The 72,089-nt window shown below is 36.7% G+C and overlaps 2 protein-coding genes and 2 pseudogenes across 2 annotated transcripts; all 4 read left to right on the top strand.

The window, feature by feature from the left end:
- The first annotated feature begins 21,926 nt into the window (after nt 1-21,926).
- LOC114093663 (olfactory receptor 4C15-like) lies at nt 21,927-22,868 on the top strand. Its single transcript, XM_071617095.1, has one exon. The coding sequence runs from the start codon at nt 21,930-21,932 to the stop codon at nt 22,866-22,868; it is 939 nt and encodes a 312-aa protein (XP_071473196.1). The 5' UTR covers nt 21,927-21,929.
- Nucleotides 22,869-40,059: 17,191 nt separating this feature from the next.
- Nucleotides 40,060-40,983, top strand: LOC114082197 (olfactory receptor 4C15-like). Its single transcript, XM_027923554.1, has one exon. The coding sequence runs from the start codon at nt 40,060-40,062 to the stop codon at nt 40,981-40,983; it is 924 nt and encodes a 307-aa protein (XP_027779355.1).
- Nucleotides 40,984-49,659: 8,676 nt separating this feature from the next.
- Nucleotides 49,660-50,617, top strand: LOC139706977 (olfactory receptor 4C15-like; annotated as a pseudogene).
- An 11,871-nt stretch (nt 50,618-62,488) lies between these two features.
- Nucleotides 62,489-63,398, top strand: LOC114082004 (olfactory receptor 4C16-like; annotated as a pseudogene).
- The last annotated feature ends 8,691 nt before the right edge of the window (nt 63,399-72,089 follow it).

Here is a 72,089-nt window from a genome sequence, read left to right as displayed (position 1 = left end):
TTTTTTTCTTTAGAGAAATAAAATAAGCATCTCAATAAAGCCCTCTGAGAATCTACTTAAAGTATTCTAGGATTGGCAACTACCACATTGGAATTTAGATATGTTGGCTTGAATATTTGGTCTTCATGATCTATTGATTTTCACAATAACATCACATGGGTTTCTCACCCCAATTGAGAGGTTTTTTTTTCTGCCACTAAGTTGTGTGAACATTTTTTAAAAGAATTTATGATTACCAAACACTGTGCAAAACATTTCTGTATTTAGTAATATAAACTATTCTCTTATAGCTGAGGGAAAATATTTAGTTTTTATGTACTCCACAGAGAAGAACTTGAGAGTAAGCTCTTTTGAGTCTTCTATAAGAAACACATTGGCATTGAGGCATCAGGTTTGGAATGCCATGCATGCCAGTCTTTATTTTGGGACCACCATGAGTCTGCTTGTATTTTGTACTGAATTACTAACTGCAGGAAACAGAAAGATGGATATCTTTGTGGTTCTCTGGCATCTGAAGGAGGTAGGCTCTTTGCTATGGGTAACCTCAAAGTCCAATTTTGTATAATTTAGGTTTTAAAGGAAGGAAAAATTTGATTAAATAAGTCAGGGTGATTTTTGCTCTCAGATATCTTGATGAAGACTCTAACATATTTCTATGCTTCTGAATTTTATCCTTCACTAATGAACATAAATAAAAATTTCCTAACCTTGTTTTCATGGTCTACAGCTAAGAAGACAACTTATTTCCAAATTTTCCTTTTATGACCATGGAGTCTGCTTAATTAGAGTTTTCATGTTGCTCTATCTGTTCAAGAAAGCATTATGATTTTTCTTTCTGCCCATGCCAATCTTTTAAAATTAATTTTATTTTTTATATTTACTAAAGGTATTTGGAGCTGTCATTCATATCTTCTAATCATTGTGAAAAAACTAGGATGATCTATGGTACCGTTATAAATTATGTCACTCATGAGAAGAATTTCATGGTTTAAAACAGTATTGTAGATGTATTATTGGTAAGTGAATAACTGAAGTTACCATTTTGAGAAATAAAAATTATGTCTACGAAAACACTGTTTCACCGTTTCAGTACTAATAGTCATAATGATGGTAATTACTCCAGTTGCACACAGTGCACAGCCACATCTTCTATACACTTTGCACATATTGAATTGTCTAGCTTTCCTAGAATCGCTTAAAGGTAGGTTTTAGAATCATTGATGTTCCACAGGTGAAGGTCAAGGGGCTGGATGAATGTCAGATCTTTGGTGGGCAGTTGAGTGTGGTTTGACCGGAGGAAGTGTGGCTTCAGAGTACATTCTGATCATTGAGATAACACACTTCTCAATATGATTTTTTTTAAATATGTCTGAGTGTCTATTTGGAAACCTGATTATGTGAATTAAAGTTTTCAAGATTTTAAATTATCTGACTAATCTTTCTTCCTGCTTTAGTTGCAGTGTGTGGCTGCAGGGCTGTGGACACATTCACCAAATATCACATTATGGCATGCAGTGATTAAAATACCATGTTGCAGAAAAAAAGGCTAAAGGTTTCAAGAAACAATATGACCAGATGTGTAGTTTTATTCTTGTACTAAAAAATTCTAAATGCTCAATTTTCCATGAACAAGAAAGGAGTTATTGTTCACATCTCTTTTTCCATCCTCTGGTCATTGTATTTTTGTCTGTGATCATTACCAAAAAAGAACATGAAAGAGAGTCCCTGGAGGACAGTAATCTTGGGCAGCCCAATAAATGATAGGATGATTGAGTGTGATGAAAATGGAGTTTAAAATGGTAATAAAGGAGCTTCAGAGTCATTATTTCAACATAAACAGATTCTGCAGAGAAAAAGAAGAGATGATTCCTGGACATGATGGAGACATGCCCACTCAGCAGGAAGAGTCTTCACATTCTCTGATCCATTCCTCCTGTTTGCTCACTTCATCTACAAATCACTACATCTGACACTGTTTCAAGAATTTAAAAAATACACTCTTTAGTCAAATTGTTTGTTATTCTTTACATCCTGCTGATTATATAAAGACCATTCCTATAAGAACATTTGGCTGACCCTGCACATCACAAGAGAGGCCCTGATTTTACCAACAATCATTTTCTAATGAATTGGTAGCACCCATTTCTCCCCCTCATAATGACTAAGCATCTTTTCACAAAAAGTGATCAGGCAGTCCTCAAATATGTTTGGATGTGTGCCTGTGTTTGAAAAATGGCCTTGGTAATTAAAGAAAAAAAAATTGTCAGAAGAAATGGAGGACTGAGTCTATTCAATGTAATAACTTAGTTTACTGCTTACTTATAGCTATAAAGTAAGTCATAAAGAATTCTTAAGAAGAGATTTTCCCCAAATCAAATAATTCTGAAGAAATCTTTTATCATTTTCAAATTTTATGCTAAAGGTGGAATTTAAAAATGATAAATAAATGTAAAGAAGACCAGTATGATAGAAGAAGAGTATGAGGGGGAAGGAAGAAGGGAGGGAAAAGGGCAGTACTGTGATTGAAGTTGAGCAAACTAGATTATATGCATTTATGATTATGTCAGAATGAACTCCACTAGTATATCTAAATACAGTGTACTAACAAAAGCATAAAAAGAAAAAAGAATGTCAGAATGATCTAACTCATAAAATATATTGCCAATGAGCATAAAATGCATGGGGAAGAATGAAATATTGGCTAAATCATGGAAGAGCAAATTGCTACCCCACACCTCCTGCATTCACATTTCTTTCTCTGTGCCTCCCTCTGTCTCTGTTTCTTTTCTGAGTCAAAATAAACAAATAATCACCCTATTTTTTACAATTGTGCAAATAGTATACATTTCATGACCTGCACTACTCTATCTTTGTGATATAATTTCCCTTTTATCCAACTCTATTTTTCTAACAGAAAGAAATAAAGGATTAAGCAAAGCAAGGAAAAGACTACAGTGGAAGTGGCATGTGGAAGTCCAGATGTGTAGGTAGCATCTCATCACTGAAGGGCATTTTTGAAATATCACCCTGACCAGGAGTGTGATCCATGTCAGGAAATTCTTCCGTATCAGTACTCACATGTTGAATTTCAATTAACAGAAAATAACACTTGCTTCTTAATTGTATGAATGATTAACAATGGTGCTTCTGAGCCTTAACTCTTTTTTCATAAATCACTTTGATTCTAATTTTTTTTCCTTTGGGGAATGAACAGAAATAAAAAATAGGACACAATGATTAAAACTGTATAAAGTAGCAAATTGTTCATTGTGGGTCCTCCTAAAGGGTCTGAGGAGCTAGCTGCTTCTGAGTTTTCCCTTGAGCATTAGTCTCCATGCTGTATTCCCTTACACCACACAGATATGCCTTATCATCATCCAGATTAAAAGAGAAAAAAAATCCTTATACTCCAGAAATCATGTTTTTAGTTTTAACATTATGGATTCTCCTTATTTATTTTAAGAAAAAATTTAAATTAATGTATACCCTCAATGTACTTTTATGTAAAATGCTTTTCTCTAATAAGCACTCCTTGCTACATTAGTCCATAAACAGTATGCATTTTCTTCATGGACTGATGAAAGGATTTCCTATCACAGAACTCAACTCTTATACTTAGTAATATAAGAGTTCTTTCCCGGAATACTGCAAAGAGGTACTATGTCCCATCCTGTTATGCATTCTACTATATTCCTGAGTAAGATAAGACATGAAATCATCTTTTATTAGCCCAAGAGGATTAAAAAAAATAAGGAAAAAAACCCTGTTATGCAGGGGCAAAAAAATTTTGTAAATGCTTGAGCAAGTGAAAAGCCACATAAAATTGTGTTAATCGGGCTAATGGGAAAATTTCATTCCCTTGGGAGACTGAGAAGGTAATCTGAAGGCTCATGGCCTCTCAGGGAGTCTCTTTAAATTCCAGTCAGAAGCCAAGACAGAAAATTTACTTCATTTTCTTTTGTTTTAAGATATTGCTTTGTTTCAAGGCAGCACTTTAGCAGCACTGGGAACATTCTCCCCTTCGACTGCCAAAGGTGTTCTTCTTCTATTAAATGTAGAAGGAAGAGTTGGGAAAAAAGAGCATCACTCTTTGGCCATTACCAGAATGTTTGAGGGACTGATGCATGGTGAGATTTCTAATTCACACTTCTGAATTTTCAGAAAGGTTTTTCAATGGTGATGTAGTGCTTCAAAGTGCAGGTGTTGTGGTCATGTTCTCATGGTTAATGTCATGCACTGTCCTTTTGCTGAATAACTGTGTGTACTTGAGTTAGCTGTATAACATCTGTGGCTCCCAAACCCCTCATGTTTAGTGGGGATTCTTCCAAGATGAAGGGATGCAGCAGGGGATGAAACAATGCAGGTGGAGCTGATAGGACAACACTGCACGGCTGAAAGGACCCAATAGACAGCAGTTGTTACAAAATTCAAATCTTTCTCCTATTTTTCTCCTCTTCCTTCCTCTGCTTTTGGAGCTCCTATGAAATTAAATTCATACTCAGCTTTTTATCTTTGAGTAAAAACTGAATAATTTAGGATTTCAAGTGAATATTTTTCTACTACTTCTCCAATAAACTCTTATTTGTTCCTTCTAAATACATTCTCATTTATCCTCTAGTGATACTTCCATCCTAATTATAAGGTGAATATTATCAATCTGTATCAAAGTACAGATGTGGGAGAATGATACATTTAAGTACTACTGTACCAACCATAGATACTGATAGAGAAAATATGAAACTCACTATTGTCATAACCACAGACTAACAAATGGCACAGGGAAGGACATTAAAAATGAGAAAAAGGGACTCATTTGGAAGCTTCTGATTTAACTATGTAATTTGCTAAGTGTGCTTGATGTCATAGATTGCATTGGGCTCTTGCTGCAGATTTGTTCAGTAAAATCCAAGTGGCTGATTTTCAGAACTGATTTTCAGGACTAGTTGTCATAGCTTGGTCTCACCCTTGCAATTAGCTAAATCACTCAGACAACAGAAAAGGAGGTTCAGGTATCTGTTGAGAAGGAAACCAGAGAGAATGGATATTTTCTCACCCACATTAAGTATAAATGTTGAGACATCTAGGGAAATCAGCACAACTACAGTGAGGAGAAAGGAAAGAATCAGCTGTCCGAAAAGAATGTATATCTTAGGTAGCCAGAAAAGGGAATATGCTTAATTAGACAAGACATGCTTGATTAGGCAGGACAAGTGGTAAATATTTAATTGGAGAAGAAGAATCCTAGATCAAATATATGCTAAATTTAAGAAATTTAACATAAATGTTAATTACAAGTAGGATCTTAATTTATTTTTTAATTTGTAAAAATAACTATTTAATAAAATATATGAAAATTTGACCTACATTATAATATACCTAAAATTGATATTGAAGAATATATGGAGGTTAGAGAGGGTTGGGTCCATGGTGTGATCATTTATAGAAAGTTTTCAGTAGTTTAAAATTTTATTTTAAGACTCTAGGTTATTTTAGCTTGTTAGTTCCACCTTTGCAAATAAATTAACCATACAGTTCATACTTTATTTCTGAACTTTAAGGAAAATTGATGTTTAGGATTTTAATCTTCATATTTAATTCTAAATATTACTATAATAGTAACAAAACACATATTTCAAATAGTCTGCCATTGTTATATGTTCCCTTCTAAATTATAAATTATATTTAAAATATTTATAAATTGTCACTGATTTTTTTCTTTTGCATTTCTCATGTTATAAAATACTTCATATTTTATCTCCTCATGTTATGACTTTTTTATTGACAGTATCTTGTGATGACAATTTGTAACAGCCATATTTATATGAACATCTTAATTGCTGAATATTTTAGATATTTCTCTATTTCCAAAATTAACACTGTATAATTTTCCAATGTAAAATTTCCCCTTCTCTTTTTGTTATTAGAATAAATTTATCTGCTTGGGGCTACTAGTATAACCAATGCAGGCATACTTATGATTCTGGAATCATTTACTAATATATTTTTCAGAAGTATTACATTAATGAATCAATTTTGTTTCCATTTTGGAGCAGGAGTCATTTTTTGTGGGGGGGGTGTACCAGAAATGTAACTCAGGGCACTCTGCCACTGAGCCACATCCCTAGCCTTATTTTGCATTTTGTTTAGAAACAGGATCTCACTGAGTTGCTTATACCTCACTTTTGCTGAGGCTGGTTTGAACTTGCAAATCTCCTGCTTCACCCTCCCTGAGGCACAGTAAGTGAGCCACACCCAGTGAGGGGTCATTTTTTTTTTTTTTTTTAAGATGCACACAATGCCTTTATTTTGTTTATTTATTTTTGTGTGGTGCTGAGGATAGAACCCAGTGCCTCACACATGCTAGGCAAGTGCTGTACTGCTCAGCCACAACTCCAGCCCTCAGGAGTCATTTTTTAAAGGATGAGTTTAAAAAGACATATTATTCTTTTGACTTGTTCAGTTTTATCTCATTTTGTTTATGCAAACACTTCTTAAAATATTGCTGACATATAAATGTTCACATCTTCCTTTGGTTTACTCTTTTTTAGATCAGAAAGTTTAGGCATGGTAGGTCATTCCTATTAACCATGAAACTGGGATTACTACATTTTTGATTTAAAAAAATGAACAATTTTTTTCCTTTTGCTTAATTATTTATTTGGAATAATTTTCGATTAACAGAAATAAGATGGTGTAGAGGGTTCCACTATGTTACTCACTTTATTTCCTTGAATACTGTTTTCTTATGTTACCATGTGAAATAATTCAAGACTTTGCAGAGAATGGTGATGTATATCTATAATCTCTGCCACTCAGGTTGTCATTTGTGCTCTGTGTCCCTGGCTGTGGCAGGACATTCTGCACTTCTGACTGCATTGATATTTCTAGTGGATGGCCTCATTGGACTCTCACAAGAACGGGGCAGATAGCTCTTCCTATTAAATTCATTGACAGAGCATAAACTTAAGGCTTTTAGATTTTTTGAGAGCTATAAATAACCTAGTCTGAGTCTCATAAAGTTTGGAAGCCAAGTCTGTGCAAGAGTGGAACAGACGTTCTTCCTCATCCTTTGCCTTTCCTGCTTTGGCTCTTGGCCAAACTGATCCCTGCTCAATTATATATTGATCTTCTAGGGCTGTTGTCTGATCCAGTGACCTTGTAGCATTTGTTGTATACTCTCGTTTTCTTGGTGATACCATGTGAGCGGTGGACACAGAGCTCACTGTCCAGACCTCAGTGAGGAATAAAATGAAAGCACAGTGACAGTGGCTGCTGTCAAGTCAGCAGAGGACATGTGCTAAGGCACAGAGTTGTGCATGTCAGCTTTATTAATATTTCTAGTTGTTTCTGTTGGCTCTAAAGGGAAGTCATAAAAATTGGCCCATTTTTCATTCTTGAATATACCCAATTATTGTTTTGTTCCCTTATTTTAACAACAAAAATCCTTATGTATGCATATATGTACATATAAATATTCACAGACACAAATGCTATTTGCATTTCTGTCATATGCACAGGTGAGGACACAGTCACTTTTTGAAGCTGTGTCAAATGGAGGCAAATGATTACAAGAGTTGGAAGTATTTATCGGGAGAACTCATGGAAAAGCTTTCTGTGGGTGAGGCCACCTGTTTTGCAAGTAAGGGAAACCATCTCTTACAAAACCATGATTCAACTTTTTGCTGAGCACTTTCTTGCTGGAGCAGAGGTGATTGTCCTCATGTCCATAACTTATGACTGCTATGTGGATTTTCAAGCGTTTGCACTACTCTTCCTTTATAAACTGAACGCTCTGTGGCATTCTGGTGAGGATGGCCTGGACAGGGGGCTTCTTGCATTCCATCATACAGATTCTCTTTACATTCCAGCTGCCCTTTAGTGACCTCAATGACATTGATCATTTCTTCTGTGACTTGTACCCATTACTGGAGCTGGACTGCACGGACACATCTTTGGACATTTTGTGGTTGCTAACAGTGGGTTTATCTGCATTATAATATTCACCATGTTGCTTGTCTCCTGTGGTATAATCTTGCTGTCTCTGAGAACCCTTGATTCTGAAGGGCAGAGGGAAGCCCTATCCACCTGTGAAGCTCATTTTGCTGTTGTGATTTTGTTCTTTGTCCCATGAATATTTACATATGCAAGACCTCCTTCTAATTTTACATTTGACAAAATGATGGCAATATTTTACACCATACTATACTCCTTGCTCAATCCTTTGACTTATACTTTTAGAAAAATGGAAATGAAAAATGCTATGAGGAAAGTGGAAGAGATTAGTGGTGGTTTCTGATGAAAAGCATAATTATTAAACTTCAAAAATAATAATGTAATGAGTAACAAATTCAAAATGGGCTTAAACAAAAAACTTGATGGGATCCTCATTATCTCAAAAGTGGAAACAATTCTATAAAAATATCAGTACTGTGGGGTCAGAGACAATGTTGTTCACTATCTTTTCAGGTATCTACTCAAGTTGGCAAGTCAACATCCTATTGTGTAATTTGAATTTTATGCTTACTTAAAATTTAATATTTTTTAAATGGAAATAAAAAATACGTGTCAGATTGCAGGCTGCTGACTCCATGTTTGATAAAACTTGTGCATGGATTTTAAAAAAGTATCTTAGAGACAGATACTTAAAGTATTTCAAGTGCAAAGAAATTTTGATTTAGGATATTGATCTCAGTGATGCTGGAGAAAAACCAACCAGAACTCAGGAGAGGCATCCAGAAGAACATTAGTGGAACCTTCATTGTGGATTTCCTGTATGCTGTGACCATGTTCTTTAAGGTGGGTCCATTACCATCTCTACTGGTTTAATCATTCTTGAATTTCATAACAGATAAACCCTGATGGCCCAGCGCTGCCTACCTTTGATGATGTTCTCTTTGTTCAGCACAACTTTATGTCAAATAAACTTCAGAGGGCAAAATGAGGCAGATGTCATGGGGTCTCAACAATGAGTATTTCTTATTCAAGTTCAATCAAAGGGAATTGATGAAGGGCACAGCCAACAAAACCAGGACCGACTGCAAATATAGAGAGCTGACTCCTCTCCATTCTAAAGAGGAAATCCAGAGGCAACAGAGAGTAAAAAGAACTTTAAAACAAGATAATATTTTAATATATTTGGTATTTCAAGTTTAAGGAATGAAATTACTTAGGAATTATATTGTGTTACATCACAAGTCAGATAAAATCATAATTTTGCTCAAAATCTCATAGTGTTCTCCAATCTCAAATTACTCGTATTCTTACCATGAATCTTTTGCCCATCCTTGTACTATGGGGTTTTCTTTATTTTATACCCTGATTATTATTCTTTGTCTTCCTTTCACTGAAAATAACTTTTTTTTTTCCTTTTGGCTCTGAATTCTCCCACTGTTATTTAATATTCCTATGTCTTCCCTGCTATCATTTTCAAATATACATATGACGTGCCGGTCAGGCTGACTCATCCTGAAGTTTGCATCCAGGGTAGGCAGTAGGTGTTCTGAACAAGTCAGGGGTTTTCTTCATTGTCTGTCTGTGGGTTCTTGGGTTTAGGTTGGCTCCACCTGGAAGGTGACAGTGTGACACTTTGCATGCCAGTGTGGGGCAGAGTGTTAGAAATTTCCATGTTGTACAAAAGCTTGGATTCTGGTTCTGGAAGTTTTGTCTCTGCTAGTCTCTATCTCCTAGTTTAGGCTGAAGCACACAAATAGAAATGATACCATCTTGTGTCACAAAACATGGTAAAATAGAATAAATGAAAGATGTTGAAACAAAAATGAAAGAAGGATATTCTTAAAGGTAGGATATTCATATAAAGACTATACAAAGAAGCCATTGTTTTAGTGTGGTCCAACCCAAAGGGACCTGAGGAGCTAGGTACCATTTTCCCCTGAAGCTTCAGTATTAAAAGCTATGTTCATTTTCATCCAATAGAACTATCCTACATTCTTTTCAAATAAAATGAAAAGAGATAATTATTTTATCCTTCAGAAATTGTGCTTTTAGTTTGAAAGTTACAGAATCTGAAAATCAATTTCTGAGAGGAAAAAAAGCAATTAGATTAACATAAAAATTTCCATATGTTAACAGAAATATTTCTCTTTAACAAGCACATGTTGCTGCCCAGTCCCAGTACAACACGCATTGTCCTCGTGGATTAATGCTGTCTTGTCCTAGATCTTAGTTATTGCATTTAATAAGGACACTGGCATCTTGCCCCACTTTTACAATCAGACCCTACATTTCATCCCCACATGCACAGTGTTCCATTTGTGAGCATCAAGGAAAGTGAACTCATTTCCACAAAGAAACCCAAGAGCAGTTTAAAATGGGCAGGGGAGTCTTTTAATTGGTGGTGGACATAAAATTTTAAACACACGTGAGCAAATGGAAAACCAATTTCCAATCCCCGGGGAAAACTGAGAAGCAATTCTCCAGATTCATGAGCTCTCAGGGATATCTCTTTAAATTCCAGTTAGAAATCAAGGAGGTTACGTTCTTATTCATTTTTCTTTTTCCTGAGACCATGTTCAAGACCACAATTGTGAGCCACTGAGAACATTACCAGCGTGACTGCCAGAGAGCATGTTCCCCCACACCTTACATATACAAGGAAGAACGGGCAACAACTTTCACATTCTGGCCACCACTGCATGAAATTTTCTCTACAGAGATTACGGGGTGGTCATCATTAGAATTTTCAGGGAATCTGTATGTGGTAAGATTTATAATTTACATTTTTGCATTTTCAGAGAGATTTCAAATTGTGAGGCAGTGTTTAAAATTCTGTGTGTGTTGTGATCAGTGTACCAAGTTTAACGCAGTCCTTGGCCTATAAATACTGTGCATTTTTGGACCAATTACTTAGCTATTGTGGCTGTAAGATTCTCATCTTTAGTGGACGTTATATTACCACACTCAATGATAGTCAAGGGGAATAAATAATACATGTGGATCTTATAAGACAACACTTGATAATAACAACAGCTATTTAAATGTTTCCAATATTTCTTTCAGTCAGGATATGGTGGTAGGGAGAATGATAAAATTAGACCCATTTAGATTTTCATCTTCAAGTTAAAGACAAATAATTAGAAAGGCAACAACTTCATATTTTTGTTCTAGTTCTCCTACAGCATATTCTTTGGTTTTTAATAAATTTTCATTTATCATTTGTCTTCTAATGTTCTCTCCATCTGGAGTTTTAAGTTCAAAAACAGGAATTTTCTGAGGCTCTATAAAGTACATTGAAGTTGAAACATGACAAATTCAAGTATTGTTCTGTCATTCACAATCATTGACGTAGCATGTAGCCTTTAGTATTTCCACAGCTACAAATTCACAAGTGGCACAGGGGAAAACATTAAAAAAAGAAATTAGGACTCAAGTCATGGAGTACAGTCTTCTAATAATACCCATTTAATTTTCTCTAAGTGCTTTGAGTTCATAAATCCATAGCCCTAAAAACAATGATGACAAAAAGAAAAATTGACTTAAATCATGGTAAGAATGCCTTAGAATTGAGCTTATAGAAATGTTTTTAAGATACAGTTTTTGACCTTTGAAAAAGCAGGAAATTTTTCATCTTTATTTGCATATGTCTGGAAAATGGAATGTACTATTTGTCAGCACAAGCTGCTCAACCATAGAAAGTTTTGTAGAAGCAAAGACAGATAAGCATTAATGTGTTAAATTCAACATATGCTCCAAGTCAAATCCATAGTATGTAAGTTCTCATTCACCTGCAGCAATTTAGATCAAATTGTTCAACCATATGAAAAAAAAAATTGACTCCTACATATTTTCAGGATCCTAATATGTTTGTGATAAAGCAAAGATCTTATTTTGTTCTTTTAATTTTTTTCATATTTAGTGTGAATTGAATGAATACAAAGACAGTAAACATTTTTTAAAAAACATAAAAATGAAAAACTGCTTTAATTTACTCCTCAGAATTGTCCAGGAAAATCTAAGTTCCTGAATTTCTCAACTATTTTAGTCCTACTTGACATAACTTAGTCTCTTCTTTAAAATGAGCTCAATTACTAAGGTAAGAAGGTTCATGTACCTGTAATAAAGATGAAAGGTGAAAACAAAAAAGGGTTTTTTTTTTCTTAAATTCCATAAATATTAAGTGTATAAAGAATGAAATATTTAGGGCTACCATGATGACAGAGAAAATGCACTAAAGTCTGAAAAGAATATATTTCTGAGCTGATCACAAAAAATGAATACGCTTAGCTTGATATACAAGAAATACATATTTTATGGATGAATTATTATCCTGAATCAAAAATATGGAGGCCAAGTAACTTATTAAAAAGGGTAATTACAAATAGGATTTTAATTCATTCTCTTAATTTGTAGTAGCAATATTTACGTGGTATAATAAAATGGATGGAAATGTGACTGATATGCATATATTTTTTATACAACTGCATTTGAAATTTGCTACTTGAATATAGTTGCAAAACACTTCTTACAATGACAACTTTACTAATCCCTTTTATAGATTTGAATGTTTTATGTACTTTTAAGTTGAAGCAGAAAATCTATTATTTTCAGAACAATTAGTGATAGAGTTATTTTTGTTGCTAAAATGAATAGAAAGCAAACAGTGGGCAATGTGGGTAATGAAGGAAATACTGGGCAATGTGGGTAGTGGGACTCAGTGAGGCAAATTTCCCAAGGTCACCTCCAGATGATGGCCTGGTGTCCACACTGTTCATGCTGTGGGGGGGCCCTGAGAAATCCCAGGTTCAGCTTCAGCATTTTCAGTAGTATAGCAATCAAGAAAGGAAAGACCACACACAGGATGTTCCAGGACAGATACAGACAGAATAAGCTGCTGCTTGTAGGAGGATCTGTTTAAAATTGATATCAGAATTAGTGTATTCAGGACAGGGAGGGTTCTGTCCATGGTTTAGCTTTTTATGGAAAGTTAACAATAGTTAAAAATTTTTGATGAGAATTCTGTGTTATACTAACCAATTATTTCCTCCTCTACAAACCAATCTCCCTTAACTTCACTCTATTTTGCTGAACTCTAGATGGTGGTCAATCTGGTATTTTGTGTTTAAACTTATGATCAACTTTAAATATTGCTAAAACCATAACCAGATATATATTGCAATTAAAATTTTTTAAAACTATTTTATCATTTTTATGTTTCCTTCCAGGTACATTATATTTAATTTATCAAAGCAAATAAGCTAGGCTATTGGAAATTTTATTGTTTTTCTCATTTAACATACTGTAAAAGTGCTTCACCTATTTTATTTATTTATTTATTTGCATTACAATTCTTAATACACCTTTAATGGTTTTATGGTTTTTTTAGGGGGAGTACCAGTGATTTATAGGGGCACTGGACCACTCAGCCATATCCCCAGACCTATTTTGTATTTTATTTAGGGACAAGGTTTCACTGAGTTGCTTAGCACCTTGCTTTTGCTGAGGCTGGCTTTGAATTAGCAATTCTCCTGACTCAGTTTCCCAAGGGGCTGCGATTCCAGAAGTGTGCCAGGAAGCTCAACTTTTTAAACAGTTTTGTTACCATCATGTGGTATTAATTTTAAATATCTGATTTTCATAAACATCTTTCTGTCGCTGACTATTTTAGCTAGGTCTCCCTTTTCTCCATCACACATGGCACTGAACAGAGACCCACAAGATTTTATCTCTCAAAAATTGGCAAATTTCTATTTTTTTTAATTGTAGTTGAACACATTACCTTTATTTTGTTTATTTATTTTTATGTGGTGCTGAGGATTGAGCCCAGCGCCACGCAAGAAGAAAAACATTATTCATAAAGTGGGGGTGGGGAAAGGAAGATGGCTGCAATTGTGCCAACATCCCTCCCTTTTTGTTTTAATACAGGGGTTTAGGGTGGCTTATGGATGGAGGTCTCTTATTATGGCTACTTCCTGATGGCATGGGGGTGGCAGCAGAGGCAGAGGCAGGTCCTAGAGGGAGTTTTTTTTTTTTTTTTTGTCAATTGAATATATTCTCACAGAGGCATCTGATTGACCACTTGGTTGTTGAAGGTCTTGGTTCTTTCCATGATGATTTCCTGTAAAATCTTGAAAACACATGGTAACAAAACTACCAGGCAGAGAATGGCAGTGAGAGGTCCCAGAAGGGGTAAGACCCAAGTCAGGATAGGGTCCCATAGGCTGGTGAGAAAGAAAGAGAGGGAATTAGCCAGAGAACTTTAGTTTAAGCTTAGCTTTTAGATTCTATAGGGTTTGTATGTTTTGTTTTATCTTTCCTGATTGGTTGATATGGTAACAACATTTTTCTAGGAGAAGACAGGTACCTCTCTTTTCTGCTGTAATTAGATCTATTGCCCTCCTGTTCTGTAGGGTGACTTCTCTCAGGGAAAGGATCTGAGTCTATAGGAGGTGGATAGCCTCATTGAAGTGTAGATGGATCTGACTAGTTCCTCACCAAGTTGGTCAAGTTGGGAGGCCAAGATAAGGCTATGTCCGAGGGCTCCCCCTACTGTCCCCAGGGTTACCAGTGAGGATATTAGACTAATGCCTAAGAGGACTGGAAGAATGACTGCCTGGTTAGATTAAGTTGGGGGAACGTGAGGACAGCCATCTCAACCAATGTATAGAGCAAGATGGGGAGATAGGATGATCAAGACACAGGACCTGGGGTAGAAGCATTGACACATGTCATGAGAGAACTATTTTGGCATAAGATGTGAGTTCCTAGGGGGTTTATATAAGAGTCTGGCCCCATGATGATATGGTGTAGACAGCAAGTGGGGTTGGTGTGGGTGTTAGACTGAGTGTTCCAGAAAGACCCATTTAGTCCTGCTGTATGAAGGGGTAGTTGTTGAGAGAATTTATGTAAGGTGGAAGTACAGGAATTGGGAGGTGGGAACACATTGGACATTGGATAGGAGAATGGCTGATTTAGGAGGATCACCCATTGGGGTACAAACGAAGCAGTCTTGTTGATAAAGGGACTAATGTACTATGTGATGTAAAAGGTAGAGAGAATAACCTGTGATTTGGAGCCAGGAAGTTTGAGGGTGTCTATTGTTTTAAGTTTTGGAAAATTTTGTGAGAGCTGTTTGTTATTTATAATGACTGCATCTCATAAGGTGTGTGGGGCTTTGCCGCAGTCTGGCTGGGCACAAATGCCGCAGTCTGGCTGGGCACACAATCACGAGCCACCACACAGCTTGTAGATTCAAACAGCAACTCTTTATTCCCGAACTCACACCAGCCGTCTACAATCACGTTCTGGGGAAATCCACGTTCTCTGCCCAAATCCGCGTTCTCTGCCCAAATCCAAATCCACTGGGCTTCTATCTCCAAAATATACTGTCTGAATCCCGTGAGAACTCCAGGGGAACTCAGGCAGCAGGATACGCCCTATTCCCAGCAGGAATAATCTTAAACCTTAAACCTGGAACCTAAACTGGGAACGCCCTAAACACTATTATCTTAAAACCGGGAACACCCTAATCTGCCTTGGTCCTTGAGCAAGGTCACCTACATTCAATGTTACTGCAACATGTCAGCAACATGGGGTACGCTGGCAAGGAAATTGTCATACCTACTTGGCTAATGGCTCCCAGCATCTCCCCCCTTCTGATTAATTAAACAACAAGCAATGTGGCTTAAGGACCGTGCCTGGTAGGTTGTCCAATTCAACATATGGTTCTTACCCGTCATCGGAAAACTGACCTTTACGCGTCAGCCTCCTGTCTTAGGTTGATACCACTGCAATTGGATCATACCCGTCACTGACTACCGGTCCAGCATAAGCCATTGGCCCCCAAATTTTAGACCATCACTAGCAGAAGGGAGGAGGATACAGAAATGCCACGACACCAAGCCAATTGACGGCTCCTTGGGAAAAATTTGCATCACTGGTGACACCATCAGCAAAAATATGTCAGCACTACCACAATTAACATGGGGTGCGCTGGCAAGGAAATAAAAATTGCATCACTAGTGACACCATCAGCAAAGATATGCCAGCATTACCACAATTCGCTGCACCAAACGATAGTTACATAGTCCAGGCAAGTTCTGCAAGCAGTTCAAAGCGGAGGAATCTATCAATATGTCCATTTCCTCCCAAAGTAAGTTTCCTCCCAAAGTAAGTTGACTCTTTGATTGAGCATTACTTGTTGAGTTCTTCACCGGCACTGGGATGGAGATAGGAATTCTGGCAATGATGCTAAAGAGACATTATCCTGAAAAGAATTATTAAATATAATGAAAAGGAAAGGTGAAAGTAAACAAACAGATCTGTTAACCTACTTTAAAAACAATCCTTAACAGCCTTTTACCTAATTTAAACTAGTAAACAAACAGATCTGTTAACCTCCTTTAAAAACAATCTTTAACAGCTGTTTACCTAATTTAAATTAAACCATTTAAATCACGTGAATAAAAATAAATAATAATAATTCGGATCCATTTTTTCATGAGCACTCCTCATATAAGAAATATGGACATACGCACATACAGACATACAACACAAAACACAAGAGTGTATACAAACGTACAACACATAAGAAAATAGTAAAGGCCTTGTAGCTTTACCTGGGTGAAATCTCCATTGCAATGTTTAAAAACTCCACAGTCAAAAAATAAAACTGATCAGAAAAACATTAACCTAGGTTTGTATGAGCTCAAAAAATAAAAATAGAACCTTATGATGTGGAAAAATGCAATAATAAAATAGCTATTGAAAAAAGCATCCTGGTTAATCACTGTCACAGATGTAAGAATGGCCAAGCTGGAGTTCTGGATATCAGCTGTTATGGATTTGAGTCAAATCATCTTCTTTTCGATCTGTAGAAACTGTTTTAGTTAATCTCTCTGGAATCCAAATGGGCTGCTGTTCTCCCTGTGGAAAAACACAAACAGACCCCCGACTCCAGACAATCACTGGGTCAGGACCTTTCCATTGTCCTGTTAGAATATCTTTCCAAAGTACTTTAGGCTTATGTACATTTTTTGGATACATATGCCTTTCCGCAGCACTAAGTCCTGATGAATCCAAATTTAAAAAGTTTAGAGTAAAAAGCGTTATTTTAAGTTTATCTTTGGGGGATATATACCCCTTTCCAATTCCCTCTTTTTGCTTTAAGTTTGATGAGCTCTTTCAACTATGCCTTGTCCCTGTGGATTGTATGGGATTCCTGTTATATGAGTAATACCAAATGATGAGCAAAATTGTTTAAAAGAGGTAGAGGTATAGCCAGGACCATTATCGGTTTTTAACTGTTTAGGAACGCCCACAGTGGCAAAATTTTGTAAGCAATGAGCTATAACATCTTTAGTTTTTTCTCTGGCATGAAGGGAGCCCATCAAAAATCCAGAAGAAGTATCAACTGTAACGTGTAAATATTTTAATTTTCCAAATTCTGGCAAGTGTCTGACGTCCATCTGCCAAATATGGTTAGGTATCAGTCCTCTAGGATTGACTCCAAGATTAACTTGTGGTAAAAATGTCACACAATTTTGACATTGTTTTATTATATGTCTGGCTTGTTCCTTAGTTATTTTAAAACGCTTTTGTAAAGTATTAGCATTAACATGAAACCTTTTATGAAAATTTGTAGCTTCTTCAAATGTAGAGAAAATATGTATGTCATGTGTAGTTTTATCTGCTAAATCATTGCCTAAACTAAGAGCTCCAGGCAATCCTGTATATGCCCTAATATGTCCTATAAAGAATGGATCTTTTCTGTCCCAGATTAGACTTTGTATAGTGGAAAACAAAGAGAAAACAGTAGAAGAAGGGGAAATCCTACCAGCATCTTCAAGAGATACTATAGCATTAACTACATACTGACTATCAGAAAATAAATTAAATACAGAATCTTTAAACATCAAAAAAGCTTGTAAAACTGCATTAAGCTCTACCTTTTGAGCTGATTGTTTGGGTACTAAAAATGTAAAAGTTTGATCTGGGGTAACTACTGCTGCTGTACCATTATTAGACCCATCAGTGAATATATTTGGAGCATTCATGATAGGTGTTTTTCTTGTCATTTTAGGAAAAACTACAGGATGCTTAGACCAAAAAGACAACAAAGGATTAGATGGTAAATGATTATCAAATGAAACATTAGATTTACACATGATTATTGCCCAAGTATTTAACTCATTAGCTAACTCATCAATTTGATCCATAGTATATGGAGTAATAATTTTATTGGGAGAAATTCCAAACACTCCCTTCGCTGCTTTTATTCCTTTGAGTATTAATTGTCCTACAGCCTCAGGATACCTAGTAAGAATAGTGTTAGGAGAATAAGATAAATGTATCCACAATAATGGACCTTCTTGCCAAAATACTCCTGTAGGAATATTTTTTGTTGGTAGTACAATAAATAATAAAGGCAAACTTATATCAATTCTATCCAAATGTATGTTTTCCATATATGTTTCAATAATTTTTAATGCCTTTATTGCTTTAGGAGTTAACATGCGGGGTGAATTTGGATCTGATGGACCTTTTAGAATATCAAATAAAGGTCCCAACTCTCCTGTTGGTATAGGTTCAGATTATCTGGAAAGATCCATGAGGGTCTGGGCTTGCCACATAAAAGTTTATAGAACCAGTTACTCCTTTTCCCATTTTGTGTCCCAAGGATAATCAATCCTGAAGGTATGTAAAGGCAGGATCCTATAATAGGGGTTTGGAGAAGGAGGGGGTTTGGACAATCTGTTGGAAGAGCCATATCCATGTTCCATAGAATGATAATTGCAGGACCATTTAGAATATCCCTTCCAATTGAGGTCATTGCATGTGTCAGAGTTATCAGAAGTTAAGCAGAGACAGAAATTATGAGAGAAAAAACTTTCTTGGGTATATTTGGTACAGTCAAAACAGTTGGTAACACAGATTTGAGCAAGGTTGAATGTGAGGAGAGGGTCCTTTGACAACCTTTAATGGGACAGAATGCAGAGTTGACTAAAGTGGAGGACTTTTGTCCACTGCATATATCTTAAATTGCCAAGCATAGTGAGTGCCAGGAGGATTTTTGGGAGCTGTGGGAGGGAAATAGAGAAAGAAGAGGGGTAGTGTGATCATAGTATGTTGAAGGGGAGAGAGTAAAGGAGAAAGGGGGGAGGTAAATTTCAGTTGGGGTGAAGTCCATGAAGGATCCCTGAAATGAGCTGGAAGAGGAAAGTGGGAGTAATAGGCCTTGGAAGTCCTGGGCCAGAGGCCAGCTCTGTCCATAGGATGAACAGAAATTGATAGTAATAAGAAAGGGAGAGGAAGTCACTTATCTGAGGTGGTGTGGTCTTTGGGTTGTTCTAGTACTGGGTGAAGTTTGGAGACTTGTGTCTGTTTGAGCCACAAAGTGAGGGGCCTGTGGAGGTTGTAGTGAAGTGAGGATGAGAGCAGGTTTTGAGAGCTAAATTGTGTATCCATTTGGGGAACCCCTTAAGCTTGGCAGAAGTTAGGGTGGTTGAGAGTAACTTCATATGGTTCCATCCATTTAGGGGACAGGCCATTGAGTAGGGTAACTGTGCTGGGATGGAAGGATTAGAGGAATACCATGTCCCCCACTGGAATAGGGGAGGAAGGGTTGTCTGTAGGGACCAAGTGATTAAGATCTGCATATTTCCAAAGCAATGCTTGAAGGTGATTCAAAAGATGGGGCAAAAGGTGGGGTGGAATAGCTGTGGGCTGTGGGCATAAAGTAGGGGGTGTCATTGGGCACCCATACATAAGCTCAAATGGAGAGATATGGAAGGGTTTTTTTTTTTTAGGGAGGGCTCATAACCTTAGGGGGGCCAGAGAGATAAGTGTTACTCAGTCAAGATGTAGTTTGTGAGAGAGTTTAGTGAAATGTTTTTGTTGGTTTCGTTGGTGCGTTCTACCTTGCCTGATAATTGAGGGTGGAAATACCAGTTTAAGTGCTTGTGTTAATTGTTGGGTAATTTGAGAGATAAATTTGGGCCCATTATCAGACTGGAAGGAAGAAGGGAGGCCAAAGTGAGGAATGAGTTCTTTAAGGAGGATTTTGGAAATGGTTTGCTAGTGGTGGGACAGACCTCAACACATTCAGAGAATGTGTCAACCAGGACTAGGAGATATTTGAAACATTTTTTGGTGGGCATGTGGTTGAAGTCAGTTTGCCAGTTGCTGGCAGGTAAATGTCCTCTTGCTAGTGAGTTGGAATGGAGGGAGGACAAATGTTAGAGAAAGGGTTAGTTTTTTGACATTTCTCGCAGGAAGAGGAGAGGTCTTGGAGGAATTTGATAATGTGAGGGTTAGAGAGTGTTTGACGATGTCCCTTAGAGAAGACAGGTTAAGGTAAAATAAGTCTCACCTCTCTACACTACCCTTTGTAAGGGGCTATGGCAGTGTGTTCTCATCACACATTACTTTCCTCTGTGCTATTGACTACATCAATGTTTTTACCTGTAGAGACTAATTGGATCCTCAAAAGATCCTATTGATAGACATTCTAACTAAACTCACATGGAAGTGTTACCTAAGGCTTACAGAATTATAAGAACATTTGGAGAAATTGTCTGGAAAACTCATGGAAATGCTTGAGGTAGAAAAGGCAATTGGCTATTCATGGAGTACATAATAACTATAATTAGTAAGAACATATTATTTTAAGGAATACTTTCAAGTTTCCAAATATGATAGTCAATATGAAATTTGGAGATGAATGTGTAAGATGTATATGAACATATTGGCTTAGACCAATATGTTCAAACCAACATTTGATTAGACCCAGTCACATAGTATAAATTATGGGAAAATGATTAATAGAGTCTGAAGACTCTGGACTAAGATGGTTACCTATTTGCCTATGCAAATGATTGGCCATTACCTTCTGATTCCTCATCATTTTCTGTTTCCTTCATTAAGATGCCCATTCACTAATGAACAAAGACTAAGAGGATTTAGTAATTCAAGTGGGTGGGAACTCTAGAAAAGTTAAGTCAGCCCTGAATTTTCTGATAGAAAAGTGAAATTCTTACTCTTTCCAGAGTGATCCAGCGGAAAGAACTTGGTTTTGGAGACAGATGTTCTGTGTAACAACCTAGGTCAAGCATCTGGTATTCACTTGTACTCAACCATGAATTTCCTATCAAGGAAGTAAGGATATAAATCTTAGAGTGTTACCAGGGTAGTGAGTCTTGTATAACTGCTCTCCTGTACCTATTTCTCTTAGTTGGTATTACAACATTTGAAGGTAGGTGTTATTATTTTTGTGAAATTTTCTCCTAATGTCTAAATGAGGTAATTAAAAAAAACCCCTAAAAACTAAACATTTAGTGCAGACTTGTGATGTGCTGTCTGTCACTTGGTACTTTTTCATAGATCCTTCATTGTGATAAAGAAGAAATTGAATCATGAAAAGACCAAATTCAGTTTATACCTTAAAGAAAGTTTTGGTGTATACTCATGCTTTAAAATCACCACTTAAATTGTATATTGTTTATTTTTTTAGGTCTCAGGGTCTCCAGATTACAGATGGCTTATTAGTCAACTCTGCCTCCTCCCATAACAATGGCAGAAATGAACAATAGAGCTACAGTCCTCATATCCCCACCATGAGGGTGAGGTGAAGAATGCTTCCCAATGATTCACTGAGGGAAGTCACTAGTAAATCATCAAAACTGTCTTTGGAGATTAAAATCTATTCTTCTCTACCTTCTTCTTTATAGAAGCTTTGCTAATTCAAAGGCTGTGAATACTGTATCTTCACCTCAATTTTGCCTGATCTCTAGCTCCTATCCTCAATAAATGTCTAAATTTGTGTTTGCAATGACAACAGAAACCTTAAAGACAAAATGTATTTAGGTGCACTGAAATAATTGGTGACTCCAAAACTATAAAGTGGTCTGAAGCAAATCTTTATCATAATTGCAAACTTCAGTGATAACTTTTGCATGTTTGCCCTTTTCTTGGAAATCATGCAAAACCAAAGCTTCATAACTGAATTTGTCCTCCTGGGGCTTTCAAAGAATCCTACTATTCAGAAAATAGTATTTGTTGTGTTTTTGTTGGTCTACATTGCAACTATTGTAGGCAACATGCTGATTGTAGTGACCATCCTCTGTAGCCCTGCACTGCTGGGCTCCCCCATGTACTTCTTCTTGGCATCATTATCCTTCCTGGAGGCCTGTTTTTCCTCTGCCATCACACCAAAAATGATTGCAGACTCCCTTTATGAGAGGAAAACCATCTCTTATAAAGGATGCATGATTCAACTTTTTGCTGAACATCTATTTGGTGGGGCGGAGATGATCATCCTCACTTCCATGGCTTATGATCGATATGTGGCCATTTGCAAGTCCTTGCACTACTCTTCCATCATTAACTGGAGGCTCTGTGGCATTCTGATGGTGGTGGCCTGGTCAGGGGGCTTCTTGCATTCCATTACAGTGGTTCTGTTCACTTTCCAACTGCCCTATTGTGGGCCTAATGTCATTGATCATTTCATGTGTGACTTGTACCCATTATTGGACCTGGCCTGCACTGACACTCACATCCTTGGCCTTTTAATGGTTGCCACGACTGGGTTTATGTGCATTATAATCTTCTGCTTGTTGCTGGTCTCCTATGGTATCATCTTGTTCTCCCTGAGAAAACACAGTGCTGAGGGGCGGAGGAAAGCTCTGTCCACCTGTGGATCTCACATTGCTGTTGTGGTTTTGTTTTTTGTCCCATGCATATTTATAAATACCCGGCCTCCTTCTGTCTTTTCCTTTGACAAACTGGTGGAAACGTTCTATACCATGTTCACCCCCTTGCTCAATCCCTTGATTTATACTTTCAGAAATAAGGAAGTGAAAAATGCTATAAGGAAAATGTGGAAGAGATTGGTGTTAGTTTCTGATGAAAAATATTAGACTCAAAAATAGTATAAAGAGCAAAGCAATCAAATGGTCGAAGACAAAGCTTTATAGGATGCTCAGTACCTATTAAAATGTAATACACTTCTATAGAACAAGAAATTATTTTGGCCATCAAAGATGATGTTTTTATTTTTATAGCAGGTGTCTACTTTGAATTGGCAACTCAGTATCTAGATATGCAAATTAGAAAATGTTGATCTTTATGCTTACCTCAAATCTAATAATAATAATAAAGAATGGAGAGAAAAATTTTTTGTCAAAATGTTAGACATTAACTTTATGCTTTCCAAAATCTTGGGTGAGCAAAACAAATACATCTTTGACATGAGGATTAGAATCTTACTCAAACTATTTCATTTGGGGAAAAACAAGATTTATTTAGGAGGGTGAACTCAGTGATTCTGAATCAAAAGTAACCTGAATTCAGGAAAAGCACACAGAAGAGCAATAATAGAACTGCTGTAGAAGTTCTGCATCAGATGACTCCATCAATGAAAGGGATCCATTAACATTTCTATATAATTGATGTAGCCTCAGGAATTTCTTGACAGGTAAACCCTGGGTGGCCCAGTGCTGCCCACTAAGAGTTCCTCCTGGGCAACAATCAGGCTAAAGAAGAGAGGAGGCATCTCCATACTGATTTCCAAATTGGCCGCACCAATTTGCAGTCCAACCAGCAGTGTACAACTGTACCCTTTTCCCCACATCCTTGCCAGCACTTGTTGTTGTTTGACTTCTAAAAAGTAACAAAATCATGGCATTTGCAGGGAAATGGATGACATTAGAGCAGATTATGCTAAGTGAAGTCAGCCAATCCCTAAAAACAAATGCAGAATGTCTTCTTTGATATAAGGGGGGCAACCCAAAACAGAGCAGGGAGGAAGAGCATGAGAAGAAGATTACCATCAAACAGGGACAAGAGTTGGGAGAGAATGTGAGAGAGAAGGGGAATTGCACTGAAGATGGAAGGAGACCCTCACTGTTATACAAAAATACATATAAGAGGATGTGAGGAGAAGGGGGAAAAAAAGAGAGAGAGAGAGAAATGAGTTAAGGTAGATGAGGTAGAGAGAGGTAAGGGGAGGTGAGGGGAAGGGAGGGGAGGGGGGATAGGAAGGGCAGCAGAATAAAACAGACACTAGTATGGCAGTATGTATAAAAGTGGCTGTATAACCAATGTGATCCTGCAGTCTGTACACGTGGGAATAATAAGAATTCATACCACATTTGAATCAAATGTATGATATATGATATGTCAAGATCAATGTAATGTTTTGAGCAACTAATAAATTTCTGATGTTTAAAAAAAAGAAAAAGAAAAAAATAAAATAAAATATAAAAATGGGAAAAAAAAAAAGAAAAAGAAGAGAGGAGGCAGATTCCAGGAGGGAGTCAGCCATGTGTATCTCCTATTCAAGCACAAGCAAAGGGAATTCTGAAGATGCTACATTACCAAGAAAACCAGAACTAACTGAAGATATGAAGAGCTGATTCCTCCCAGCCCCAAAGAAGGAATAAATCTAGGGGCATCAGAAAATGCAAGGAAGTCTCAAAAGATTACATCTCAATTTACTTCGTGATTTAAATTTTTGTGAGTTTTTGCCACCAATTGAAAATAATTCTATTTGAACAATCATCAATAAGATCATTTAAATTTAGATACATCTTATTTTTTGTTCCCATAGTTGAGGTTGTTTAATATATGAGGTTGCCATGTGGCTTCTGAAATAATTGCATTTACACAAAACATTTCAATTCTCCCCTAGACTAGCAACATGAATAAAATGCCCACCAAGTATTGTGGGCAATAATACTCATTTTTTTTTCTGTAATCATTCAGGCCAGGCTCAAAGTGGAAGAGTGCATATAATAGTTGACTTCCCAAGAACAGACGTGGCCAAATATATATAAGATTTAATTGCTCTTTGGGCGAATTAAAGCCCTTGAGGAATTAAAATTTGCTCTAAAACACCAACTGGACAAAGTATGAGCCCTGCAGCAGACCAGGTGTGTCACAGAGGGTTAGGCATGCCAGTGCACCTGTCCTTCACTTTCCTTTCTTGTCCATCAGCTGTCTGTTATCATAGCCGGAGAAGCTTCATGTCCTTTCTTTTCACACAGTTCTCTTCATTAAGTACTTCATGTATCTCTAGGATCCAGCTTGAAAAGTGAGGAATTGGTATCACTGGGCACTGGGTCAGTTAATTTATGGATCTCTGAATCCAATATTTGAAATAGTGTAAAATAAAAAGTTATTCAGGACAGATTGTAGTGACCACTACAGATTCATGTCTGATCCATCATGCACTTGCATACAAACATATTTTATCATTTTAACTTCCAACCTGTTATTGTATCTTTAGATAAGAAGATATAATATTCAGTCAAGAAATAAATGAATATCAGAAGATATCTACCCAACATTTTTTATTCTTACAAGTCTGCTTACCAGAATTTGATGAATCCTGGCTATAATAGTTCTTTTTACATTCCATTTTCAATATTGATTTTTCCTATCCATGGTGACATTTATCCCAATGTATTTTATCTTTGGCATTTTAACCATTATGTTAGTGTCATTTGGCTTATGTCATTAATTTAGTCAGAAATGCCATATCAATATAGAGTGTGGGAATTAGTGCAGTTGGATATCTGAGATAAGTCATTGGAGAGCTCTTTTATAACTTAATTGATTCAGGAATTTTATTTGCTACATCATATATCAGATAAAAATTTACCATTCTACTACAAATCTTGCAATTATTCTCCCTCCCAGCCCTAGGTTATTTCTGCCATGGATCTCTCTGATCTTTGGACTGTGAGTTTTTCCTTCTCTCTTCCCCTGCTATTCTTCCTTTCTTGCTGTTGCTCAAAATGACATAATTTCTTTTGATTCTGACTTATCCCACCACTCGCTATCCTTTCTGCTTTCCTTAGTATAATATTTTAAACACATATATCCAATGCTTTTGGGTGGAGGTCAAGATGGCAGAGTAGAACCTGGTAGCACTCTGAGCTCCTCCATGATGCAAATGTGAAACAGCTGGAGAAGAGCTACTCAGCCAGGTGGGTGACTGAGGGGATGGAATGAGGTTCAGTACTGGACAGTGAGATAGTCAGAGATTCTGGTTATTAGAACAACGTGAGAAAGGTCTCACTGGCACCAATCCTGTCCCAGCAGACCTGGAGCCAGGCAGGGGAGCCTGGTGACAAAAAGGGAAAGAGAAAGAGATATAGAGAAGAATATCAGTATAGAAACACTTGCAGAACAGAAAGTAAGTCTGAACTTAGCTGATCTGGGAGCTGCATAGCAAGCTGATGTGTTAGAAGTGCTCTGAGCTTCTGCTTACAAATGGAGAGCTCCCGTAGGGAGCCAACTTGTGGGGTCATGCCTGAGCTTGCTGCTTTGGGAAACATAAAGTCCTTGCATCTTCACTTTCCCTGCAGACTACAGGAAATATTGCTATAGTATCTCAGCCAGCATCCACCTGGGGACAAATTGTGGCCCTGGTCAAATGCCACTGAAGGAAGCTGTTATGATTTGGATACGGGATGGCCATACCCAAGCTCTTGTATTAATAAAGGAATGAGAAATGGGTGGATTGTGGGAGCTGAGACAAGCAATCATCCTACTTTGAATAACTGTGTGGTAACTGTAGGCAGGTGGGGTAGACCCAGAGGGTTTGGGTCACTGTGGATGTTCCCTGGAAGCCTGCATCTCCCCTGTGGTCCTTCTCTGCAGCTCTCTGCTTCCTTGCTGCCATGAGTTGTGCAGATTTTCTTTGCTAGGACCTTGCCACATCATGTGCTGCCTCATTTGGGCCCAGAGCAATGCCATTGGCCATCTATGGACAGAGACCTTTGAAACTCTCTGTCCCAAATGAACTTTTCCCCATCTAAGTTGTACTTGTCAGGTATTCTGGTCACTATGGTGCAAAAGCTGCCTAAAACATAAGCTGTCTGAGTAATGTATACACTGAGATGGCTGAGAGCAAAGGCCACCAAGGTCCACTTACCACTCGCCAGCTGTAACAGAACCTCAGCTACCCTTGGAGACAATGACCTTTATCATCTGGACCTATTGTCCTTCTCCCTGGGAACTGCAGATTATGTGGTGGGGGAAGGGGGTGGTTCTCACAGAACTGCTACCAATGCTAGGGAGGGAGCTACTGTGCTCACTGAGCCACTGGAATCACCCCAGTTGTGCCAGAGGTGGGCAGGCTGAGGCCTTTGTAAATGGGCTCTGGAGGCTGAGTGTCTCACAATTTTTGTAGCAAGATGGTTGTCTAGATGTGAAAAAAAATGAATATATAGTTTTCTAGCGCAGGGATGATCTGGTTGACTTGATCACTACCTCCACACCCACATGCTTTCAAAAATATGGTATTGTAGGTTGGATTTTTGCTACCCTGGATACCTGGTGGGTTCCAAAACCAAAAATCCTCAAAGAGATCTCACCATATTAAATACTTGGGCTGGGGATGTGGCTCAAGCGGTAGCGCGCTCGCCTGGCATGTGTGCGGCCCGGGTTCGATCCTCAGCACCACATGCAAACAAAGATGTTGTGTCCGCCGAGAACTAAAAAAAATAAATAAATATTAAAAAAAAAAAATTAAATACCTATGCAAGGTTTGTTGTCTGTTCTTTTGTTTTCATTGTATAATATTTATGTTGTTTTGTTTTGTTTTTCATCATTGTCTGTACACTCATTTAAGTGAGTTCACACATTTTTTTAAAAAATCAGTAATTGGATTTTTTCCCATCTCCTGTCTTTATCTCATTTTAATTCCTTTCACTTCTCCTTTTTATCTCTTATAATTTGTTCTTCTTTCTCCCTTTCTTCCTTCTTATGTTTCTTTCTTCTTTCTCCATATTGTAATATTAGCTTTATTCTCATTAATGCCAAAATTTTCCATCTACTCTATATTACTAACCCCTATTTCTTTTCTTTGTTTCATGGACTTATATACATCATTTTCAAGGAATTTTAGTAAATGTAGGTGTTTTGATTTAAATATGAAGTATGCTTCACATGATCATGTATGAGACAATGCAAGTTTTTTTCAGGAGTGAAATGATTGGGCTATGACAGCCCTAACCCAACCAGCAAATTAATCCTCAGATGTGCATTAACTAGGTGATTACTATAGGCTGGTAGTGTGTTGTTGAAATAAGTAGGTCACTGGGGACATGCGTTGGGGTCATTTTTTTGTCCCTGGTGTGTAGAAATCTTTCTGCTTGCTTGTTGTCATGTTCTGAGCTGAATTCCTCTACCACACACTTCCACCATGTGTTCTGCTTCACCTTAGGCCCAGAGCTATTGAGCAAACTGACTGTGGACTGAAAATTTTAAACCCTGAGCCAAAATAAATAACATTTTATTCCTCTACATTTTTGTTGTCATGTCCTTTGGTCACAGTGACAAGATGAATGAAATGCAGAAATGGGTTTGCTGCTGTGACTAACATGATGACGTGGTTCAGAAGACTTTGGACACTCTTCAAGGGGCCTGAAGACTTATGTCTCAGTTTTCCCTCCAGTTTCTGTCTCAATGCTCTATTTCCTTCTATTAAACATGCCTGTTGTAACTTCTATTCAAATAAATTTACAAGGAAAAATTTATCTCTAGAAGTGTCACTTTTAGTTTTAAAGTTATAGAACCTTAAAATCAATTTATGAGATGAAAAATTACACTCTATTAACATGCATTTTTAAAAATAAGAACTTTTTTCTGCCACAGTCTCATAATACAATGTGCTGTCCTATGGACTACTGTTGTCTTATTGCAGAACTCATCTCTTACACTTGGTAAGTGCACTGGATCTTGTTCTACTTCTCCAAGCAGACACTATCTTCTAGCTCCACATCAATGTTGTCCTATTTCTAACATATTGGAGGAATGAACACATCCTTAAGTAGAAACCTAGGAGAAGTTATAAGAAAAGGAACAAAATTATTCAATTGTTAGGTATATAATTGTTTCATAAACACTGGTATAAGTGAAAAACTACAAAAAAAATGTCTTGGCAAATTATGCTGATGGAAAATTTCCATGTCCTGGGGGAAACTGAGAAGCAATTCTATAGGTTCATAACCTGTCAGAGAATCCCCTTTAAATTGCAGTTGGAAATCAATAGGGAATTAATGATGCCTCATTTTCTTTTTTCCTTTGACTATGTCAATGGCAATATGTGTGATGTAGTGGAAACAATACCATCCTGATTCCCCAGGATGCTTTTCCTCTCTCTCCCTTAGGTATAGAAGAAACACTTGGAAATTACCTTCACACTTTGGCCACCATGGAATAGGCATTTCTCCATGGAGAATAGATAACAGCTGTCAGCTGTCACTAGCAATTTCAAGGAAGTGGTAGATGGTGAGTTTTATAATTCACAGTTTTGCATTAAGTATTTCAAATTGTATTGTTGTGATTAAAACTGTGGGTGTTGTGGTCAGGGCACCAAGTTTAATGCAGTGCCTAGGCCTGTCCAAAGCTATACACTTATGCAAATTACTCAAATTAGGAGTGTATTTAGATTTCTATATCAAGTTAAAATAGATAAAATAAATTAGAAATAGAACAAGTGCACATTTTTTATTTGGCTTCCAAATAGGATTTTATTTCTTCTTTCAGAACATGTGCTTATTTATCATTTAACCTCAATATTCTCCCCATGATGATGTTTTTGATTATAAAGCAAAATTCTTGAGGCATACCATTGTTGGAATATGGTAAATACATATGCTGGCAGACTCTCATACTTATTGGTAGAGAATATAACATTTACTATTTTTATACTTCACACTCACCAATACCACAAGGAATGACATTAAAGGTAAGAAAAAGTGACTCAAGTCTTCTGATTTAGCTATGTACTCTTGATTTTCCTTGAGTTCATTTGATTCCAGACAAAGCATCAGATTGCTGTCTCAAAATTGTTCAGGAGAACTGTGGAGACTGAAGTTTTGAACTGTTTTACTGCAGGTTGTCTGCTAGTTGTCAAGGTTTGGTCTGTCCCTTTAAAAAAAGAGACATCAGAAATGAGACAAGTTCATGCATCAATTAGGATAAGCGAAGATGGAAATAAAAGTTCTTTCTTTCTTTTGTTGTTGTTGTTGTTGTTTTTCAAATTTTACAAATTCAAATGGGCTAACTCCTCATATTTCAGTGTTTTATTGATCCTATCATGTGATGTGCTAACAGCCTCATTTACATTATACATCATTCAAGTACAGAACACTTAAATATTTCTCCATTTCCCTATTGTACATGATTCCATACCATATTCCATTGTAAAGCTCCCTTATCTTGCTTTACTTCTAGAGCATATTTTTAGTATTGAGGTCACCAGTTTAAAATGCAAACATAATTATGATCATAAAATTATTTACTGATAAGTTTCCCAAAAGAAAAAAGAAATAGATGAGTGAACAAGTTTCATTCACTGCACTTTTATCTAATGTAAAATATAGATAAAATTTAAAACAACATGATTTTTTAAAGATAAATTTTGTTATGAGTGATTCAACTTCTGTCTCACTTTGTGTATATAGAAATTGCTTAAAATAATGCTGACATCTATATTTTATATCATCCTTTTGATTTTACTTTGAAACACATGCTAATAATAACTGTTTGATTCTTATAGTTTAGGCAGCATGACAAGTATTAGCTGCTTTATAGCTGAAGAGTTAGAAGTATTGTGTTTTGTTTAATGTCACAGTATTGTAACCGAAAGCTTGGTCCCTGTCCCCAATGCCAATTAATGCCAAATTTAATAATGAGGACACAGTTTTGAGAAAAAGGAAAAAGGAGTTTTATTGCTTTGCTAGCAAAAGAGAAACACAGGGACTACTGTCCCAAAAGCTGTGACTCTCCAGATCAGGAAGAACTGGGGGAGTTGGGGGGCTAAAGAAAATTTTCAGGTGTTACATTCCAGTAGGATGTCCCAGGGTGCCCTGTTCCCTTGTTAGGATTCACATGTTAATTTGGAAGATATTCACTTCCCAGATCCTCAGCAGGCATCTCCTTCCTGTAGTAGGTGTGTCCAAGGGCAGTTAACTAGGGGAAGAAAAGATAGTACTGTCTCCCTACTCTTGTTAGGGATGGGATGGGGAGAAGAGAGAATTTTTTGTTTTTGTTTTTGTTTTAATAAAGCTTAGAGCAAGGAGGGCTACATTTAGAAGCTGAAAAGTTTGCTGGGATTATGGTTTTTGATGGAATACATGGAATGACTTTTAAAATTAATTTATTATAAGTTTAGATTAACAGAAAATTTACCAAGAATAATATTTTAATTTTAAATGACAAAAGGAATATTTATTAAGAATATGTAAGAATAGTGGATATATTGCTCTTAACATACTGAAAAACCAGCCTCTACCTCAGAGCAAAGCCTGTCCAAGGAAAGGACATGACCTTTGTCATGGAATGATTCTGAGACCACAGTGAAAATGATTGTTTAAAAGTAAGCAGAAGGACAGATAGTAATGTAAACATTGCATGTTTGTTAGTTTTAGTAAAATTTCAAATTGTTTCTGTTAACTATAGCATTCATAAAACAAGCTTATTTTTTAAATTATTACAAATATGTAGATTCTTAATTTTTAATTTGTTTTGTATGACAATAGAATGCATTTATCCACTTTGATATATCATATGTAAATGGGATGTAATTTCTCATTTTTCTGAGTGTACATGTTGTAGAATCATATTGGTCATGCAGTCACATATATACATAAAGTAATAATGTCTGTTTAATTCTAATATCTTTCCTATCCCCACATTCCCCCCCCTCCACTTCTGTCACTTCCTTCTACCTAATCTAGGATAATACTATTCTTCTCTAGTGCCCTCTGCCTTATTGTGAATTAACATCTTCATATTAGAGAAAACATTAAGCCTTTGGTTTTTTTTGACTGGCTTATTTCGCTTATCATGATATTCTCTAACTCCATCCATTTACTGGAAAATACCATAATATTACTCTTCTTTAAGGCTCACTAATATTCCATTGAGTATATGTACCACATTTTCTTTATCCATTTATCTATTGAAGGGCAACTAGATTGGTTCCATAGTTTAGCTATTGTGAGTTGAGCTTCTATAAACATTGACGTGGCTGCATTACTGTAGTATGTTGATTTTAAGTCCTTTAGGTATAAACCAAGGAGTGGGATAGGTGGGTCAAATGGTGATTTTATTCCAAGATCTTTTGAGGAATCTCTGTACTGCTTTCCATAGTGATTGCACCAATTGCAGTCCCATCAGCAATATATGAGTGTTTTTCATCATATCCTCATCAACATTTATTGGTGCCTGTATTCTTTCATGTTCACCATTTTGACAGGAGTGAGATGAAATCTTAGAGTAGTTTTGATCTGCATTTTGCTAAGTGCTAGAGATGTTGAACATTTTTTTTTATATAATTGTTGATGGATTATATTTCTTCTTCTGTGAAGTGTCTGTTCAGTTGCTTAGTCCATTTGTTGATTGGGTTATTTGTCTTTTTGGTGTTAAGTTTTTTGAGTTCTTTATATATCCTAGATATTAATTCTTTGCTGAAGGTACATGTGGTAAAGATTTTCTCCCAATCTGTAGGCTCTCTCCTCATGATATCAATTATTTCCTTTGCTGAAAACAAGCTTTTTAATTTGAATGCATCCCACTTACTGATTCTTGATTTTACTTCTTGCACTTTAGAAGTCTTGTTAAGGAAGTCAGATCCTAGGCAGACAAGGTAAAGATTTGGGCCTAATTTTTCTTATATTAGATGCAGGGCCTCTGTTCTAGTGCCTAAGTCTTTGATCCACTTTGAGTTGATTTCTGTGCAGGGTGAGAAATAGAGGTTCAGTTTCATTTTGCTCCATATGGCTTTCCAGTTTTGCCAGTAGGATTTGTTGAACAGGCTATCTTTTCTCCAGTGAATGTTCTTGACACCTTTGTGTAGTATGACATAACTATATTTATGTGTTTTTTCTCTATGTCCTCTATTCTATACCATTGGTCTATAAATCTTTTTTTGATGCCAATACCATGCCATTTTTTGTTACTATAGCTCTGTAGTTTAGTTCAAAGTCTGGTAGTGTGATGCCTACTGGTTCACTTTTCTTGCTAAGGAGTACTTTAACTATTCTGGGTCTATTAAATTTCAAATAAATTTTAGGATTGATTTTTCTATTTCTAAGAAGAATGTCATTGGGATTTTAATAGGTATTGCATTAAATCTGTATAACACTTTGTGTAATATGGCCATTTAAACAATATTAATTCTGCCTATTCAGGAGCATGGGAGATCTTTTCATGTTCTGAGGTTTACTTCAATTTCTTTCTGTAATGTTCTGTAATTTTCATTGTAGAGGTCTCTCATGTATATTTTTAGATTGTTCCCAGGGTGTTTTTTTTTTTTTTTTTTTGGTGGCTAATGTCAATGGTATAATTTTCTAATTTCTCTTTCAGTGGACTCATCACTGATGTATAGAAATGCATTTGATTTATGGGTGTTTTTTTAATATACTGCTACTTTGCTGAATTCATTTATTAGTTCTAGAAGTTTTCTGGTGAAATTTTTTGGATCGTCCAGATATAGAATTATATCATCATCAAATAGTGATAGTTTCAGTTCTTCTTTACCTATGAAAGAAATGTAACATTTCAAATAATACATACCGTCTATGGCCATACCACCCTGAACGCGCCCGATCTCGTCTGATCAAATAATACATACCTCTTCACATATTTTATATAAAATATATATTTTTTAATAACTACTTCTTGCCATAGTACATGTTTTCCATATGGAATGGTGGATGAATAGTTTATCACAGAACTCTGTTTTTATATTTACTAGATCTGAATCCTGCAAGAGATAGTATCTTCTGTCCCCAATACCCATTGCTCTATTCTGGAGTATCATGGGAAATCAAAGCATCTGCAGATAGAAATCCAAGAGCAGGAAGACAAGAAATGGCAAAACAAAACCTCCAATTGCTTGGGATGAAAGTTTTTCAAATACTTGAGCAATTGAAAAACCACACAAAATTGAGTCTTGGCACATCATGCTGATGAATAATTTATCCCTCAGGGGAACCAAACATTAATTCCACAGGTGCATAACCTGCGATGGAAGCCTCTTTATAGTCCAGATGGAAATCCAAGAGGAACTTTCACTCCTCTTTGTTTCTTTGTTCCTGTATTTGCTCTGCAGAAGCACTGGGGACAGCTGAGTATCAGAGAAGCTCTTCCTCTCTGTCTTAGGTGTTGAGCAAATATTTGATATACACAACATTTTGGGGAGCACGAATAAAGATTTCTTCATAGAGAACAGGAGAGGTCATCACTAGAAATTTCAAGGAACTGACACATGGTGAGATTTTCTGAGTGTACATGTTGTAGAATCATATTGGTCATGCATTCACATATATACATAAAGTAATAATGTCTGTTTAATTCTACTGTTTTGAATTTTCATGGTTGATTTCAAATTGTGATGCAGTGCTTAAAATGGTGTGTTGTGTGCCTATGCTGAGGGCTGTACACAGAAGGTGTCTGTCAGCAACTGTGCACTTGGTATAACTGTGTGACCTTTAAAACCTCAGAATTTTCATGTTGATTGAGGATTAAAAAACTAGCAAGCTCAAGGGATGTGGAATCAATAAAATAATACATGTGGAACAAACAGTACATAGTTGACACAGAATATGAATAGTCCAATGAATAGCAGCTCTTGCAGATAATAGAAAGAAAGTAGTTGTCAGTGTGCAGAGTTGTGCAAAGGGATGAACACTTCTCAATGTGACCACCCCAGGAGGGGTGCAGCACCCATGGTTCATGCAGTTCATGCTGTGAGGGGCCCTCAGCAATCTCAGATGCAGCTTCAGCATATTTGAGGATATGGTTACTGAGAAAGGGAAAACCAAAGGATGTTCTGGGACAAATGCAGACACATTAAACTTCTAACTGTTGTAAAATGTGAATTTAAAACTGGTATCAGTAAATGCATAAAGGGTGAGGAGAGCTGAGCCTCTGGTAGTGCCATTAATGGGAAATTCACCCAAGGTTACAATTTTAACTTTAGATTCTCTATTATGGTAGTGTGTTGCTTCCACCTTTGTAAATGAATTGTCCTTAAACCTCACATCCTTTCTGTGAGCTGTTCTGATGATGGAGAGTCTTATGTGGTTTTTGCTAATTATGTTCAATTATAAATATTCTCATTATAGTAACCAAACATTTATTGCAAATGAAAAGACTTTATCATTGCAATTTTTGATCTTCTGTATGGCAAAACTCTATTTAAATTATCCATACAAATGGAGGGGAATGAGTATAATGTTTTTATTTCTTCCTTAACATGTTGCAAAATGTTTTCCCTTCTATTTCCTTACATCATTGATTATGGTTTTATTCATTAGATCATGTGATATGAATGCAAATGTCTGATGTAAACAGACATGTTTCTCACTGAATATTTGAGCTGTGTTTTTGTTACTGCAGCATTTTCCATTCTCAAACATCCCCATGTCATTTTGCTTTCATGATATATTTTTAGGGTTTGGATAATTAGGAGAAAGAATACATATTTATGATTCTGGAAGTGTTTGCCAATATGTTTTCAAAAGAATTACATTTAATTTTTTTTTCCTTAAAATTGCTATTCTTGTGATTCTTTCAGTCCTTTAATTCACTTTGTGTATGTTTGTGCTGCTTAAAAATGGAGATGTCAGTATTTTTATATTCATTTTGACTTCTACTCTGAACCCCACATTCATAATTTCTCTGTATTCGACACTGTGGTCAGGCTTCTAGAGGCTCAGGGCTTTGTTTAATGGCACATTGCTGTTAGACAATGGGGCTGGATTTGTAGTATTTGATAGCAGAAATTGATCACTGCTTTTCTTTCTATTAATTTTTCATTTGGAGTGATTTTAGATAAACTAAAATGTTGCATATTTTTTCGTAAAATTTCTGCAGAACAGACAATTTGCCTTAATATTATTACCTTACATTATTATGGGTGCATTTGTCTATCTATGAAATGAACATCGTTACATTTTTTATAAGTAAACACCAGATTTTATTCATATTTCACTAATTTTGCCACTATTGCCCTTTTGATATATCAAGATTCAATCCAAGACAATGACTTTTATTTAAGATAATGAACATTTAATGATTTGAAACTCTAAACCTTGTGATCATAAACCATGAGGGACAACATATTCTCCATGTCAGTTTTTTAACACTAATATTGAGATTTACTTTCCTTTAAGAACAATAAGTGGTTGATTTGTTTACATTCAATGACATTTTAATTATGCAGTGGTATTGCTCTTAGACTACCTAGAATATAGAAGTGGAGAGATAAGATGTCTGGAATTATCAAATGACTTTCATAGTTTGTTTTATATTGTTTTCTTCAACTTCCTACTCCATTTGGTTTTCTTTCACAGTGAGGCTGCCTGAAGGAGGCATGAATACAGATGGGTCTGAGTCCACAATAACATAATCAGGGGCTATTAGGGACATTCAAATGTGCAGTGCATTTGAAAATATTATTTCTTCCTGCCACTGAAGACTCTTATTTTTCATAAAAATCTTATCTATAGAAATAAAACCCATAAGTAGAAGAAGTACAAACAGAGCCTTAAATAATTTTAGGGATTCTAAGTAGCCTGATCTGTGCCATAGAACAAATAGAAGGATGTGGATTTGAACCCATGGTTACACAATCTGGCACAGATTTTCTTACTCATTTTCTTTCTCTGTCTTTCCTGCTTTGGTCCTAGAGTAAGATGACCACTGCTGGATGATGCACTGCTATTCTTTATTCTATAATAATGGTTTCCAATGGATCTAATGTACATTCAGAGTTTGTTTTACATATTTTTTTAAGTGGCTATGAAGTTGAAAGTACAGATGTCGGTCACGAATGTCCTGAGAACACAATTAAAATGCTTTTAAAGAAAGCAAACAAATAAGTATTAATTTACACAATGCATATTAGTTCAGTGTATAAACTTTAAATAGTTTCTGCTTACTCTAAATGGGAGTCATAAACACAGTTGAGTTTTTATTTTTACTAAAAACCCATTATATATATTTTGAAATAAACATATATACATATAAATGTAGAAAAGTTTATATGGACACAATTCATATGCTCTTTCACTGATATATTTCAGTTATACATACAGGTGAGGACATTTTCAATCATTCTTTGAAGTTGTGTTTGTCTGTGGACTGATGTCAAGAGTTCAGGTAATTACCTGGAGGATTTGTGGAGGAGCTTTCTGCAGGCAAGGCTGCTGGCTTCTTTATGTGAGCACATAGTAACTACAAACTGGTAAAGGCCACTCATCATAAGCAACATTTCCACACTTTCAAATTTGACCTCATGATAACACTGGGAGATGAGAAAAATGTACATCTCTGCCTGACAAGGTAGTTTCATCAATTTGAAACATTTATCATGAGTTATACCTGATGAGGATGGATCATTTTGTAGTAAGTATTGACAAAGAAAGAATGAAGCTTCTAGACTTTGGCTGACAGCTAACCTCTTCTCTTCCTTACCTAGGTGGCTGTTGCTGATTTGCATGTCTAGGGGAATGGCCAATTCCTCATCCCTTTTTGGGTTTCCTTCATCAAGTTGCCTCATTCAAACAAGAACAAGGAATTAGAGGCTTCAAGGTTCACAAGTGGATAGAAATTCTAGAAAGATCAGCCTGCAGTGAAGCCTTGCTAGAAAAGAAAATTTCCCATCCTTTTCCTGTTAATCCAGGGGAAAGGACTTGGGCATGGGGACAGAGGTGCTGTGTGTGACATCCCATATCAAGCATCTGTTGTTCACTTGAACATAAGATCTTTAAGCTTGAGTTTCCAATTTATAGAATGGGATAATAACACCCAACACAGTCTGGCTTCTAGATAATGAGTCATGAGCTCTAACTTGAATTTACTCAGGGACCATGATAACCCTCAGGAGTAAACTTAACAAATCACAAAAACAATAAAGCCTATATATTTTTCATGGATATTTTAGAGCTAGAAAATTTTCCATGAATTCTTTTTTTTTTAAAAAAAAATAATGAGTTAATTCATTTAAAAGCCAATTCACTATGGAGTTTTTAAAAAAACATAGCAAGAATCATCATCATTTTTGAGTACCTCTTAAAGTACTTATTTTTGTGCTTCTTCTTACTGATAAGAGTGTTCTAATAACAACTGGCATACTTCTATCCACTGTTTCATGCCCATGGGAGGCATGATTAATAAATCACTATCCTTCTATAGTTTCAGAATGATTCCCAACTCTTTGCTGTAGAAATCACTGATAAATTATCAATGTCACTTAAAAAAAAGCAAAAACTATTCTTCTTCTTTAATATATGTGCATGCTTTCTTTCCCCCTTATTAAAACTCTGACATTTTAAAGTATTCTATAGTTCACCCCACCTCAATTTTTCTGACCTCTGGTAATTACATTAAAAAATTTCTCATTTTTATTCTCAGTGATAATAACTCAATAAGCAGTACTCATAATAATAATAATACAATACTTATAAGTTGGTGAAGGCATTCCTGCACCCATTGTCTGACAGGGTCACAGCGTGAGGGATGCTGCGGCAGGGCTGCACCATCTGGAAACCGGAACCATGGGGCATATTAAGTGTTTTGTTTATGATCCTCATGATATGGATAACAGGGCATATGTCAATCAATAATAGAAGTATGCATTGACTGAGATTGCAGGAAAATTCCCAGAATGAGACTAAAGATACAATTGAGACATGTCATGAGATGCATTTCAATATCCCTCAGGATACAAACAATAGTGTTATTCCTCAAGCCTAAACAAGAAATATTTATCCCATGGTTAACAATTTACAATAGATTCCCCCAACTCAGCCCCCAAACCACAACATGTACAAGAGCCTAGCTACAGAAAAGCAATTGCTGTGCCAACAGTACAAGGACCACTGTATGTAGCTTATGGTATCCCCCTCGAGGACAATAGGCTAATAAAAATACATTCCCTCATCAACACACCCTCCTTTGCCTTATGCAGAAATTTATGAAGAAAATGGAAAACATACAGTTAATATAAATGACAAATAGGTTGAGGTGCAGAGACTGCCCTTTAGTTACAGAATACAAAGACATAAGACTTGGTGTACTTTAACCAAGGATCAAAGAAATTCTGAAGGAAAGCAGTACAATAGGTCATATGAAAAAAGGAAATTACCTTGGAAATTAAAAATAAAATAATGTAAAATTAACATAGATATATTTTAGAGGCACTTCAGAGTAATAGGCTTTTTAAGAAATAGACTGTCACTATTTTAAGTGTGTTTTACTGGGATTTTAGTTTAGAAGTAAGAAAGCTTACCAATAATCATAAGTATGCTTTAAGTTAAAGGTTAATGAAATAATTATTGGTATGCTTTAAAGTTAAAAGTGAACAATAGGTCAGGAGACATGTAGTCAAGTTGTATAGCCTAGCACCTAGTGATTGAGGTAAAAATGTAAAAGCTTTATTGTGATTGGCAAAGGTTACAGGAAAATATTTTAAACAATATACTTAACATCTCAGGTAATCAATGTATGTCAGAAAAGATTGTAACTCATGAAAATTATGTAAACCAAAGAAGTTTCATCCTTTGAAGCTATCCATTAAATACCTGAAAAAACACCTGCAAAAAAGGTATGAAAATAAAGGCCCCTCTAGGGGCAGAAGATTTTTTCGGGGGGCTGCTCGTAACTTGCAACCTGTTGTCCCGACTCTTCTTCTTTCGCTGACACCACTCCTCCTTCAGGACCCCTGGGTTCCCCACCAGGGCTGGATCCTGGCAATAAGTAGTCTGGCATGTGTTTATACTCCTATAATCCCAGAGGCTCAGAAGGTGAAGGCAGAAGGATTGCAAGTTCAAAGCTGGTCTCAGCAACTTAGCAAGACCCTAAGTCATTTAGTGAGAATTTCTCAAAATAAAAAAAATTAAAAAAGGTTTTGGGATGTATCTAAGTGGTTATGCATGGCAAGGTTCAGTGACTCATACAAGAAAAAATCATAAGTATATAAAAGCTTGTTTGTGTGATGATTACTATTAAAACTAGTGTAATGTAATTTTTTGTTCTACTTGCAGAACCACATCATCAGTTTTATGTTAATCACTTTGTAAAATCATGAAGAACCAAAGCTTCATAACTGAATTTGTCTTCATGGGGCTTTCACAGAATTCTACTATTCAGAAAATATTATTTGTTGTGTTTTTGTTGGTCTACATTGCGACTATTGGAGGCAACATGCTGATTGTAGTGACCATCCTCTGTAGCCCTGCACTGCTGGGCTCCCCCATGTACTTCTTCTTGGCTGTCCTGTCCTTCCTGGATGTGTGCTATTCCTCTGCCATTACACCAAAGATGGTTGTGGACTCCATTCATGAAAGGAAAACCATCACATTTGAAGGATGCATGATTCAACTTTTTGCTGAACACTTATTTGGTGGGGCAGAGATGATCATCCTCTCAGCCATGGCCTATGACCGCTATGTGGCCATTTGCAAGCCCTTGCACTACTCTGCCATCATGAACTGGAGACTCTGTGGCATTCTGGTGGGGGCGTCCTGGACAGGGGGCTTCTTGCATTCCATCATACAGATTCTCTTTACTTTCCAGCTGCCCTTTTGTGGCCCTAATGTCATTGATCACTTCATGTGTAACTTGTACCCACTATTGAAGCTGGCCTGCACTGACACTCACATTCTAGGCCTTCTGGTGATCACCAACAGTGGGTTTATCTGCATCATCAATTTCTCCTTGTTGCTTGTCTCTTATGGTGTCATCTTGTTCTCCCTGAGAAAACACAGTGCTGAGGGGCGGAGGAAAGCTCTGTCCACCTGTGGATCTCACATTATTGTTGTGGTTTTGTTCTTTGTCCCCTGCATATTTATATATGCACGACCTCCATCTATATTCTCTTTTGATAAAGAAGTGGAAATGTTTTACACTGTCTTCACTCCCTTGCTCAATCCTTTGGTTTACACACTGCGGAACAAGGAAGTGAAAAATGCCATGAGGAAATTGTGGAAGAGGCTTGGTGATCTCTAATAAAATATAAATAATTCAGTACAAAAATAGAATGTAAATATAAAGAAGATAATATTTAGTAAAATAAATATTTTTGGGCATGTTCCTTATATGGAAAGAGATTACATAATTCTAAGAAGCATTATCCTGAGTGGGGTATTTAAAAGTAATATTTTCAATATGAGATCATGATTTCACTCAGAGTTGCCTACTCAATTCTGCCATATGAAAATTAAAGATAGTTCAATTTTATACTTTCTGAAATTCAACATTTATTTTAAAATTATTTTAATGCCCAACATTGCATTGTGAATTCTGTTTTTATGTACAACGAGAAAATCCACCAATATTCAGCAGGGGAGTAAACAAATACTGAAAGACATCTACCCAAATTTTTTCATTTCCACTAGTTTATTGAACAACAGTAATTCAAAATTCTCCCCCAAACCATGTTGCTTTGTTTTTCCATTTTATTTTCTATGCTGATTACTTTAGGCATGGTGAAGCTCTTTCTAATATTTTCAGCTTTTATTCTATTTCACTGTTATGCTAATTATAATTTAACCTGTTATAGTTTCTGTAGTTATTCAAAGAGTTCTCAGAAACACATTATATTAATGTAAAAAGTGTGAATTTAGAAAATGTCTCTGGATATCTGAGAGAAGAAAATACACCTAGAACAAGATCCTAATTTTAAAACTTTATTCAGAAATGACATCTTGTGAAATCATAAGTCAGATACATTCTTGACTTTGTTCAATGTCTTATTTAGGTTTTCCCCCCTAAACTATGCTCTGTCTACCATGGATCGTGGCTCACTTTTGCACTGTGGGTATTACTTTGTCCGACTTTCAGATTATCTTTCTTCTTTGGCTCTTAGTAAAAATGCCGTTTTCCTTTTTGCTCTGACTCCTCCCCTTGTCCTCTAATCATTTAAATATTTTTCTCACTATTGTTTTTCAATATGTGTATAAATTGACATTCTTTTTGATTCTTCCTGAAGATTGCATCCATTAGTGTAGTCAGAACACTTGAAAAGGCCAGTGTTTTCTTATCTGTCTGTGGCTTCTTGGATTTATATTGGCTCTTCCTGGATGGTTAGAATGTGGGCTTTGTGTGGCATGAGGGGAGGTGTATCAGGAGAGTCATTTCAGGGAGTTTGAAAACTCAGGTTCTCCTCCTGGATCTCTGATTGCTCTCTACAAAACTCTACTTCTCACTTTAGCATGAGCTGTGCACAGTGGTTTTAATATGTTGTAAAGTATTTAAATGAATAATGTTGAAGTAAAAATGAGAGAATGATACATTAAATATTATATGATTCAATAAATATGCACACATTTTAATACTTGGCAACATTAGCAAGTAAGTTACCTGCTTGGTGCAATCTAGAACAGTTTTTCTGGGGAGCTCATGTTTAAACTGGTGCTGTGTCCACAGTAGAAATGGAGAGTGGAGGTGAGAGCAGAGGAAGGGTTGATGGTGGTGAGACAAGGAGCAATCAGGGAATGTATTCAGGAGGGACAGCAGTTATTAGCCTGAAACATGGATGAGCTCAAGCCCAGGAGGACAAGTGCAAAGGGAGATAGTGGTACAGGCAGCTTTAAAAGTCATGGTGAGCATCTCAAACAGTGCATCTGAAATCTCAAGTAATTATTTCATTATGTTTAGGAATCATATATTAACTGCCCAAGTGATAGAAAGGAAGTAAAAAGCTGGGAGTAGTTGGAAGAGTGATGAGAATTTGTACTACCTGAATTTTCTCCTTCTCTACAGAAATAAAATAAGCATCTCAATAAAAGCCTGTGAGGATTGACCTGAAGGATTGTAGGGTTGGCCATTGTCACATTGGGATTCATGTCATCTCAGCCTGAATTTTTGGTCTGCAAGCTCCAATGATTTTCACAATGAAAACCAAGAATAACTCACCCAAAGGGAGAAAGATTTTTGTCTGCTATTAAACTGTATACCACATTTTTATAGAATATATGAGTAACAAATACTGTATAAAACTTGTTTCCAATGTCTGATAATATAAAATGATCCTCTTAAAGCTGAGGAAATATGTATAGTACTTTTGTACCCACAGATAACAGTAAGTAGTAAGTCTTCTGAGCCTTCCAGAAGAAACAAATTGGCAAGTCCACAACCACCTATAGATGGTACTTGGGAAGTCCTCATTCTAGTCTTTGTTATATGGGGACCACCATGAGTCAGGTTGTATATTTTGCCCTGAGTTACTAAATGCAGGGAATAGAAAGATGGATATCTTCAATGGGTGTCTGGCATCTGAAAAGGGGTAGGATCTTCATTATGGATGATTTACAAGTCCAATTGTGTGTAACTTAGGTTTAAAAAAAGAGAGAGAGATAAAATTCAATTAAAATTTTTTGAGTGACATTTATTCTTTGGTGTGGCTTAATTGAAAAGCTCTATCATATTTTTATGCCTCCAAATTTTATACTTACTTAATAAATAAATTATCCATATTTCATAACCATACATTCATGGTTTATCTGAATAACTGGTTTTCAGGTTTTGTTATTGATTTTTCGTTTGACTATGACATTGGAATCTGGCTAACTGGAAATTTCACATTGATCTCTTTGTCCCCAAAAGTGCTTTCTTTCTTATTTCCATTTATTTTTCTTATCCCAAATGTCCTCACTCCTCTGGTTTTTCATATCTCTAGTTATGAGCCTTTTCACAACCTAAGATCTATTTTATTGTTATTTTTATTAACATCAATATTCAAGATGCCATGCACTTTAAACTCATTTTGTTTATTTATATTTACTAAAGTTTTTTTGATCTGTCATTCATACCTTCTCATCTATGTGAAAAAGTCTAGAATGATCTATGGTATCAACATATGTCACTCAGCAAAGGAACTCTGTGTTTTAAAGCAGTTATGCAGGCATCTGCATTATAGGTAAATGAACAGTTGGAATCAGTATTTTGAATAATGGAATTTACCTCTTGGGAAGCCAGTGCTGATAAGATAGGTTTTAGAATCGTTTATGTTCTACAGGGGAAGACCAAGGGACTGGATGAATGTCAGATCCCTGGTGAGCAGTGGGGTGTGGTTTGACAGGAGGCAGTGTGTCTTCAGAATTTCAATGCTGATCACTGAGATAACACACTTCACAATCTGGTTACACATATGTGTTTAAGAATCTAGTTGAGAATTTGATTATCTGGATTGATGTTTGCAAGGTTTAAATTGCCTGGCCACTCTCTCTTCCTACTGATTACAGTATGTGGCTGTGGGACTGTGGACATTCAACAAATATCACATTTCTGAATTCAGTGATTAAGTCCATAGACTGTGGATATGACAGTCCTTTAGTGTCTCACCCTTTCTTATGAATCCATAAAATTAGCCCTTTTTATGGAGGGTGAATAGACATAAAATTAGACATGATACAGAATTTAGATACTGAAAATATAGAAAATTGTTTATGAGGGTCCTTGTGAGGGTGCTTAAGAAGCTATGTCCAAGTTTTCCCTAAACATCATTTTAAATCCTATGTTCTTTGACATTAATTAGGTCTGGTATAATATCTTTCAAATAAATGAAAAGAGGAAATTTCCTCCAATCTCCTCTTTAAATTTGTTTTTGTTTTTAAAATTATTGTTTTATAAGTTCAGTTTCTGAGAGAAATGTAACATTTCAAGTAATGCATCCTCTACACATATTTTATATGAAATATTTTTCTTTAATAAGTACTCCTTGCTGTAGTACATTTTCCATATGGACAGGTGGATGATGGTTTATCACAGAACTCTGTTTTTACATTTCCTATGCACAAGCATTTGGTCTGACTCCTGCAAGAGACAGTATGTTCTGTTCCCAAATACCCACTTCTCTATTCCTGAGTATCATGGGAAATAAAAGCTTGTACAGATAGAAACACAAGGGCATGAAGACAAGAAAACAGAGAAACAAACAAAACCTCTAATTGCTTGGGACATAATTCTCGAGCAATTGAAAAAAAACACACACAAAGTTATGTCTTGGCACATATGCTGATGAATAATTTCTCCGTTGGGGGAACCAAACAGTAATTCTACAGGTGAATGACCTATGATGGAAGCCTCTTTAAAGTCCAGATGGAAATCCAAGAGAAACTTTTGCTCCTTTTTGTTTCTTTGTTCCTTAGACTGCTCTGGAAGAGCAGTGGGGATGGTTGACTGTCAGAGAGGCTCTTCTTCTCTGTCTCGGGGGTTGAGAAAATATTGGGTATAGACATCACAGTTTGGAGAGCACAAGTGAAGATTTCTCCTGAGAATGGCAGAGGCCATCACTAGTAATTTCAAGGAACTGACACACGGTGAGATTTATACTTTACTGTTTGAATTTTCATAGTTGATTTCAAATTGTGATGCAGTGCTTAAAAGGGTGGGTCGTGTAGCAGTGCCTAGGTCTGTGCACAGAATGTGTCTGTCAGCAATTGTGCACTTGGTATAACTGTGTGAACTTTACAGCCTCAGAATTTTCATGTTGAATGAGGATTACAAAACTAGCAAGCTCAAGGGATGTGGAATCAATAAAATAATACATGTGGAACAAACAGTACATAGTTGACACAGAATATGAATAGTTCAATGAATAGCAGCTCTTGCAGATAATAGAAAGAAAGTAGTTGTCAGTGTGCAGAGTTGTGCAAAGGGATGAACACTTCTCAATGTGACCACCCCAGGAGGGGTGCAGCACCCATAGTTCATGCAGTTAATGCTGTGAGGGACCCTCAGCAATCTCAGATGCAGATCCAACATATTTGAGGATATGGTTACTGAGAAAGGGAAAACCACAGGATGTTCAAGGACAAATGCAGACACATTAAACTTCTGTTGTAAAATGTGAATTTCAAACTGATATCAGTAAATGCATAAAGGGTGAGGAGGGCTGGGCCTCTGGTAGCTCCAATAATGGAAGATTCACCCCAGGTCACAATTTTAACTTTAGATTCCCTGTTATGGTAGTGTGTTGCTTCCACCTTTGTAAATGAATTGTCCTTAAACCTCACATCCATTCTGTGAGCTGTTCTGATGATGGAGAGTCTTGTGTGGTTTTTGCTAATTATGTTCAATTATAAATATTCTCATTATAGTAACCAAACATTTATTGCAAATGAAAAGACTTTATCATTGCAATTTTTGATCTGCTGGATGACAAAACTCTATTTAAATTATCCATACAAATGGAGGAGAATGAGTATAATGTTTTTATTTCTTCCTTAACATGTTGCAAAATGTTTTCCCTTCTATTTCCTTACATCATTGATTATGGTTTTATTCATTACATCATGTGATATGAATGCAAAGGTCTGATGTAAACAGACATGTTTCTCATTGAATATTTGAGCTGTGTTTTTGTTTCTTATGTTACTGCAGCATTTTCCTTTCTAAAACATCCTCATGATGTTTTTAGGGTTTGAATAATTAGGAGAAAGAATACAAACATCATTATGATTATAGAAGTATTTGCCAATATATTTTCAAAAGGATTACATTTAAAATTTTTTAAATTGATATTCTTGTGATTCATTCAGTCCTTTACTTCACTTTGTGTATGTTTGTGCTACTTAAAAATGGTGATGTCAGTATTTTTATATTCATTTTGACTTCTATTGTGAACCCCATGTTCATTATTTCTCTGTATTTGGCACTGTGGCCAGGCAGCTTAAAGCACAGGGCTTTTTTTTTTTTTAATGGTACATTGCTGTTAGACATTGAGGCTGGAATTGTAGATATTTGACAGCAGAAATTGATCATGCTTTTCTTTCTATTAACTTTTCATTTGGAGTAATTTTAGATAAACCACAAAGGTGCATACATTTTCTGCAAAATTCCTGCAGAAGAGACAATTTGCCTTAATATTATTAGCTTACATTATTATGAGTGTATTTGTCAATCTGTGACATGAACATAGATATATTTTTATGAATAAAAACCAGATTTCATTCATATTTCACTAATGTTGCCACTATTGCCATTTTGATATATCAAGATTCAATCCAAGACAATAACTTCTATTTAAGATAATGAGCATTTAATGATTTAAAACTCTAAACCTTGTGATCATAAACCATGAGGGACAACATATTCTCCATGTCAGATATTTACCACTAATATTCAGAATTATTTTCCTTTGGGAAAAAAGGGATTGGTTTGTTTACATTCAACAACATTTTAATTAAGCAGTGGTATTGCTCTTAGACTACCTAGAAAGCAGAAGTGGAGAGATAAGTTGTCTATAATTATTAGACAACTCACAGAGTTTGTTTTACGTTGTTTTCTTCAATTTCCTACTCTGTTTGGTTTTCTTTCATGGTAAAGCAATCTGAAGGAGGCGTGGATACAGGTGGGTCTGAGTCCACAATAACATAATGAGGGGCTACTAGAAACATTCAAAAGTGCAGTGCATTTCAAAATATTATTTCTTCCTGTTAATGAACACTCGTGTTTTTATGTTTATGCATTTATCTGATTTCCATAAGAAACCTATTTATAGAAAACTCATAAATAGAAGAAAAATAACTTGAGCCTAAAAGAATTTTAAGAATTTTACATAACCTGATATGTGCCTCAGAACAAACAGAAGGATCTGGATTTGAATCTAGGTTTACACAATCTGGCACAGATATGCTTACTCATTTCTTTTCTCTGTCTTTCCTGCTTTGGTCCTAGAGTAAGATGAACACTGCTGGTTTATGCATTGCTATTCTTTATTCTGTAATAAGTGGTTTCCAATGGATCCAATTACATTCATACTTTGTTTTATATTGCTTTCTTTTAAGTGGCTATCAAGTTGAAAGTACAGATGTTGGGCAGGAATGACCTGAGAACACAATTAAAATGGTTTTAAAGAAAACAAACAAATAAGTATTAATTTGCACAATATATATTAATTCATTGTAAGAACTTTAAATTGTTTCTGTTTACTCTAAATGGGAATCATAAACACAGTTGAGTTTTTATTCTTACATAAAACCCACCATACTTCACCTTTTTAAATAAACATATATACATAGAAATGTAGAAAAATTTAAATGGACACATTCATATGCTATTTGAATGATACATTTTAGTTACATATTTAGGTGAGAATATTTTCATTCATTCTTTGAAGCTGTGTTTGTGAACTGATGTCAAGTGTTTAGGTAATTGCTTGGATGATTTGTTGAGGAGTTTTTTTTTTTTGCAGGCAAGGCTGCAACTGGTAAAGGCCTGTCATCATAAGCAACATTTCCACAATTTGACCCTCATGATAACCCTGGGAGGTGAGATAAATGAACATCTCTGATGAGATAGTCTCATCAATTTGAAATATTTATCTTGAGTTATATCTGATGAGAATGGATCATGTTGCAGGAAGCACTGGCAAAGGATGAATGAAGCCTCTAGACTTTGGCTGACAGCTAACCTCTTTTCTTCCTTACCTAGGTGGTTATTGCTGATTTGCATGTCTAGGGGAATGGCCATTCCTCATCACTTGTTGGGTTTCCTTCACCAAATTGCCTTATCCTAACATGAACAAGGAATTAGAGGCTTCAAGGTTCATAAGTGGACAGAAATTCTAGAAAGATCAGCCTGCAGTGAAGTCCTTGTTGGAAAAGAAAAATTCCCACCCATTTCCAGTTGATCCAGGAGAAAGTTCAAGCAACTGTTGTTTACTTGAACATAAGGTCTTTAAGCTTGAGTTTCTAATTGGTAGAATGGGATGATAACACCTAACACAGACTGGCTTCTAGACAATGAGTTCTGAGCTGCAGCTGGCCTTGAATTCATCAGGGATCATGATAACCCTCAGAACTAATTATAATTAATAAAAAAATCAACAAAACCTATATGTTTCATGAATATTTTAGAATTAGAAACTTTCCCATGAATTCTCCTTTTTTAAAAAAAGCACGAGTTAATTTATTTGAAGGCCAATTCATCTTGGATTTTTAAAGAAACATAGAAGGAGTAGTAATCATTTTTGAGTACCTCTTAAAGTGCATGTTTTTCTACTTCTTTTTGTAGATAAGACAGTCTCCACTAACAATTGGCATGCTGCTCTCCATGGCAGGCATGGTGAATAAATCACTGTCCTTCTGCAGTGTCAGAATGGTTTGTATTCATTTGCCTTGGAAATCAATGATAAATTTTCAATATCACTTGAAAAACAAAACAAAACAAAACAAAATCTATTATTCTTTAACATGTGTGCATGCTTTCTTTTTCCCCTTTTAAAACTCTGGATTTTTGAAGTATTCTACAGTTCATCCCTACCAAAAGTTTTCTGACCTCTGATAACTACAGTCAACAAATTTTTCATTTTTTTCAGTGATAATATCTCAATAAGTAGTACTCATAAAAATAATAATAAATGCTTATAATTAGTCTGGCATGTGGGTATACTCCTGTAATCCCAGAGGCTCTGAAGGCTGAGGCAGGAAGATTGGAAGTTTGACATTCATCTCAACAACTCAGGAAGACATTCCTGAGACTTTGTGTCGAAAAACTAAAAAAGGGCTGGAGATGTGTCTTAGTGGTTATAAAACACAAGGTTTAATTACTGGTACAAAAAAATCATAAGTATATAACAGCTTTTTGGTGTGACTATTACTATTAAAATTAGTTTGATGCAATTTTTATTCTACTTGCAGAACCATATCATCAGTTTTATATTAACCATTTCTTAAGATTATGAGAAACCAAAGCTTCATAACTGAATTTGTCTTCATGGGGCTTTCACAGAATCTTAATGTTCAGAAAATATTATTTGTTTTGTTTTTGTTGGTCTACATTGCAACTATTATAGGCAATATGCTAATTGTAATGACCATCATCTATAGCCCTGCACTGCTGGGCTCCCCCATGTACTTCTTCTTGGCTGTCCTGTCCTTCCTGGATGCCTGCTACTCCTCTGCCATCACACCAAAGATGGTTGTGGACTCCATTCATGAAAGGAAAACCATCTCTTATAAAGGATGCATGATTCAACTTTTTGCTGAACACTTATTTGGTGGGACAGAGGTGATCATCCTCTCAGCCATGGCCTATGACCGCTATGTGGCCATTTGCAAGCCTTTGCACTACTCTGCCATCATGAACCGGAGGCGCTGTGGGGTTCTGGTGGGGGTGTCCTGCTCAGGGGGCTTCTTGCATTCTATCACATTGGTTCTGTTCACTTTCAACCTTCCCTTTTGTGGCCCAAATATCATTGATCATTTCATGTGTGACCTGTACCCATTACTGGAGCTGGCCTGCACTGACACTCATGTCCTAGGCCTTCTGGTGATTGGCAACAGTGGGTTTATCTGCATCATCAACTTCTCCTTGTTGCTGGTCTCCTATGGCGTCATCTTGTTCTCCCTGAGAAAACACAGTGCTGAGGGGCGGAGGAAAGCTCTGTCCACCTGTGGATCTCACATTATTGTTGTGGTTTTGTTCTTTGTCCCCTGCATATTTATATATGCACGACCTCCATCTATATTCTCTTTTGATAAAGAAGTGGAAATGTTTTACACTGTCTTCACTCCCTTGCTCAATCCTTTGGTTTACACACTGCGGAACAAGGAAGTGAAAAATGCCATGAGGAAATTGTGGAAGAGACTTGGTGATCTCTGATAAAAATAATTACAGCACAAAAAATATTATGTAATATATATATATACATATATATATATGTATATATATATATATATATATATATATATATATATATATATTATTATTATTTAGTTAGGCAAACATTTTTTGGCCTTGTTCCTTATATGGAAAGTGATTACTTAATTCTAAGAAGACATGATACTGAGTGGGAGATTTAAAATTAAGATTTTCAATATGAGTTCACAATTTCACTCAGTGTTGCCTACTCAATGCTGTCATATGAAAATTAAAGATAGTTTGATTTTATTCTTTCTTAAATTTATTAAAAATTGGAGGGAATTTAACTTATAAGAATTATTTCCATTTATATTACACTTTCAATTGTAGAAAAATTCTTATGGAAGAAAATATTAGAAATTAGAACATTTCAAGTGAAAAAAATGTTCTGATACTGAAGTCAATGATTCTCATGTAGAATATCAGGATTTAAGAACATCAAAAAGAAGAACTTTTAAGGCACCTGCATCATATCACTTCATTTAAATTGTGAATCCAGTATCATCTTCTAAAGTTGATTCACTTCTTGAATATGAGTGATTAAAATCTGATTGGTCCAATTCTGCCTATGGTAATGGTCTCCTGGGTCATGTGACCACCTTATACCAATCAGCTACTGCAAAGAAGTTGGAGCTCTTCAACAGGGAGTCAGCAATGATGTCTTTTATTCTCTTACGAAATGAAAGGTAACTCCTGAGACACCACAAAATTAGCCATATCAGATCAAAGGTACAGGTGTACGGGCACACTTTCCCCACACCCCAACTGAGGGAATAGAACACAGAAGAACCAGATGTAAATGTAAATTTTCAAAAGAGGATTAACTAAAGATGACTTGATGATTTTCATTTTCCTGAGTTCAAATAACTTATTTGGGCAATTATCAATAAATAGATCATTTCAATTTATAAACATATTTCGTGTCATTACTATGTTTTTTTAGTCTCGGGTTGTCAAGTGTTATGGGTGATAAATTTATTGAGTTAAATATTTATTTTTTCCTAGGAAAAAATAAAACAAAACAACAACAAGCACAGCAACAAAAACCATTGCTGACATGCCAGTTGAGTATTACAGAAAAAAATAGTAAATCATCTCTTTTTTCCCTCTCCTCAATTTTTCATGCCACCCCCAAAGTAAAAGAGTTTATTAGTAGTCTTTCTCATAATAGACATGCAAATGATACTAGTAATTTCATTGATCACCCCTGAAAATGTACTTCAAGTATTACATTGTTAGTCAAAAACCTCACCTGAACAATGTGGGTGTCCTACAGGAGACCAAGAGTGTGACAAGGCTCAGACATGAGACTATGCTTCTCCTTGGCCTTTCCTTTCTTCACACCTGCCTGTTCTCAAAGCAGGAGTAGCTTCTTCATGCCCTCTGCCTTCCAAGGTCCTCATACTTTACTTCATTATCACTAGGAACTAGCTCAAGAAGCTGCTACATTGGCTCCATTGCATTATGTACCTGTGAAGCCAAGATTTAAAATGTAGCTGTAGGGTACAACACTGTTTTGGCAAGATTGCACTGACCAACACCAATTCATGTCTGCTCCCTCATATGCTCAAATTCAAACTCAATTTTTTTTTAATGGCCAACATTTTCATCATGGATTGTGTCGTTATATATAAGGAAAAAATCCGCTAACATTCAGTAGGGAGATAAACAAATACTGAAAGACATCTAGCCAAAAGTTTCATTTTCACTAGTTTATTGAACAACAGTGATTCAAAATTCTCTCCCAAACCATGGTTGCTTTGGTTTTCCATTTTATTTTCTATGCTGAATACTTTAGGCATGGTGAAGCTCATTCCAATATTTTCAGCTTTTAGTCTATTTAACTGTTATGCTAATTATAATTTAACCTGTTACAGTTTTTGTAGTTATTCCAAGAGTTTTCTGAAACACATTATGATAATGTAAAAGTGATAATTTAGAAAAACGTCTCTGGATATCTGAGAGAAGACAATGCATATAGAACAAGATTCTAATTTTAAAATGTTATTCAGAAATGACATTTTGTGAAATCATAGGTCAGATACATTCTTGACTTTGTTCAATGTCTTATTTAGGTTTTCCCTCCTAAACTATGCTTTGTCTACTATGGATTGTGGCTCACTCTTGCACTGTGGTTATTATTCTTTCTGATTCCCAGATTATCTTTCTTCTGTGGCTCTTAGTAAAAATACCATTTTCCTTTTGACTCTGACACCTCCCCTTGTCCTCTCATCATTTAAATATTTTTCTCACCATTATTTTTTAAATATATGTATAAACTAACATTCTTTTTGACTCATCCTGAAGATTGCATCCATTAGTGTAATCAGAACACATGAAAAGTCCAGTGGTTTCTTCCCTTATTTCTCTATGGATTCTCAGATTTATATTGGCTCCACCTGGATCCTTGGAGTGTGAGTTTTGTGTGGCATATGGGGTTGTGTATTAGACAGTCATTTCATGAAGTTTGAAAACTCAGGTTTTCATCCTGGACCTCTGATTGCTCCCTACAAAACTCTACTATTCACTTTAACATGAGCTGTGCACAGTAGTTTTAATATATTATAAAATATATTAAATGAATAATGTTGAAGTAAAAATGAGAGAATGATACCTTAAATATTGTATGATTCAATTAATATGCACACAGATTAATAATTGAGAACATTAGCAAGTAAGTTACCTGCTTGGTGCAATCTGAAATGGCTTTTCTGAGAAGCTCATGTTTTTAAACTGGTGCTGTGGCCACAGTAGAAATGGAGAGTGGAGGTGAGAGCAGATGAAGGGTTGATAGTGTGAGATAGGGAGTGATCAGGGAATGTATTCAGCAGTTGTTAAATTGGAACATAGATGAGCTCAAGCTCTAGTAGAAAAGGCAGATAGTACAGGGAGCTTTCAAAGTCATGGTGAGCATCTCAACCAGTGCATTTGAGAACTGTAGAAATATTCCATCATGTTTATGAATCATCATATTTTCAAATGCACACACAAATATGTGTATATGTACACATACACATGTACACACACATACACACATTTATTTATTTATTTTTGGTACCAGTGTTTGAACCCATGGATGCTTGTCCACTGAGTCCTGTCTCCAGCCCCTTTCTTTTTTTCTTTTGAGACAGTGTCTTGCTAAGTTGCTTAGAGCCCTGTTAATTTGCTGAGGCTGGCTTTAATATGCATCTTACTAAAATGTCAAGATTGCTAAAGATGATTTGTCATAAAATGACATATGATGAGAAGGGCAGAATTTCAGAAAAAAATATATAAAAAATGTAAAAATTGGTTTGTAACATATGAATAAGATGTAATTTTATAAACATGATATAATTTACATTTCATAAGATAATTTTTGTATAATAATAAAGTAACATCATAACATTTATTTTGCAAATGCCTCAACTTTTCTGGAAAAATTATCAAGCTTTATACACGGAACAGCCATACTTGTATATGAGAAAAAAGAATAAAAAGGGATACACACATACAGATATGTCTATAAATGTTTTAGGATGTGCTTTTAGAAGATAAGACTGGTTATTTCTAGAGAGTAGAAAAGTAGATTCAAATAATCTAAAAAGAAATGTTAATTTTCTTCTTACATTGTTCTGTTTACTCTGAGTGTTTTACCATGATCAATATTCTATAATAATTTTTCTATGACAAATATATATTATTCTATAATAATTATATAGTTAATAGTGGAACACAAAATTTTGAAAATAATTTTGAATAGTTATCAATAACACTGATAGTCACTTACATTTGAGTAATAATATATCAATTGGTAAATTATTCTAAAGTTATTTGTAGACCCATTAATGAGAGTGAAAATTTGAAATAGCATAGATATTCCAATGAACAAATGATTGAAGAGATTATGGTCTTACTTCTGAATTTTGGGTTCCATTTCATGTTGTGCTATCTCCAACTGCCTAAATTAATACTTCTTATAATGATTTATACTATTAAATTAGCAATTAATCTTAAAAGTAAAACAAGAAGATTTGTTATAATAATTCTTAGTCAAAATAATGATATAAAATGGCATGGCATGATAATTTCAATCATATTAACTATATATGCTGTGAAAAAGGATCATAAATCGTATATTGGAATTATGGATTTTTTAAAATTACAGATAATGCTTTCAGAGAAAGTATTCTTGGGAATTCAGAGCATAGACAAAAAAGCACACTGCTTAGGTTATAAAATTATTAGAAATTTGGGCTGGGGTTGTGGCTCAGTGGTAGAGTGCTTGGCTCTCATATGTGAAGCACTGGGTTTAATTCTCAGTATCACATATAAATAAATGAATAAAATAAAGATCCATCAACAACTAAAAAAATAAAAAAAAAAACTATTAGAAATTCTATTCCATGACTAATTTATAGGCAAAGAAGCTAATGGAAAATGTTTGCGAAGAGAAAGAGAGTATAGTTTCCTTCAATTTTTTTGACCTCAAGGAATTATCCAGACTTTGTTTATTATGACCATTAGTGAACTGATGCATTAGACACAAGGGAAATAGGTAAATGGTTGTCAAAATAGATTCTTCATAAAGCATATTTCATACAAGATATTAAGGAGGCGAGAGAAAATAAACACAAAAAAGAGTGAACTGAACTGAAATGATTCTTATCACGTGGGATTTTCCAACATTATTAGTGCTTACTTGTATTGAAATAGTGTTTTTTTTTCTTCAAATTTCAGAGTACAGGGATGAAATTCATTAGTACATGATATATGTATGTGCTCATGTGTGCATATAACACTTTACAGTTCTTCTGAAAGTTCAGAAAGCATTGAGCAACTATTTGCACTCTGTTTTGGTTCACAATTACTAGGCTTCAAAGCATTTAAGTCACTTACCCAAGGGGAAAAAAAAAAGTTCTACAGTTCTCAATCTAGGTCAGAATAAAATATTTGAAGGGAATTTATTTTTATTCCAAAGATACAAAAGCTTTGGTTCAATCCAGTGTGTTTCTGAGTCAATAGAAAAATGTTACAGAGGTCTGGGTATCAGCTAACAAAGATTCATAGGGGATCTTGCTTCACCCCAAAGGCAGTTGCAGATAGCACAACATAGTACAGAACCCAGAATTCAGAAGTAAAACCATAATCTCCTCAAGATGTAATTTCTTTCATCTGTACATTAAACATTTTGTCAACTGCATGCTGCCTACAGCCTCTGACAGCGTGACTGAATTCATTCTGTTTGGGTTGACACAAGACGCTGGCAAGCAGAAATTGCTATTTGGGATTTCTTGATTCTTTACCTCATTACTCTGTTGGGGCACTTTTTCATTGTGGTGACCATTAAAACAAGCCAGATCCTTATGAGTCCCATGTATTTTTTCCTCTTCTACCTGTCTTTTGCAGATGCTTGCTTCTCTACAACTACAGCCCCCAGACTGACTGTGGATGCCCTTTCTCAGAAGAAGATTATTTCCCACAATGAGAGCATGACTCACGTTTTTTGCAGCCCATTTCTTTGGCTGCATAGGTATTTGTGCTCGTCCTCATGGCCTTTGATCGCTATGTGGCCATCTGTAAGCCCTTGTGATATACACCATCATGAGCCAGCGTGTCTGTCATGCATAGTAATTTTGCCTTGGGTGGGTCTTGCATCCATTCTTCAGCAGATTTCCCAGGCTTTGAGATTTCCTTTCTGTGGCCCCAATGTGATTTATCACTATTTCTGTGTTTTGCAACTTTTGTTGAAACTTGCCTGCATGGACACTCATGTCATCAATCTGCTCATAGTGTTTAACAGTGGGGCCATACGCATGGTGAGTTTCACAGTCTTTCTTATCTCCTATATAGTTATCCTGTACTTTCTGAGAAACCACAGTGCAGAAGGAAGGTACAAAGCCCTTTCCACATTTACCTCCCAATTTATTGTTTATTATTGTTGTCATATTTTTTGGTCCATTTATATTTATATACACTCTTCCATCAACCACCTTTCCAGTACACAAGATGTTGGCTATGTTTTATACAATTGGAAACCTTTATTGAATCCTTTGTTCTATACACTGAGGAACACAGAAGTGAAAAATGCCATGAAAAAATTATGGTGCAGCAAAGTATGTCTTAAATTGATAAATGTTATGTGTATTATAAAATATACATACTTTCAGTTTAGTTTTTGTTGCATGGACTGTAAAGATATCATATTTCTTGGGAACATGCAAGAATTGAAAAGCCAGGTCTAGCATTTCCTAACTTTGGACTTTTAGTTTTAGGGGAAAATGTTTTATATCATCATTTTCACTTGAAAATAATTATTCACACACACACACACATATATATATATAATATTATACATTATATATTATATTATATACTCACCTATATCTATCTATATCTATATCTATATCTACCTATCTATATAAAATACATTAACCAGTCTGAAAATCATAATATCATGATTTCAGTTACATTGACACCAAGATAATGGAAGAAAATGATGTACTTTGTTATGTGCATGAGCATCTCCATTGACTAAATACAAAATGTCACAATACTGCACCAAATACCTCAAAGATTTTGAATCAAAGATTTCAAATACCTGTGATACAGATGTGGTGGAGTAAAAATTCGCATGCCAAAGAGGACATTATCAAAGCTGTCAGTGCTATTCACAAGTGACACATTTGTTTACACTCCCTTCAGATGAGTACTCACAATTCTCTTTATTTTGTGGGTCACAATTTATTCTTAAAGCATTGGAATCTAGTCCTATGTAGTTTAAAGTGTTGGATCTTATGTAAGCAAGGCATAATTGAAATAAAATTTGATTCTTGTCTGTTGTTACTCCTTCAAACTTAATACAGGGGAGAGATTTTTTTATCTGTCTGGATGAAATTTCACAAACCTTTCTTCTTACTCTTTTCTTCTCACTGTAACATAACACAGAGACCAGATTCCCCTGGGTGTTAGGCAAGGCTGAAAATTAAAATGCTCAGTGCATTAAATTAACCAAACTGTCAAAAATCCCCCCACTCTCCACTCCACTCCAAAAATACCCCAATTCAATTTTAGGCCTGGGACCCTAAAATTGGAAAGGCAGACAGCTCAGTCTGGGGGACAAGGGAGAAAAAAGCCCTACTTGACTTTGAATCTTAACACACTGGCTCACTGTCTCTGAAACTGGCAGATGTTGAAAGATTTATATTTTGCTTCCCTTGGGGGCCTTTTCATAAACTTTTTCAAGATTATCTCTGACTTTTTTAATTGTAGACTCTTTGATGTAGGAATAAAATATCAATTCCTTAGATCATCAGTGATGTATTCTTTGCTCTTCAAACAGCCAGCACCTTCTAAACACTCTGTCCCTCTGAGTAACCAAATATCTACATCTATATCTCTGCATATATAAGGATGGACACAGCTAAGTTTCTTCAGTTATTGTAAAATTATATTTAAAACCAACATAACTAAAAGGCCTATTTGAGCTAGAACCTGGTAAAAAGAGCATTATATTTCCCTCCCATTTCCCATGTCATTTAATTATTTGACAAGGTCCCTGGATATACTAGGTTATGAGATTGGCAAAGCTTCTCTAGGCAGGTTGCAGAGTCTAGATATTCTAAAGGTTTGTGGTGCTTCACCTCTTACCATTTTAGTGATGGGAATGAAAGTAAAAAAAAATATTTCTAAACCATAAAATAGGCATGATGGAGTCTAGCAAAATAATGCATTTTTCACTAACTACTTAGAATAAGTCATAGATATTGAGGTTCTCATATGAAGTATTTGTGGTACCACTCTTTTATCATCTCTTGGCTTTTGCATTTGCTTAGCTTTTCAAACAGTTAACCTAGTTCCTGAACCAGTACTAGGGAGCAAGTGTGCTTCCTCTGTGCCAGAGCTGGGACACATTCCCCAAGCCTTAGGCAATCCATCAACAGCCTAAACTCTTAAAGTTATTTCTCTTCCAAGTCTTTACAAACACTCACTGCACTAAAGACCTTAAGAGCCGGCCTTCTTTCTTTTTCCCTCTTTCTTGCATTAGTTACTTAGGTAAAGAACTAAGGAGGGAACAAGATTCCCAAAAGCAAAACAATAGGAAGGGAATGACTCATGTACTTGAACAAGCTCTTCCAAGTAGGCCATTTGAACACACACGTCTGTCTATGTCAAGGGAGTTGCTTGCAGATGGGAGCCAACCCAATAGAGCTGGGGAGGAGATGAGGGGCTGAAGCATGGGGTATCTGAGCTCAACCTCCCATTCTAAGAATCCTGCTACTGCTTTCCACCTAGCAGGAGATTCCCACCCACTTTAGTCCCTTCTCCTTCCAGGGCTATAAAGCAGTTCCAATGCATCTTAAATCCATGACTAGTAGAAATACTGACATTATGCAGTTTGGATCTGATGGTGACCTAAGCAGTTGTATTACTGCAGGGGAGAGAAAACAGAAATAAACCTCATGTGAGCATTTAGCTCTTCAGCCTGCCAAATATTGAGGTGTAAGTGACACACTGGAAACAAAGATGAAATGGAACTTCAGAGCATCACTATGTAAAAACCTTCACCAAAATTTGAAAAACAATTTCCTACTCATTATGAAGTTGTCTGCTGCCACATATATAAACAATGGAAATTCCAAGGGAAATGCAAGTCTTGAGTGATGATGGAGATATAAGGAGAAGGGATAAGGGTCATCTCAGGAAGACACTCTTGCAGAGGCAGAGAATTGACATTAGTTTATGGTTAGGGAGAATGGAAAAAAGTCCTGGTGACAGTTCTTGAAGAGATCAGACACTGGAGACAGAAACACCATCCTAGGTCACTGATTTAATGACTTCAGAGAATCTTTTCCTGTGTTGAGGGAATTGGAGTCTGCTAGCAAGAGTCATTTTCAGTAGTGAATAGTAGGATTCAACTCCAAAGCTTCTTGCCAAAAACTGTTGGCTGATAGAAGTTATCACTGAGGAATTGAAAAACAGCTGTGCCTGTTAGTGTAGAAATAGTTTTGGCAGCAAATATTCTGAATAATTAAAGCACTGTATCAGCTTTGGAGACCAAGGGACTGTGTTGGAAGGAGCTATTGACCACAGCTTCCCATATCCCTCAGGGAATGCTCCTTTCCCTTCCCAGCTTCTCAAGCCAGCAGCCGAAGCTGGAGTTTCAAGGGATCTGTAAGCAGGGCTGATCTAAAGAATGGATCATTGTCATGCCCTCAGAATAGCTCATATCCCTAAGAAATTACACCCTAGAGAAACACTTGAAATATGCCTGCAAGCCTCTATATATCAGAAAATTAATCATTTTGGTTTTATAAATTATGAAATAGGATGAAGATAAATCTTTGATTAGAAAATCACTGTGAATATTCACTTTAAGTCAAAAATATCTGCATACAGAGTCCTCCATTAGAAGGTAGCAGGTAAGGCTCAAGTTCTGAAAGTTCATTTATTTTATTTTAGTTGCATAACAAATCAGTAAAAGAGTAAAGGCAATACATCTCATTATCATTTTCCAAATGGGAGAACTAATTCTATTTGGTTAGACTTTTGATTCCAAGCTTTGCTCAGGAAAGAAAGAACACTAAGTTCTCATATGGTATTTTAAAATTTTTCAATGCTATGTTTCTGATAACCTCTGCAAGTCATCTTTCATGAATGTAAATATACAGGAATGGAAGGAAGTTTCTTATGAGTATGCTTGTCAGTAATAGGATAATCATAAACCCAAAATCTAAATTTCTATCTCATATATTTTAATGTTATTTAATATAAAGGGTAATGACACAAAGAAAGGACATCTATTTTAGTGTTCAAATATTTTCTGCTAAATATGAAACATATCAACTGACAGTTAAAAATTGACATTAAAAATATAAGCTCAAGATTTTTATGGGTTATTGATTTATTCATGTATGTTATTAAAATAAAAATAGGTATTTTTTCAAGTTAATCCTCTTCTCATAGTGTGGAAGTTACAAAATTGTTTCACAAATATTCTCTCTTTCATTCTGTTTCTGTCTCTCTCTCTTTCTTTTTGGGTACATGATTACATTCCTAGTCTGTGGAAATGTATTTTATCCTGGAAAGCTGAATGTTGGCACATCTGGCAAGCTATCAATTGCATTCCAAGGAGACATGTTTAAAAATGTTTGTTCACTGATACAATATTGGATAAATATGTTTCGGATAATCATACATGGGATGTGTAAAAAGTTAGCTTCTTGTGATGATTAACACAAGAGTGATGTTCAACTCAGATTCTTTATAGTTTAAGATCATTAAAAAATCCTTAAAAGTGAATGACTTTTTGATTTAATTTTCAACACTTCAACCCTATTGAGAAGAAGAAAATTTACCAAGAGAAAAGGAGAAACAAGTAAAAGTAATTTTGTGTCTATTTTGTCTGTCATATCCCATGATTTGGCTAACTCACGACTCTCAATACAATATATTGACAATACGACTGGGAACACAATGGGCCAGATATGTCTTCCAGATTGCATTTAAGCAACTTACACTTTAATTTATGTTTTTACTTCCCTATATGAGTCTCATCTTGAAAAGAAAGTTCTAGGAAAAATGTTTTGCTTTTGAAAGTGAAACCCATGATAATATTATTGTGCACATTAAAATAAATCTTCATTGAAAGAAGTGCCATTTCAAAATTGAATAATCATTGACTTCTGCAGGACATAAACAAAATGAAGAATTCAAGTAGTATCTATCCCTCAACTCTAAAACAACATATTGTTCCCTTTTCTGGATTTCTGCTCTGTTTCATGGACTTTTCAGATTGGATAATAAAACTCTTCTTGGAAATAAAATCATGATCTGATCCTATGATAGCTGCCTGGTGATGTCCCTCCATATAACTCCAGTTCCAAACTTCATATGATAAAAACTTGAATGAGAGCAATATGAATAATGGAGTAGTCATATACTCTACTACCATTTCATTTAAATGTAACCAAGAGACTACAAATGCTCTTTATAGGGTAGTAGTGGCATTTAGTTTCTTATTTATATCATGAAACTCCAAGGCACACAGATATACTATAAATATTGTCATATATTTGTAAAACATGGTTGCTTATATTTACTATGAAAAAACTGAAGTTATTATTAAATTGATACATATCTTTTAATTTCACATTAATTGAATTGGCAAATAAATTATCAGAATCATGTAAAAATTAAGCAGCATTTGTATTTGAAGGAAAATATGGAAAATAATTACATACATAAGAATATTTGAGACTCATAACACAATGAATTGGTCATTAAAATTGAGGAATGTTTGTTGACGTGATTTTTTTTTTTTTAGAGAGAAAGAGAGAGAGAATTTTAATATTTATTTATTTATTTATTTTTTTTTTTGGTTTTTGGCGGACACAACATCTTTGTTTGTATGTGATGCTGAGGTTTCGAACCCAGGCCACACGCATGCCAGGCGAGCGCGCTACCGCTTGAACCACATCCCCAGCCCCTGATGTGATATTTTAAGAAACTGTAGACAGATGGCATGGGAGTGCATGCCTGTAATCCCAGACACTCTGAAGGCTGAGGCAGAAGGAAGACAAGTTAGGACAGCCTCAACAACTTAGACATTCAACAATTTAATGAAACTATGTCTCAAAAAACAAACAAACAAAAAACCTTAGGTTGTAGCTCAGTGGAAAAATGAAAGAAAGAAAAAAGAAAGGAAGGGAGGAAGAAAGAAAAAATGTAAACATAGACTGGGGTCCCTGGTGAGAAATATAAATTTTGCTTAAAATATTTCATAACATAACATAGCATATTGTTAATTAATTCCTTTATTTTTTTAAATAAACCATCTCACACTCACCCATTCTCCTCATTCATGAAATCATGCAGCTAAACTATAATGTGGATCTTGACACATGATCCATTTAGGAAGGAAATAGTATTTGAAATGGTATTTGTCACATTTTTGTTTTTCTATATGGGGATGTTGATGGGTAACTTGCTGATTATCACCACATCAAGACTAGTTGGGCACTTGGCAGTCCAATGTACTTCTTCCTATTATATTTATCCTTATCTAACACCTGCTTCTTTACTTTCATAGCTCCTAGAACAATTGTGGATGCCCTTTGGAAGAAGATCACTATTTCTTTCAGTGAGTGCATAATCCAAGTCTTTTCATTGCATTTCTTTTGCTGCCTGGAGATCTTCATCCTCATCCTCATGGCCATTGACCAATATGTGGCCATCTGTAAACCCCTGCACTACATGACCATCATGAGCCACCAAGTCTGTAGAATGCTGGTGGCTGTGTCCTGAGTGGGGTCCTGTGTGCATTCTTTAGTTCAGATTTTTCTTGCCTTGCGTTTGCCTTTCTGTGGTCCCAAGTGATCGACCACTACTTCTGTGACTTGGAACCCTTGTTGAAGCTCGCCTGCACAGACATATATGTGACCAACCTCCTCCTGGTGTCCAACAGCGGGGCCATTTGTACAGTGAGTTTTGTTGTGCTCATGTTCTCCTATGTCATCATCTTGCATTCGCTGAGAAACCACAGTGCAGAGGGGAGGAGAAAGGCCCTGTCCACCTGCATCTCCCACATCACCGTGGTCATCTTGTTCTTTGGACCTTACATATTTATATACACATGGCCTGCGACCACCTTCCCCATGGATAAGATGATAGCTGTGTTTTACACCATCAGAACACCTTTGCTCAACCCTCTAATTTACATACTGAGGAATGCAGAAGTGAAAAATGCCATGAGGAAGTTATGGAGCAAGAAATTGGTCTCTGATGACATGAGATGAATGCCATCATATTTTGTGTTGACCTGGAAGAAGTAAAAAGAATATTATCTTTTTATCGTTTGGTTAATATACTAAAAACTTATCTCCTGTGGGTTAGTTCCTTCTGGAAAGGAAGCAGTGCACATACAGACACTAATTAATGTTGAGTCAGGTTTATTAGAGGAAGAATCAGCAATCCTGAAGAACCAGCATCACATAGTTGATGCCAATGTCTGCAGTGACCAACTTCCAGGGACCATGGCTGCAGTAACCTTCAAGTGCCTGGGTGGCTGAGCATGGTGAAACAACTTTCTAGATCCACTGTGTGAAAGCAGAGTGTCCTGATTGTCTCTGGTCAGGGGAATTTTCACTTTTGCATCCTTGAGTTTGAGATGGGTGTGGTCTTGCCAATTCCTGAGATGATCTCAAGTCATCTTTCTTACTGTCTGTGGGCAAAGTCTTTAGTGTTTCTTTAGTTTCTTTAACAACCACATATTCATTAACCCATTTTTACTTGCAGTTTTCTGGCCAAAGTGCAAGTTTTTCAGATTTTTCTGCTTTGCTTTCTACTCCTGAACATCACATTATTTGGCTAAAAGCTGCCAGCAATATCCTTGCCACTGCCTGAATACTGTTTCCTAGAATCTTTTTCCAACTGATTTAGTCCATAACCTTTAAATTCAGCCTCACCGAGAGTGTCAGGACATGGGGAAAATGTAGACAACTTCTTAGACAGTTTATTTTGGGGCTCATGGTTTCAGAGGTCTTGGTCCATAGGCTGCAGACTCCATTCCTTGAAGTTCAAGGTGGGGCAGAACATCATGGTGGAAGAGTGTGGCAGAGGAAAGCAATGGGGGATATGACAATAGGAAGCAGAGAGAGAGATAGCTAGGGAGGCAGAAAGACAGAAAGGGAGGAGAGAGAGAGAGAGAGAGAGAGAGAGAGAGAGAGAGAGAGAGAGAGACTCCACCTTGCTAGGGACAAAATATATACCTTAAAGGAAAACACCCAATGAACCACCACCTCTAGCCACGTATTACATCGTGTTACATGCCTATAGTGACTACCAGTTAATTCCTATCAGGAGATTAATGCACTGATTGGATTAAGGCTTATAACTCAAATATTTCACTTTCTTGCATTTTCTCACACATAAGGTTTGGAAGACACCTCATATTGTATCCATAACAAGTGGAAGTCAGAGGGAAAACAAGTAATCTCATGAAAGTAGAAGGGAGATCAAGAGAGTAAAGAAAGGAGATCAGAGGAAGGGGGCAGGAGAGGGGGAAAGGGGATGGTGCTGGATAATAAATTAATCAAATTATCTTATATGCAGGTATGTCCACTCTTCAGTATAATTAGTATGCAGCAATACAAATTAAATGAAAAAGAATCATCTTCAAAGCTCATTTTGTTCTAAGTTAAATATAGTTATACCCATAGCTGAAGAAAAAAAATAAAGTAATCTTTTAAATAGGGTCTTTTGGCCATCATCATTTAAAATGATGAAGATTTTCTTAGAAATGTTTTTTTCTTTGCTGATGAACTTCCACTATGAATAGATTGTATGATTTGAAGAAAATATGTAACTTATATCTTTGATACCAGCAAACCATATTTGAAAGTCTTGATTCTACTTGAATCCTACTTATATAATTCAAAATTTAAACTTGACTTTGAAATAGTCAGCTCACTATTTTATTATCTTATTTTATACTGGAAATTCATAAATACTTCCTATATGTTCACAGTTATTGTAGTATTTGTGCAGCATTTTACATGTGTCAATTTGCCAAATTTTCTCCTTGTGCTTCTGTGAAAGTATTAATAGTGCTATATCATGCATGAAGTTAAAATATGTGTATTAAATTAAATGTAATTTTATAAGGGCTGTTGTTGTGACTCAGTAGTAGAGAACTTGCTTAGCACATGTGAGGCACAGGGTTCAATTCTCAGCACTACATAAAAATTAAAAAAAAAATAAAAATAATTTTATAGTGCTTTTTACAATTTCTAGAATATTTTACAGAATGTTTGAAATGAATAGATAAAAGTCAAGAAAGAATAGATCCTGATGGAGAGGGAAGATGGCGGCGAGGGGAGTGTATTGCCCCCATGTGCTGCTTCACTGTGTGGGAGTATGACAAGTCAGGACGGCTAAAGGCTATCTTGTTAGGAATTTCCAGCAATAGTGGGGTGCTCCGGAACCTGGAGGAAGGATTTCCATCGCACGAGGATCGGCTACGGGGACTCAAACGCGAGAGGTTTGTCGCACGGAGGGTAACACTGCTTATTCAGCAAATCGCCCTGCGGCTAGAGTCTGCAGCGCGCTGGAAAACGAGGAGATAGCGACGCAGGGATACAGCACTGCAGTTTCTGCCAGCCGCGCAAGCACCGTACACAGGGCTGAATTCTGGGTTCGAGACGGGGGAAGGAAGTGGTCCATCTCGGTTCTCCACACCGGTCAGACCACAGAGGAGGCCAGCAGCCACCATGTTGGAAAGCTGACGTCACCATCCCTGTTTTCGACTGACCGCAGCTCATTCAGCCATAGAACAGGTAATTTCAGGCTGCCATTTGCCTGCGGCTTGCAGACAGATTGCTAGGGTTCAGTGCATGGGTGCTTCTTAGAACCTGATCTTATCGGAACGAACACCGAGCGCGGGGCGGCCGAGTTCCGGCTCCCGGAACCGCCCTGGCCCAGGGCTGCTGAGCCTGTGGAGGCTGCTTCTTGGACCCTGCTCCTATCAGAGCATACACCAAGCACTAAGCGGCCGAATTCCGGCTCCCGGAACTGAGCCCGCGGGGACTGCTTCTTGGAGCCTACCCTTATAGGAGCTTACACCAAGCACTGAGCGGCCGAGTTCCGGCTCCCGGAACTTCCCTGGCCCGGGGCTAGGAGCCCATGGAAACTGCTTCTCGGTCCGGGTCCTGCTGAGGGCCGGTCAGGACTCACCCGTTGCTTTGGTTGCCTGGCAAGGGGAACGAAATGCTGCCATTCGCATAGGATACCAACATGGCAGAGATCTGATGTCATCAGAAACCGGCGGAGGAGAGAACTTCATCAATACCAGCGGCGACAGAAACAGTTGGTCTCCTGGTAGGGGGGGTGAGGCACAGACACCCGAGTCTCCTCAATTTGTCGTCGAGCCAGAGGGGAGGAGCCGGGCCGCCGCCAGCGCCCAGAGCAGGCCGAGCGGCTCGCCAGTGTGGTGACCGCGTGACCCCAATTGGAGAGGGGGCGGAGCGGAGCCGCCACCCGCACCCACAAGGTGGGCAGACCCGCGACCCAGTGGTACATGGGCGTGGTAGGAGGGGCAGGGCAGAGCCGCCGTTCGCGCTTGCAAGGTAAACAGACCTGTGACAGCCTGGCGGGTCAGGTCCAGGGGCCTGCCAGTGTGGTACACACGTCACCTGAACTGGAGTAGGGGCAGAGCAGATCCTTCTCCCACGCCCGGATCAGGCCCTGCCGGTGTGGTGGCCACGTGACCCCAATTGGAGTGGGGGCGGAGCGGAACCGCCACCCGTGCCCGCAGGGTGAGCAGACCTGTGACCAACCTGCAGATCAGGCCCAGGGGTCCGCTGGCGTGGTAGGAGGGGCAGGGCAGATCCGCCGCCCGCGCCTCCAAGGTAGGCAGACCTGCAACAGACCGGCGGATCAGGCCCAGGAGCCTGCCGGCGTGGTACACACACCACCCTAATTGGAGTAGGGGCAGAGCAGAGCCTCCACCCGTGCCCGAAAGGTGGGCAGACCTGTGACCGACCAGCAGGACAGGCCCAGTGGCCTGCTGGTACGACAGACACGTCACCCCATTTGGAGTAGGGGCAGAGTAGAGCCGCCGCCCGCGCCTGCAGGGTAGGCAAACCTGCAACCGACCGGCGGATCAGGCCAGGTGGCCTGCCGGCGTGGTACACTCATCACCCCAATTGGAGTAGGGGCAGAACAGAGCCGCCGCCAGAGCCCAGAACAGGCCCAGTGACCTGCCAGCGTGGTAGCCACGACACCCCAATTGGAATAAGGAGAGAGCAGAGCCGCCGCCCGCGCCTGCAGGAAAGATACGCAAGCAGTATGAAAAGACAAGGAAAGAAAGGACCACAAGCAATGCAGGTCAACGCAACTTTAGAAGAGGTAACAGCTGCAGCAGATGGAATGTGAGATAAAGAATTCAGGATATACATGCTTCAGACGATCTGGAGTATCAAGGAAGACATTAAACAGCAAAATCAGACAATGAAAGATCACTTCGACAATGAATTACGCAAACAAATCCAGGAAGCGAAGGATCAACTATACAGGGAGATAGAGGTTATAAAAAACAAACAAACAGAAATCCTAGAAATGCAGGAAGCAATAAACCAACTTAAAAACTCAATGGAGAATACTACCAGCAGAGTAGAACACTTAGAAGATAGAACATCAGACAATGAAGACAAAGTATTTCAACTGGAAAAGAACATAGACAGCTCAGCAAGACTGTTAAGAAACCATGAGCAGAACATCCAAGAAATATGGGATAACATTAAGAGACCAAACTTAAGAGTCATTGGGATACAGGAAGGTACAGAGCTCCAAACCAAAGGAATGAGCTGTCTATTCAACGAAATAATACAAGAAAACTTCCCAGACTTGAAGAATGAGACAGAATCCCAAATCCTAGAAGCCTACAGGATGCCGAATGTGCAAAATCATAAGAGATCCACACCTAGACACATTATAATGAAGATGCCCAACATACAGAATAAGGAGAGAATTTTAAAAGCTACAAGAGAAAGGAAGCAGATTACATTTAGGGGTAAGCCAATCAGGATAACAGCTGATCTTTCAACACAGACTCTGAAAGCTAGAAGATCCTGGAATAACATATTTCAAACACTGAAAGAAAATGGGTTCCAACCAAGAATTGTGTATCCAGCGAAATTAAGCTTCAGGATGGAAGATGAAATTAAAACCTTCCACGATAAACAAAAGTTAAAAGAATTTGCAGCTAGAAAACCATCTCTTCAAAACATCCTTGGCAAAACATTACAGGAAGAGGAAATGGAAAATAACAATGAAAACCAACAGTGGGAGGTAGGACAGTAAAGGGGGGAAAATAATCAAAGAGGAAAACAAACCATGTTTAGTAACAGAAATAAACAAATATGGCTGGAAGAGCAACCCATATCTCAATAATAACCCTAAATGTTAATGGCTTAAACTCACTAATTAAGAGACACAGGCTAGTAGAATGGATCACAAAACAAGACCCAACAAAATGCTGCCTACAGGAGACGCATTTGATAGGAAAAGACATACATAGGCTGAAGGTGAAAGGTTGGGAAAAATCATATCACTCATATGGACTTCGGAAACAAGCAGGAGTGTCCATACTCATATCAAATAAAATAGATTTCAAGCCCAAGTTAATCAAAAGGGATAAAGAGGGACACTACATACTGCTTAAGGGAACCATGCACCAACAAGACATAACAATCATAAATATTTATGCCCCAAACAATGGTGCAGCTATGTTCATCAAACAAACTCTTCTCAAGTTCAAGAGTCTAATAGACCACCATACCATAATCATGGGAGACTTCAACACACCTCTCTCGCCACTGGACAGATCTTCCAAACAAAAGTTGAATAAGGAAACTATAGAACTCAATAACACAATTAATAACCTAGACCTAATTGACATATACAGAGTATACCACCCAACATCAAGCAGTTACACTTTTTTTCTCAGCAGCACATGGATCCTTCTCAAAAATAGATCATATATTATGTCACAGGGCAACTCTTAGACAATATAAAGGAGTAGAGATAATACCATGCATCTTATCTGATCATAATGGAATGAAACTGAAAATCAACAATAAAAGAAGGAAGGAAAAAGCATACATCACTTGGAGAATGAACAATAGGTTACTGAATGATCAATGGGTTATAGAAGACATCAAGGAGGAAATTTAAAAATTCTTAGAGATAAATGAAAACACAGACACAACATATCGGAATCTATGGGACACATTGAAAGCAGTTCTAAGAGGAAAATTCATTGCTTGGAGTTCATTCCTTAAAAAAAGAAAAAACCAACAAATAAATGATCTCATACTTCATCTCAAAATCCTTGAAAAAGAAGAGCAAAACAACAGCAAAAGAAGTAGAAGGCAAGAAATAATTAAAATCAGAGCTGAAATTAATGAAATCGAAACAAAAGAAACAATTGAAAAAATTGACAAAACTAAAAGTTGGTTCTTTGAAAAAATAAACAAAATTGACAGACCCTTAGCCATGCTAGCGAAGAGAAGAAGAGAGAGAACTCAAATTACTAGCATACGGGATGAAAAAGGCAATATCACAACAGACACTTCAGAAATACAGAAGATAATCAAAAACTATTTTGAATCGTTATACTCCAATAAATTAGAAAATAGTGAAGGCATAGATAAATTTCTTAAGTCATATGATCTGCACAGATTGAGTCAGGAGGATATAGAAAACCTAAACAGACCAATATCAATTGAGGAAATAGAAGAAACCATAAAAAGACTACCAACTAAGAAAAGCCCAGGACAGGAAGGGTATACAGCAGAATTTTACAAAACCTTTAAAGAAGAACTAATACCAATACTTTTCAAGCTACTTCAGGAAATAGAAAAAGAGGGAGAACTTCCAAATTCATTCTATGAGGCCAACATCACCCTGATACCTAAACCAGACAAAGACACTTCAAAGAAAGAAAACTACAGACCAATATCTCTAATGAACCTAGATGCAAAAATCCTCAACAAAATTCTGGCGAATCGGATACAAAAACATATCAAAAAAATTGTACACCATGATCAAGTAGGATTCATCCCTGGGATGCAAGGCTGGTTCAATATACGGAAATCAATAAATGTTATTCACCACATCAATAGACTTAAAAATAAGAACCATATGATCATCTCGATAGATGCGGAAAAAGCATTCGACAAAGTACAGCATCCCTTTATGTTCAAAACTCTAGAAAAACTAGGGATAACAGGAACATACCTCAATATTGTAAAAGCAATCTATGCTAAGCCTCAGGCTAGCATCATTCTGAATGGAGAAAAACTGAAGGCATTCCCTCTAAAATCTGGAACAAGACAGGGATGCCCTCTCTCTCCACTTCTGTTCAACATAGTTCTCGAAACACTGGCCAGAGCAATTAGACAGACGAAAGAAATTAAAGGCATCAAAATAGGAAAAGAAGAACTTAAATTATCACTATTTGCAGATGATGTGATTCTATACCTAGCAGACCCAAAAGGCTCTACAAAGAAACTATTAGAGCTAATAAATGAATTCAGCAAAGTGGCAGGATATAAAATCAACACGCATAAATCAAAGGCATTCCTGTATATCAGCGACAAATCCTCTGAAATGGAAATGAGTACAACCACTCCATTCAAAATATCTTCAAAAAAAATAAAATACTTGGGAATCAACCTAACAAAAGAGGTGAAAGACTTATACAATGAAAACTACAGAAATAGAAGAAGATCTTAGAAGATGGAAAAATATACCCTGTTCATGGATAGGCAGAACTAACATCATCAAAATGGCGATATTACCAAAAGTTCTCTATAGCTTTAATGCAATGCCAATCAAAATCCCAATGGCATTTCTTGTAGAAATAGAGAAAGCAATCATGAAATTCATATGGAAAAATAAAAGACCCAGAATAGCAAAAACAATGCTAAGCAGGAAGTGTGAATCAGGCGGTATAGTGATACCAGACTTCAAACTATACTACAGAGCAATAGTAACAAAAACAGCATGGTACTGGTACCAAAACAGACGGGTGGACCAATGGTACAGAATAGAGGACACAGAAACCAATCCACAAAACTACAACTACCTTATATTTGATAAAGGGGCTAAAAGCATGCAATGGAGGAAGGATAGCATCTTCAACAAATGGTGCTGTGAAAACTGGAAATCCATATGCAACAAAATGAAACTGAATCCCTTTCTCTCGCCATGCACAAAAGTGAATTCAAAATGGATCAAGGAGCTTGATATCAAATCAGAGACACGCCGTCTGATAGAAGAAAAAGTTGGCTACGATCTACATTCGGTGGGGTCGGGCTCCAAATTCCTCAATAGGACACCCATAGCACAAAAGTTAATAACTAGAATCAACAAATGGGACTTACTCAAACTAAAAAGTTTTTTCTCAGCAAAAGAAACAATAAGAGAGGTAAATAGGGAGCCTATACCCTGGGAACAAATCTTTACTCCTCACACTTCAGATAGAGCCCTAATATCCAGAGTATACAAAGAACTCAAAAAATTAGACAATAAGAGAACAAACAACCCAATCAACAAATGGGCCAAGGACCTGAACAGACACTTCTCAGAGGAGGACATACAGTCAATCAACAAGTACATGAAAAAATGCTCACCATCTCTAGCAGTCAGAGAAATGCAAATCCAAACCACCCTAAGATACCATCTCACTCCAGTAAGATTGGCAGCCATTATGAAGTCAAACAACAACAAGTGCTGGCGAGGATGTGGGGAAAAGGGTACACTTGTACATTGCTGGTGGGACTGCAGATTGGTGCAGCCAATTTGGAAAGCAGTATGGAGATTTCTTGGAAAGCTGGGAATGGAGCCACCATTTGACCCAGCTATTCCCCTTCTTGGTGTATTCCCTAAAGACCTAAAAAGAGCATGCTACAGGGACACTGCTACAT

This window comes from Marmota flaviventris, chromosome 9, assembly GCF_047511675.1.
Source record: "Marmota flaviventris isolate mMarFla1 chromosome 9, mMarFla1.hap1, whole genome shotgun sequence".
NCBI classification, from domain to species: domain Eukaryota; kingdom Metazoa; phylum Chordata; class Mammalia; order Rodentia; family Sciuridae; genus Marmota; species Marmota flaviventris.
This window is presented reverse-complemented; position numbering and strand designations above follow the sequence as displayed.

What these genes read in the sequence shown, in the direction of transcription:
- LOC114093663 (XM_071617095.1), top strand. Translation starts at nt 21,930, where the DNA reads ATGCAAAACCAAAGCTTCATAACTGAATTTGTCCTCCTGGGGCTTTCA.
- LOC114082197 (XM_027923554.1), top strand. Translation starts at nt 40,060, where the DNA reads ATGAAGAACCAAAGCTTCATAACTGAATTTGTCTTCATGGGGCTTTCA.